Consider the following 63441-nt stretch of genomic DNA (forward strand, 5'->3'; position numbering starts at 1 on the left):
CTCCTTGCCGGGTGGGGCCAGATGCAGTTGGACTGGTTCTGGATTGAGTCAGAGCTGCAGGAGAAGAGGGAGAGTGAAAGGGAATGTGGGACGGACTAGGGAGACATGGAGAAAGGCAAATGGGAATAAAAAAGAAATAAAGAAAGAGGGAACAAGGGAAAGAAAGAAAACATGAGAATGGGGGAATAAGGGAAAGAAAGAAAGAAAGAAGTAGTAAGGGGAAGAAAGAAAGAATGAATGCAAGAGAATGAGGGAATTATGGAAAGAAAAAGAAGAAAGAAGGAAGGAAAGAAAGAAGCAGAATGAGGGAATAAGAGAGAAAAAGAAAAGAAGGGAAAGAAAGGTCTGAACAAGGAGATAAGAAAGAAAGAAAGAAGAGGACGAGAGAATAAACAAAAAAAAAAAAGAAAGAAAATAATGGAAGGAGAGAAAGGGGAACCGGGGAATGAGAAAGAAGGAAAAGAGGGAATGCGAAAACAAGACAAAGAAGGAGTGAGCGGATGAGAAAAGAGAGAGAAAGGAAGAGTGGCATGAGGGAACAGGAAAGAAAGAAAAACGAAACCAAGGAGAGGAGAAAAAGCAAAGAAAGAAAGGAATGAGAAAGAGGCCGAAGGAAAGACTGAGTGAAAGAGGGGAATAGGAAGGAAGAAGATGAGAGACTGAGGACGGGGAAGAGCGAGGGAGCCAGACAGGCAGTGGAGGGTGTTCTGGCCTCTCTCTCTCCGCAGATGGCCGCAATTTTTTCTGGCGTCTCGCGGCTCTTCCAGCCGGCCTTGGGGTGCCTCTCGACGGAAACCAGCTGCCAAGGCCTGACGCCCTGGTACTTCCTCGTTGGCCTGCGCCTGGTGACTCTGGTCCTGGCCAGCGGGCCCTGGGACTCGGACCAGTCCATCCTAGCCTGCGACTGGCTCTCGGAAAAGGCCGGGCCCCAGACCTTCTGCAATGCACTCTGCTACAACCAGCACTTCCCGGCCCCCATGTTCAGCATCTGGGGCTTCGCCTTCCTGGCCACCATCTTCACCATCGGGCTGATGCAGCTCGTACGGAGCAGGAACGTCCAGGTGTTTGTAGTGGACAGGGACGTGGAGGGGTCGGCACCTGCTGGAACATCCAATATGGCCGCCGGACCAAACGTGGCCACCGATGTCAAGCCGCTCGAGGCAGCCAATATGGCCGACAACGCCAAGCCACTTGACCAATCCAAGACGACCGCTGGCGAGCCCTGGCGCCACCTTGTCTTTGGCCTGTGTGTGGGGCTGCTCCTGGCCACAGAGATGAGCTTCCTGTGGGCTGTGCTGGCCCTGCAGATGCCGGCCATGTTGGCGACCTCCTTCCGCTGCGTCCCAGGGAGCCCAGCCTGCCCCTCGGTCCTGGAGTGCACCCTCCCGGGCCGGGCCGACAAACGCATGGCGCTGGCCACCTTGGCCTTCACAGCCTGTGTCAACATGGCCGCCTGCCTGGGTTATGGGATTGTGGAGCTGAGAAATGGGGCCTGTTGCCAGGGGCAACAGGGGGCGGGGGAAGGAGAGGGCTGTGGGGAGTGTGGGGGTGAGGGGGACTGTGGGGTGTGTGGAAGGAGCTGTGAGGGGGAGGCAGAGGCTGTGGGGGGAGTGGAGGGGGAAGGGGCGATTGTGGTGGAGAGGGGGGGCTGTGGGGAGGGTGGGGGTGAGATGGGGGGCTGTGAGGTGTGTGGAAGGGCCAGGGCAGAGGAGGAGAGTAGAGGGGACAGGGGGGATGAGTGGGGAGGGGGTATGGAGATGCAGGAGATAGATGGAGGGAAGGAGGAAGGGAGGCTCCTGAGGGGGGATTTGGAGGGGGGTAGTGAGGAGAGTGGGGGGCTGGAGGGAGGCGTGGGATGGGGAGGGGGCTGGGGGGTGAGGATGGGGGAAGGGAGGAAGTGGGGAGAAGCAGGGAGGGGAGTGGGCAGAACAGCAGGAATGGAGCGTGCCAAGCTTGTTGTGGGGAGGGGGAAAGGAGGCATCTACATGAGAGATGAGGGGCAGCTCTTCATACAGGGACCCCTGGCCCGGCGCTGGGACGCAGCCCCTCTGGGATGGGATGCGGGGGCTGGGCACATGAGGACCCCTTGCCTGGCGCTGGCACGCAGCCCTTCTGGGGTGGGGCACTGGGGCTGTTCATAGAGGACCCTTGGCCCGGCGCTGGGACCTGGCCCCTCTGCGGCGGTTGGGGGTTTGGCACATGGGGACCCCTGACCTGGCCCTGGGACATGGCCCCTCTGGGGCAGTGGGGGTCTGGGCACATAGGGACCCCTTGCCTGGTGCTGGGACGCGGCCCCTCTGGGGTGGGGTGGGGGGGCTGGGCACACGGGGACCCCTCCTCAGCCCTGGGACAGGCCCCTCTGGGGTGGGGTCCAGGGCTATTTATATGGGGACAACTCACTGTCCCTCTCCTGGCACTGACTTGCAGCCACTTCTTGTTCCATTAGGTGGCAGATTTGCGCTGCCATTCTAGCTCCTGATGTTCCCAAGCGCCCCACGCCAGGGGCCGTATGCACCCCCCATTTCTCCCTCACCTCCTACCAGGGTCCCCCTCATTCTCCCCTGCATGCCTGAGGCTCTGTTCATCCCCCTCCCACCCCCGTGGAGTTCCGGGACGTATGTAGATATGTAAATAGGTCAGCCTGTCTCGTTCCTTGTTTGCTAAATTAGTTCTCCGCTATCTGTCTGGCAGATCAGCAATTCCACGCGCCAACGTGGCACACGCCACAGCACCGTGGGCGCCGCTGGGCTGGAAAGGGCTGTTATACTGGAATATGCTAAGTGCGACGCACCAGTGGTGCTTTGATCTAGAGACAATTGCAGAGGTGTTTGAAGCTTCTGACGCAGCTGACAGAGGCCAGTGGGGGAGGACTGAGTGTGTCCCACATTTTCCCCATATAGCTTCCCTGATTCCCCCCCAAATCCATAGAGCTCTCCCCATCGATGCCTGGAACGTTCCCTGGAATTTTGGAATCAATGTGAGGTGGCGTTCCAAAGTTATCACATTATAAAGGGACCCCTGGCCCTGCGCAGAGATGCGTCTGCCTCTGGGGTGGGGTGCGGGTGATGTTTATCCAGGAATCCTCGCCCAATGTGCAGATGCAGCCACTTCTGGGGTGGGGCACACGGGATGTTTATATAGGGATCCTCACCCGATATGCAGATATGGCCGCCTCTGGGAGGGGCAGAGAAACAGAGGAGTGCTATTGTGTCAAGTGATTGGCCTTTCCTTTCTTCTATCAATAAAAACCAACATGCAATTTTTTCCTGCGTCTTCATATTTTAACTTTAAGTTTAGAGACTGGGATGGGATTTAGGACTCAGATGTCCCAATAGAAACCAACTCATCTGGTGTGGGGCAGGGGCTGGGAGCCAGGACTCCTGGGTTCTAACCCCAGCTCTGGGAGGGGAGTGGGGGCTGGTGGTTTGGGGCTGGGAGTCGGGACTTCTGGGTTATATCCCCAGCTCTGGGGGGTCTGGGGTCCGGTGGGTTAGAGCAGGGGTGGAAGTTGGGACTCCTGGGTTCTCTGGGGGTGGAGTGGGGTCTAGTGAAGCTTCCTATCAGCCTGTATTGAAACTGCTAAACTTGCCCCAAAGAGCCACCCAGGGAAGTAATTTCTTCCCAGTCTCAAGTTTTTACGACCTTCCAGAGAACGAAGCACCAGGGGTTGTCATCCTGCTTGCCTGAGATCATCCCCCTTGGGGGAAGCCTTCTCCAGACAACCTGAGCCCAGCAGTCCCTCCTTCATTCCCGGAGCTCATCAGGAAGTTCTGGGCACCCTAAAGGAGTCCACCTAAAGATGCATGAAACCGAGACTGACTTTTCTGGAAGGGTTATGAGCAATCGGGGTCGCTGCTGAAGGAAACTGCAAACATCTCCTTCCAACACACGTTAGTTCGCCTGGTGCCAGGGGATGCATCGGTTCTCACCTGTTCCACAGGACTCTCAGAAAGAAGCCTACATCTGACTCCAAGCTCTATGAAAGCTAATCTCCTTGTGCCCGCCACCGCCTGATTAATAAATTTAAAGACCAGACGGGACCCCTGTGAGCACCTCGTCTGATCTCCTGTATAACATAGGTCTCAGGACTGCCCTGAATTAATTCCTCTTGGAAATAGAACTTTTAGAAAAACATCCCGTCAGATTTTAAAATGGCCAGTATGCCTTATTCCAATGGTTAATTCCCCTCACTGTGAAAATGTTAAAAGCAACAGAGGGTCCTGTGGCATCTTTAAGACTAACAGACGCCTGGCGTCTGATGAAGTGGGCATTCACCCACGAAAGCTTATGCTCCAATACTTCTGTTAGTCTTAAAGGTGCCACAGGACCCTCTGTTGCTTTTTACAGATCCAGACTAACACGGCGACCCCTCTGATACTGTGAAAATGTTGTGCCTTGTTTCCGGTCTGAGTTTGTCTAGCTCCAACTTCCATCTGTTGGGTCTGGATACACCTTTGTTTGCTAGACTGAAGAGTGCATTATCAGAACTTTGTTCCCCATTGTAATGGACTGGGCAGTGGGTTGTCTGGCCTAGTGTCATTGCTGGGCTGGGGTCCACACATGAAGGATGGTAGTTGGTGAGCAGGATCAGAGGAATTGCTAGAGCCATGTTCAAAAGCAAGAATGGGGGTCAGAATCAGGCTGGGATCAGAGACTGGAGATCAAACCTAATACCAGGCTGGGGTCAGAGACTGGAGATCAGGAAACAACCTGAGGTCTGGAGTGAGAGCAGGCCTGACATCTGTGTAGTTACCCAGACAACTTCTGGGGCACCTTCCAGGGTTAAATAGTGCGCTTGACCAATCAGAGGGCCGCAGAGTACTGTCACTCTGGGTCCTTTGGGCGGTACTTCCTGTGGTGCCTACTCAATGCAGTGCTCCCAGGAGGTGGCTCTGTATGCCCTGCCAGTGGTGCCGTGGGAGTGTCGGCCCTCCCAGGCTTTGCAGCTCCAGGTTCTAGGGCATGGATCTTATGCCCATGTGGGATCAAATCTCTCTTTTACCATCTCTCTGTTCAGCTATACAGATTCTCTCATGATCGGGGTGTTGTCTAACCCTGCAATTGTTCTTGTGCCTCTCCACTGAACCCTCCGTCTTTGAAGGCCAGGACATGGAATTGAAGCTGCTTTGGTGGCACTCATGGATGATCTCCCGCTATCAAGGGGTGAGAACAGACATCCATGCTCATCCTGCAGCACCTTTCTGCACCACTCGACCCTTTCACATGTGCTATTCTGACAGCTGAAGGCCAGACCGGACCATCAAATCACCTAGTCTGGCCTCCTTATAGAACAACCCATTACATTTCACTCAGTTAGACCTGTACTGAGCCTGATAATCTGGGTTCGGCTGAAGTGTCTTCTAGAAAGACATCCCATCTGTATCTGAAGGCCCTGCACTTGAAGAAAAATGTGGAGAGATTGGAGAAAGTTCAGAGGAGAGCAACCAGAATGTTTGGAAAACACGAGCTATAGACAAAGATTGAAAGAACTGGGTGTGTTCCGTGTAGAGATGATAAGACTGAGAGGGGATAGAACTGCCTTCAAATATGTCAAGGGCTGCTCTAAAGAGGATGGTGATGAGTTGTGCTGCATGTCCGGCGGTAGCGAAGGAGATATAGGTAGGAAATTAGTGAAAACTTTCTAACTCTAAGATAGCTCGGCACTGGAACAGGTTACCCAGGGAGGCTGTGGAATCATCATTGTTGGAGATTTTTAAGAAGTTAGACAAACATCTCTGGTGCTCCATCAAGGGCTGGAAAATGCACCCATCCCCTTGGTAATTGCTTCCAGTGGTTACTCACCTTCACACTTAAAATACTGCCCTACCAGTGTCCTGCCTGAGAGAAGTGGGAGAGGTCACGGGGATGGTGCTATAATGGTGTGACGCTTTCTGAGAGGGACACACCCAAGGTGTAGTGGTGGGAAACTGTCCCTCTCCTGTCAGCCCCCTCAATTGTACAATCCCCCAAGGACTGACTCTTTCTCCATCCTATTCAACATCAACATGCAGCCACTGGGCTAAGTGGACATGGCCCACAGCTCAACCTGGCCTTCATAGGAGCAGACCACTCTCACAGGCTGAGAGGTAACTGGCCCTATTGCCCCTTCATCCATCTCAATAGACCCTCCCCTTAAACCTCTAGCCCTCAACTCCCTTGGGGTGAGATCCTGCAATGCTCTCCTTCCAGATGTGCAATTCCCTCAGCAGATCTGACGTCAGCGTCAATTCTGCTGTCTTGTTCGCTCTGGTGGCAAGACTGGCTTAAGTTCGTCAAGCTAAGTACCATTGGTTCAGAACAAAAGCATCCTCACAGCAAGAAGATATCTTACAAAAGAACATATGTCTGATAGGCAGGTCTGAGCTCATGAGGTGTCACTCTCCTTCCACCCGGAGATCCTGGCATATCTAAAATCCTTCCAGATCACTTACAGGGCCTGGTTCTGTTGGTGAAAGTATCTGGTCTTTCAGTTCTTGGATGGGGTTTCTCCGCCTGGATCCAGAACTGTTATCTTATCCAGGTTCAAGTCCTCTGTCTGCTAGGCCTTGGGACCAGGTCAGACCAGTCTGGGGGTTGTTTCCCCAGCGGGTGACATGTCTAAAGACTTCTTATCTGCCTAGGGATTTGCATTAATTATGTCCATTGCCATTAGTTCCTGCAGGGAGCATTCTTATCTCACCCATTGCATCAGGAATACAATCGCGAGTTGACCAGAAAGCTATATTGGTTATTTATACTGTAGTCCTTGATTTGTTCATAGTCTGTGTCTAAACCTGGGCAAATGATAGTTGGGGTTTTTTTAAGTTTAATGGCCAAACTGGAAAACAAGAAAAAATATTCTGTATTTCTCAGCAAAATGAAACACCAAAAAATGACGATTTGGGCAGAAAGAACTGTTTCTTTCTGGGTGCTTTGAATGCCTTTTTTGATTTTGGCTAAATCTGGCTAAATTTGAAAACAAAAGGTCCTTTGGAAAGGAGAAGTTGAAATATTTCATACTGGGGACACTGGGGCATTCTTTATCCCTATTTTGTGTGGGGTTTTTTTTTGGTAGAGTTCTTTATTAAATCTGGCTACATCTTGAAACAAAATGTTGTTTCCAAATGGGAAGCCAAAATATTTTGGTTATGGGTGATTTTTACGCTTTTTGGGCGGTATTTTGAGAGGTGAAATTGGTTAAATTTGAAAACAAACCTTCATTTGGAAACCAAAAGTCAGAATATTTCATTTTCGGGTGGTTTTGACCCCTTTTTTGTGCTTGGTTTTTTGGTTTAATCTAGCTGAATTTCTGTCCGAATTGTTATTTCCAAATGAAAAAGCCGCCGTATTTTGTTTGGGAAATATTGAAAGGAAATCTTTGGCATTGTTTGGAATTCTCCACATTGGCAAGGAGCTTGCCTGAAAAATGTATTTTTGGAGAAAAATAAATTGTTTGTGGGAAATAATCCACCCAGCCCTGCCTCGGTCATATTGCAATAGAAGAGTCTCTGAGTACCCCGTGCATCTGTAGCATTGCAGTGTTGTAGTCATCACAGACAAGATGGCTGTGCTCTGGGAGGACGGATCAGCTCCTGGAGGAAGAATAGCTGAATCTGAGGAAGATGGGGTGAAGCTGTGGGAGAGTGGAAAGCATATGGAGTAGTTTGAAGCCACGGTGCTGTCTGCTTTGGTTCAAGTTGCAGACCCACTATTAGTCAGGTCTGAGATGCAGCTGTCTCTGGGGTGGGGGGTGGGGGATGTTTATACAGGGGCTCCTTGCCTGGTACTGACATATGCCACCTTTGGAGCGGGGCAGAGAAAAGCCATTGAGTTGAGGTGATGGCGCTGCTTTGCTCTGTCAATAAAAACATAAGCATGATCTTTTCCTATTTATTCATAATTACACTTAAAATTTTCTATCCCTGGCTCTGGATCTGGGAGCGGAGTGGGGTCTAGTGGTTAAAGCAGGGGGGCTGGAAGCCAGGACTCCTGGGTTCTTTGGGAGGTAAGTGGGGTCCAGCATTTTAGAGCAGGACGTTGGCTGGGACTCTGGACTTCTGGCTTCATCTCCCCCCCCGCCCCTTCCCCCTTCCCGTGGGAGTTGGGGCAGGACTCCTGGGCTCTACCCCAGCAGCGATCCCTTCCAGAATAGGTGGAGCAGATAATTCCTTTGCCAGGTGATCTGGGAAAGGGCGGGGAGCCGGCTGTGTGGGAAGATGTTGATGTCTTGGTGACATATCTGGCATTTCTCTCTGTCTGCGGCTTCCCCGGGATGGGGAGCCCATAGCCCAGAGAGATAGAGGATCCCAGGACGGAGGAGAGAAAAGAGTGACAGAGAGGAGAGAATCTCAGACAAAGGTATCAGGGAAATGGGGTATGTGTGAGGATGGGATGGGAATCTACTGGAAGCTGGGCTGAGCTGAGACAGTGAGAACAAAGGAATGAGAATAAAAGAGTGGGGGTTCTTGGGGGCAGGGACTGCCTCTCACTGTGTGTCTGCGCAGTGCCCGGGGAGACGGGGACCCTGATCTTGGCCTGAGGGGGGTGGAGGGGCGTCTGCACAGGGCCCAGGGAGACGGGGACCCTGATCCTGGTCTGAGGGGGGTGGAGGGGCATCTGCGCAGGGCCCGGGGAGACGGGGACCCTGATCCTGGCCTGAGGGGGGTGGAGGGACATCTGCGCAGGGCCCAGGGAGACGGGGACCCTGATCCTGGCCTGAGGGGGTGGAGGGACATCTGCGCAGGGCCCGGGGAGACGGGGACCTGATCTTGGCCTGAGGGGGGTGGAGGGGCGTCTGCTCAGTGTTAAGCAAAGTGCTGGGCCAGACCTCGGTCTTGGCAGGTAAAATCAGTGCAGCACCTGGAGCCATCGGGTCCCTGAACTTGGTCCAGGTCTGTAGGTATGGCCATAATAAAAAATTATTACAATAATGGGAAGAATGAATGAAACAAAGGATGAACAGAAGAAGGAGGTGAAATGAAGAGAAGAAGGGAGGGAGAAGGAGAGAAAGGAAGTTTAAATGGGAATTAATTCAGGGCTGGTCTCTGGCCTGTGCCATACAGGAGTCAGACTAGATGACCCCAATGGTCCCTTTTGGCCTTAGAATCTAGGAATCTAAGGGCTTGTCTTGAAAGGTGGGAGTGTCACAGCTGTAGCTCCTCGGTGTTGACACGACTGACGCCTACGGGAGGGGTTCTCCTGTGGACCTACTGAATTCACTTCCCAGAGAGGCGGCAGCTAGGTGGAGAGAAGATTTCTGCCCTTGAGCTAGCGCTGTTTAAAGCCGGGGTTAGGTCGGATTAACTACGTCACTCAGGGGTGTGCAGCTATGCTGGTGTCCGGTCTCAGTGTCGCCCAGCCCTGGGACAGACAGAAAGAAAGAACCCAAAGAAATGAAAGCCGCTAGCTATCTCCCCAGCGGGTGGCATGCGGGTCGTGTTACCGTCCCCTCCTTGTCCCCCGTGTCACTCCACACCATGCCTGTCTCCCGCCAGATGATCATTATCTCGACGCTGGTGAGCCTCCTGCACCCGGTGGTGTCGGCGTTGTCGGGGGCTGTGCTGTGGCAGGGCCTGTCGCACTGGTACTTCCTGCTGGGCCTGCGCTTGCTGGCCATGTACTTTGCCAGTTCGCCGTGGGAGAGTGCACACCAGGATATGGCGTGTGCCTGGAGCCCCGGCCAGGAGGCAGAGACCCGGATCTTCTGCACCTCGGTCTGCTACAACCGCCACTTCCTGGTACCCGTCCTGCCCACCTGGGGCTTCTCCTTCCTCATCGCCCTGCTCCCCATCACCATCATCAGAATGCTGTACCCCAAAGAGGATCCTCACGGCAAGGGGGGGCAGGAGGTCACAGCGACGGCCACATGCAACAAAGCCACCGAGCACACGTCGGTAGAATCCTACATGGCTGCCAGACCTAAGATGGGAGGGGAATCCAATGTGGCTACTAAATCCAACATGGCTGCCACGGTCCGGCCGGTGGGAGACTCCAACATGGCCGCCATCCCCAAGCTGGTTGGTGCGACCAGTGTGGCTGCCAGAGACAACACAGTTGGCCTGAGTGGTGTGACCGGGCCGCCGGCAGGACCCAACATGGCTGCCCAGCCACTCTGGTGTGCCGGCGTCATCACCGTGTGCATCGCTGTGCTGCTGGCCACTGAGGTCGGATTCCTGTGGGCCCTGCTGGCCCGGCAGCTGCCCATGGTATCAGGGCCCACCTTCCCCTGCTTCCCCGGCACCCCGGCCTGCCCCCCTGTCCTTGAGTGTGCCGTACGGGGCCAGGCCGACAAGCACATGGCTCTGGTCACCTTGGCCCTCACGGCCTCCTTCAGCATCCTGATCTGCCTAGGCTATGGGGGTGTGTGGCTAGGCCAGGCCACCTGTTGCCGTGGGAGACAGGAGCGGGAGCAGGCCCCAGAGGGGGGACACCTGAGGTGTTGTGATGGGTGGGAAGAGAGGGAGATGGGGGAAGGCAGGGTGCTGAGGGGGCCCTGGGAGTGTGGGGAGTGTGGGGTGGATGCCAGGACAGGGGTGAATGGGGAACGGAAGGGCCGGGGAGAGGTGGACAGGGGACTGGAGGATGAGAGGGGGGACCAGGAATGGGGCATACTGGGAGGAGGGGGGAGGGGGCTGGGTAGGGGGGCAGGAGGGGAGCAGAGGTGGAGGAAGGGAGTGGGGATAGAGGGGGGAATCAGCATGGGGAGTGGAGGGCTACAGGGATTGGTCTGAGGTGGAAGGAAAGGGGGTGGGTGGATGGGAGTGGAGGCAGGAGGAAATATTGTGGGACGGGCAGAGAAAAATATTCAACAAGCCCTTTTTGGGGGAGAAAATCTTGTGACTAGGTACAGAGATCTGCGTCTCATCGGCCGGGAAGCACTCGAAGGTTCGTGATACAATTTTTGAAGGGCCTGAAATTATTCTAGGGAAGACATCCCTGTTAGTCAGCATTATTAGGGCCAGGATTTCCAAGGCTGTTTTGGTGGCATGGGTGGGACTGGAGAAGTTTATTTGTGGGGACTGGGGTCTAGTGGGTTAGAGCACGGGGGGCTAGGAGCCAGGACACCTGGGTTCTTTCCCCAGCTCTGGGAGGGGAGTGGGGTCTAGTGGGTTAGAGCACGGGGGGCTGGGAGCCAGGACACCTGGGTTCTCTGGGGGTGGAGTGGGGTCTAGTGAACCTTCCTATCAGCCTGTATTGAAGCTGCAAAATTTGCGACAAGGAGCTACTCAGGCAGGTCATTTTTTCACCAGTCCTGAGTTTTTACGACCTTCCAGAGAACGAAGCACCAGGGGTTGTCATCCTGCTTGGCTGAGATCATCCCCCTTGGGGGAAGCCTTCTCCAGACAACCGGAGCCCAGCAGCCCCTCCTTCATTCCCGGAGCTCATCAGGAAGTTCTGGGCACTGTAAAGGTGTCCTCCTAAAGACGCATGAAACCGAGACTGACTTGGTGTCCCTGGCTTCCTATTGGGATAAGCAAGCGTCGCTCCACCACTGAATGGAGGCTAAAGGTCACAGGGCACTAAAATCCACATTGGTGGGGAAAAGGTGTAAACAGATCGTAGCCCGATGAGGTAAATGGGCTGTCGGCTAAAGGTCACATAGGAGCGTTGGCGGGAAAGGGAGGTGGTAAACAACAATGATTGACATATAATTGTTAGTGAATAGAATGTAAACAAGTCTAAAAATAGAACGGGCCGTTCACACCTAGAAGGTGAAGACACGGGATGATGTCATGTGTCCAGTGCCCCCACAGCAGTCACTTGGGCGGGGAGAGGAAAGGGCGGGGCCAGAACTAGAGTAGAAGGGGTGGAGCCAGAACCAGAGTAGAAGGGGTGGGGCCAGAACTAGAGTAGACGGGGCGGGGCCAGAGCCAGAGAGGAAGGGGGGTGGGGGCCAGATCTGGTGTGGACAGGGCGTGGCCAGAGCCTGAGAGGAAAGGGCGGGGCTAGAGCCAGAGAAGAAAGGACAGGGCCAGAGCCAGATAGGAAGGGGCAGGGCCAGAGCTGGAGAAGAAGGGGTGGGGCCAGAGCTGGAGAGGAAGAGGTGGGGCGAGAGGAAGGGGCGGGTCCAGAATCAGAGAGGAAAGGGTGGGGCTAGATGGAAAGGAAGGGGCAGGACTAGAGCTGGAGAGGAAGGGGCTGGGCCAGAGCGGGAGAGGAAGGGGTGGGGCTAGATGGAGAGGAAGGGGCGGGGCCAGAGCGGGAGAGGAAGGGGTGGGGCTAGATGGAGAGGAAGGGGCGGGGCCAGAGCGGGAGAGGAAGGGGTGGGGCTAGATGGAGAGGAAGGGGCTGGGCCAGAGGGAAGGGGCAGGGCCAGAGCTGGAGCAGAACCAGGTCCAGAGCGGGAGAGGAAGGGGCGGGGCCAGAGCTGGAGAGGAAGGGGCGGGTCCAGAGAGGAAGGGGCGGGGCCAGAGCGGGAGAGGAAGGGGTGGGGCTAGATGGAGAGGAAGGGGCGGGTCCAGGGAGGAGGGGGCGGGGCCAGAGCGGGAGAGGAAGGGGTGGGGCTAGATGGAGAGGAAGGGGCGGGGCCAGAGGGAAGGGGCAGGGCCAGAGCTGGAGCAGAACCAGGTCCAGAACCAGAGTGGAAGGGGCGGGGCCAGAGCGGGAGAGGAAGGGGTGGGGCTAGATGGAGAGGAAGGGGCGGGTCCAGGGAGGAGGGGGCGGGGCCAGAGCGGGAGAGGAAGGGGTGGGGCTAGATGGAGAGGAAGGGGCGGGTCCAGAGAGGAAGGGGCGGGTCCAGAGTCTCTCCCCAGCTGGGCTGGGACATGCCAGGCACCTGGCTACACTGCGGGGAGCAGCAACTGAGAGTGGCTCTGTCCCGCGCCCTAACCTGGGCTGGCTGCCAGGGCCGGCGACCAACCGTGCGGGGGGGCGGAGCCGGCGCAGCGGGCAGACAGAGCCCCTTGCACCCACAGGTAATGTGGGGCGAGGGGAGCATGGGGGCCCAGGCCTGGGGGCGGGGCAAGGAGGAGACACATGGGGAAGTCACGTGCCCTCCCTTTAGCTGGTGCCCCCCAGTGTGGGGCCGCACCCAACGCCCCGTGTGTGAAGATGGGTCGGAGGGAAGGGTATAAAAGCGAGTGTCTGGCCATGGGGGGTTGGCGGGTGTGGGGCTGCAGAGTTGGGCGGGTCAGTGCGGCAGAGCAGACAGACTGGGGGGTTCGTGAGGCGCACCGCCGGGGAGACGGGGCGGGGGGCCGAGCGGGCAGCACACTGAGTGAGCCTGTCGGTTAGAGCTGTAGTTTGGACACAGTACAGGGCAATGTTAGCGTGTCTGTGTGTGTACCTGGGGTCATGAAGTGTTGTGTGTGTGTGTGTGTGGGGGGGGTTGTGAGAGGGATTTCGATGTGTAACACTTAATGAACAGTTAAGCACTGCTGTCACCGACCTGTGAACAACTCATCACCGTAAGCAGGGCACATCACTTCACCAGCGGCAGAAGTGCCCTAAAAGTGAGGGGGGGCATGTCACAGGCACCAGAACCTGCCTCCACACTGCCCCTTCCCCCGAGACCCCTTCTCCCCAAGGCCCCACCCCCCACTTACACCTCTCCAGCCCTTCCCCCCCGTTGGTCCACCCTGTTGCTGATAAGAAGTGGGAGGGCACAGCCCCTGCGTCACCGAGTATCATTTCAAACAGTCTATGGGAATGTGGCTTGAAGTACTTTAACTTGTAAGGGATTTGTGCTTAGAGTGTTATTGTGTCAGGAGTTGTTACTTGGAGCAATAAAAAGGGGCCCTGTTTTGGAAAGAGTACTGCGCGTGACAATCACTTATGGAGGGGTGTATCCGTGTCCTCCAGGTATTCCTTAGCCACCCTGCAGCCCCATACCTCAGGGAGGACAGATTAAGAGGGCAATAGGTGGTGTATTCATTTCTGGGGGCAGCCCAAAGCCTGATTTATGGGGTAACATGTGGAAGCTAATATCCTAGCCCCCAGCACAGCCTGATTCGTAAATTTTAAGGTCAGACGGGACCCCTGTGACCACCTCGTCTGTCCTCCTGTATAACCCAGACCATAGTACTGCCCTGAATTAATTCCTTTTGGAAGTACAGCTAATAGAAAAATGTTCCATCTAGATTTAAAAATGGCCAGTGATGAACTATTCACTTTGCCCATCATGGGTGGTGCACGAGCCCCCCCTTTGGAAAGGCTACCCATGTGATCCTGCTCCTTCCACCTGAGGCCCGGCTGCCCCTACCACCCCCCATTTGCCGGAGGGCCCCCCCCCCCATGGCTGGAGGAGCCCCTGCTGAACTGACCTGAGCTGCTGGCCAGCCCCAGCACTGGGTCGTCCCTCAGCCCCAGTGCTGGCCCCAGTGCCTCGTCGCCTGCCAGCCGGCCCCCACCACCTACTGACCTCCGGCCGGAGCTGAGCTCCCACTGGCTTTTGGGGAGAGGGCAGAGTGTGGGTCAGCCAGCCTTCCCTGGCCTATTATACCCTTCGTCTATGGTTATACCAATGGTTAAGTCCTCTCACTGTTAAAACTTTGTGCCTTATTTCTAGTCTGAATTTCTCTAGCTCCAACTTCCAGCTGTTGGATCTGGACACACCTTTGGGTGCTAGATTGAAGAATTCATTATCAAAGCTTTGTTGCTGTTTCTAAGGAACCAGGGCCTAGGTGGTCTGGCCTAGCGTCACTGCTGGGCAGGGGTCCACACATCAAGGACAGTAGTCGTTGAGCAGGAGTTGGAGGAATCACTAGCGCTGGGTTTAAAAGCAAGAATCAGGGTCAGAGTCAGAGTCAGGCTGGGGTCGGAGAGCAGAGGTCAGAAGTAATGCCAGGCTGGGGTCAGAGAGCGGAGGTCAGAAGTAACGCCAGGCTGGGGTCAGAGGATGGAGACCAGGAAGCATGGCGAGCTTTGGAGTCTCAGCAGGCCAGACATCTGTGTAGTTATACAGACAACCTCCTGGGGCACCCTCCAGGGATAAATAGTGCGCTTGACCAATCAGAGGGCCGCAGGGTACTGTCACTCTGGGTCCTTTGGGCGGTACTTCCTGTGGTGCCTACTCACTGCAGTGCTCTCTGGAGGTGGCACTGCATGCCCTGCCAGTGGTGCCGTGGGAGTGTCGGCCCTCCCAGGCTTTGCAGCTCCAGGTTCTAGTGCCGGGGTGGGCAAAGTCCAGCCTGTGGGCCGGATCCGGCCCCTCACAGCTTTGGATCCAGTCCACGGGATGGCCACCCCTGTGGCCCCGCAGGCCCCGCGCCGCTCCCAGAAGCGGACGGCACCACGTCCCTGCGGCCCCTGGGAAAGGGGGGGCAGAGGGCTCTGCGCGCCTTTGGGTATCTCCCCTGAAGCTCCCATTGGCCGGGAACGGGGAACCACGGCCAATGGGAGCTTCAGGGGAGGTACCCACAGGCACGCGGAGCTCTCTGCGCCCCTTCCCGCAGGGGACGCAGGGATGTGGTGCCGGCTGCTTCCCGGCGAGGGGGCAGGGCAGAGAGGCAGGGAGCCTGGCCTGGCCCTGGTGCGCACCGCTGCCACCCCGGAGCTGCTCCAGGTAAGAAGTGCCGGGCCGGAGCCCACACCCCGAATCCTTCCTGCACCCCGCATCCCAACTGCTTACCCTCCTGCACCCCAACCCCCTGCCCTGAGCCCCCTCGTACACCCTGGAACCCCTCTGTGACGAACTGGGCCTGTTCTCACTGTGGTCTGTGAATGCTGACAGGGGAGTGTGCTGGGATAGTCTGCATTGGAGGATGGGATCTGCCCGGGGGCGCATTCCTGAGTGTGTAACATGAGAACCCAGGAAGGGGTTGAAGGCCAGGTGACTCCTGAGCCCGGGAAACTGAACAAAGGCTGTGGGAGGGGTCGCTGAAGGCAGAGTGCTGGAAGCAGGCTGGAGAGATGGCTGGGAGGCAGAGATGGCTCTGACCTCCCAAGGGGGGCTGGGCTGGGGCGCCCGGGGACCCCAAGATGGACCTAACTGAGGGGGTCCCTGTTGTCAGTGCCTGCAAGACCTGTCTTGGACTGTATTCCTGTCATCCAAATAAACCTTCTGCTTTACTGGCTGGCTGAGAGTCATGGTGAATCGCAGGGAGCCGGGGGTGCAGGGCCCTGAGTTCCCCAATACTCCGTGACAACTGGTGGCAGCAACGGGATCTACTGCACCCCGTGGACGGCGCTTCCTGCAGTAAGTGACTGGGGAGCAGTAAAACGAAGGGGGATTGACGGGGACCAGGCCTGCTGAAGAGTGGGAGAGAGACGGTTATTACCCCTGGGAGTGTGTGACCAGCGAGAAGGACTTTTGCAGTAACAGGGTCCCCCGGGGGGATCGCAGCGAGTGGTCCCAGGGGCGGAGGAGTCTGCAGCTCGACCCTGGCAGAGAGGCGGTGACCTCGAGAAGGGCTGGCACACTAGGGGTCCCCCTGGGAACTGTGGGGAGCTGTGAGCACACAGGCCGGTGAGTGGCCAGCAGGAAGATGTATGCCAAGCGGCTTAAGAGCGACCTGGTGGAGCTGTGCAAGCAGAGGCGGCTGCGCATTGGGAGGCTCACCAAAGAACAGCTCATTGCCCGGCTGGAGGAGGAAGATCGCGCGAATGAACTGATCCCTGTGTCTCAGGGAAGCAGCCTGGCAAATGCAGCGCAGGCACCAGTGTCTGTCCCAGCTGGGAGTGGTCAGCCGGCTGCTGAGGGCTTCCCGAGACCCCTCCTTCCTATGCCTAGGGGAAGGGTGGGGAGGAGCCCAGCAAATACCGAGGGCGCCGTGACCCTCCCGGCCAGCAGGGGATCCCCCCGGCGAAGCCCGCCGGCCAGCAGAGGATCCTCCCGGCGACGTTCGGCATCCGTGGAGCGGAATTGGCTGGAATGGGAGAAAGAGCTAAAACTGAGAGAGCTGGAGGATCGTGAACGACAGAGACAGCATGAAGAGAGACAGCATCAGCGTGAACGGGAGGAGAAAGAGAGACAGCATCAGCGTGAACGGGAGGAGAAAGAGAGACAGCATCAGCGTGAAGAGAGACAGAGACAGCATGAACGGGAGGAGAAAGAGAGACAGCGTCAGCATGAAGAGAGACAGAGACAGGAGAATGAGAGACAGCGTCAGCATGACCTGGAACTGGCGAGATTGAAGGGCAGCGAACCCCCGGCTGCGGTGAGTGAGGGGGGACCCAGGACTGCACGGAGCTTTGATAAGTGCATCATGGCCCCACGCAAGGAGGGGGAGGACATGGATGACTTCCTGGAGGCCTTTGAGACGGCCTGCGAGCTGCACCGGGTTGATCCCGCGGACAGACTCCGGGTCCTTACCCCCTTACTGGACCCCAAAGCCGTGGCATTGTACCGCCAACTGGAAGAGGCAGAGAAAGGGGACTACGAACTATTCAAAAAGGCCCTGCTACGAGAGTTTGGGCTGACGCCTGAGATGTACCGGGAAAGGTTCCGGAGTCAGGATAAAACCCCTGAGATCTCATATCTGCAACTAGCCGCCTGCATGGAAGGATACGCCAGCAAGTGGGCTGATGGGGCCCAGACGAAGGAGGACCTGGTCAAACTGCTGGCACTGGAGCAACTGTATGAGCGGTGCCCATCCGACCTGAGGCTGTGGTTGGTGGACAGAAAGCCAGAGAACCCGCGACAGGCAGGCCGGCTGGCCGATGAGTTCGTAAAGAGCCGGTCAGGAGATAAAAGGGAGGAGTCCCAAAGGAACAGTCCCACCACAATGCAGAGAGAGAGTCACCATGGGACCTCCCCGTGGGAAAATACAGAAAAACCCCATCAGAGGGGAACATCCGGCGTCAGGGCCATCCGACCCACTCAAGGGGACCCATGGGACATGGGCTGCTACCACTGTGGCCAAAAGGGCCACATACGGGCCCAGTGCCCCAGGCTCAGGGACAGACTGAGCAGGCCGAACCCACAGAGGGTTGACTGGGTAGAGACCCAGCCCGGCGAGAGGCAGCATTCCCAGGGAAGGGGGGCTGGCAGAGTACCACCTGCTAAGGAGGGAGGAGAGCCCCAGGCTAGCTTCTCTGGGGGGCCAGATGCCCCGGATTCAAAGTTCTCCGTTTACAGGGTTGGCGCGGGGCTGTCCCTGCGGAGCGAGTGCCTGGTTCCCCTGGAGGTGGATGGGAAGAAAGTTTATGGTTACTGGGACACGGGCGCAGAGGTGACACTGGCCCGGCCCGAGGTGGTGGCCCCAGATCGGGTGGTGCCCAACACCTTCCTGACCCTGACCGGGGTGGGCGGGACCCCATTCAAGGTTCCCGTAGCGAGGGTACACCTGAAATGGGGGGCCAAGGAGGGCCCCAAGGACGTGGGAGTGCACCACCATTTGCCCACTGAGGTGTTGATGGGGGGGGACCTAGAGGACTGGCCAAGCAGCCCCCAGACCGCCTTAGTTGTGACCCGCGGTCAGAGCCGGCGAGGGGCACTGCGCCCTGGCCTTGGGGGGGGTGCCTTGCCTGAGGCGCAGGACCCTAACCTGGTGGGGAGGGAACGCCCAGGGACGCGGCTCAGGGAGGCTGCAGCTTCGGACCCAGCGGGCGAGAAAGAGCAGGTGGCCATCCCCGTCCCAGCTGCTGAGTTCCAGGCCGAGTTACAGAGAGATCCCTCCTTGCGGAAGATAAGGGACCTGGCCGACCTCAATGCGGTACAGACCATGGGACGAGGTGGCCGGAAAAGGTTCCTGTGGGAGAAGGGGTTCCTGTACCGAGAATGGGCTCCCCCAGGGAAAATGGAGTCAGGGGGGATCAGGAGGCAGCTGGTGGTACCCCAGAAGTATCGCCGCCAGCTGCTGTGCCGGGCCCATGACATTCCCCTCGCAGGGCACCAGGGAACCTGGCGTACCCAGCAGAGGCTGCTACGGAGCTTTTACTGGCCTGGGGTCTTTGTTACTGTCCGACAGTACTGCGGATCCTGTGACCCCTGTCAGAGGGGGAGGAAGGCCTGGGACAAGGGGAAAACAGCTTTAGGACCCTTGCCCAGCATAGAGGAGCCTTTTCGGAGGGTGGCCAAGGTAAAAAGGGCGGCTCTAAACCAAGAGAGCCCAAAGCACAGACCTCCAGACTGGAGCGCTGGGAGAAGACCACAGCCCAGTTGGAGCCCCAGAGGTATGGGGGTGGGAAAAGGGCACAGGCCGCATAAACCTTCCCACATGCGAACTGCGAGTGCCATCTAGCACCCCCAACCTAAGGGGGGGCGTGAAACTGGAGGGGCCTGGTGTAATTCTCACCAAGGAATGGGAGGGATGCGGGGGCATCCATGGGAACGGGGGTAGGTTCGAACTTCCCCAGGTCACTGGCTAAAGTGACCCTGCTCAGTTCGGTCTCGAAGGGGGGAGAGATAGTTGTCACGGAGTATTGGGGAACTCAGGGCCCTGCACCCCCGGCTCCCTGCGATTCACCATGACTCTCAGCCAGCCAGTAAAGCAGAAGGTTTATTTGGATGACAGGAATACAGTCCAAGACAGGTCTTGCAGGCACTGACAACAGGGACCCCCTCAGTTAGGTCCATCTTGGGGTCCCCGGGCGCCCCAGCCCAGCCCCCCTTGGGAGGTCAGAGCCATCTCTGCCTCCCAGCCATCTCTCCAGCCTGCTTCCAGCACACTGCCTTCAGCGACCCCTCCCACAGCCTTTGTTCAGTTTCCCGGGCTCAGGAGTCACCTGGCCTTCAACCCCTTCCTGGGTTCTCATGTTACACACTCAGGAATGCGCCCCCGGGCAGATCCCATCCTCCAATGCAGACTATCCCAGCACACTCCCCTGTCAGCATTCACAGACCACAGTGAGAACAGGCCCAGTTCGTCACACCCTCCTCTGACCCAACCCCTTGCCCATAGCCCCTTCCTGCACACCACACCCCCTCCCACATCTACACTCTCTCCTGCACCCCAACCCCCTGCCCCAGCCCTACATTCATGGCCCTGCAAGCAATTTCCCCATCCCAATGTGGCCCTCGGGCCAAAAAAATTGCTCACCCCTGTTCTAGTGCATGGATCCTTATGCCCATGTGGGATCAAACCACCCTTTTACCGTCTCTCTGTTCAGCTAAACAGATTGAGCTCCCGGCATCTTTCATGATCAGGGGTGTTGTCTTAACCCTGCAATCATTCTCATGCCTCTCCACTGAACCCTCCTTCTCTGAAGGCCAGGACATGGAATTGAAGCTGCTTTGGTGGCACTCATGGATGATCTCCCGCTATCAAGGGGTGAGAAGAGACATCCATGCTCATCCAGCTGGACCTTTCTGCACCACTCGACCCTTTCACATGTGCTATCCTGACAGCTGAAGGCCAGACCGGACCATCAAATCACCTGGACTGGCCTCCTTATAGCACAAGCCATTACATTTCACTCAGTTAGACCTGTACTGAGCCTGATAATCTGGGTTTGGCTGAAGCGTCTTCTAGAAAGACATCCCATCTGTATCCGAAGGCCCTGCACTTGAAGAAAGATGTGGAGAGATTGGAGAAAGTTCAGAGGAGAGCAACCAAAATGTTTGGAAAACATGAGCTGTAGACAAAGATTGAAAGAACTGGGTGTGTTCCGTGTAGAGATGATAAGACTGAGAGGGGATAGAACTGCCTTCAAATATGTCAAGGGCTGCTCTAAAGAGGGTGGGGATGAGTTGTGCTGCATGTCTTCTGATGGGAGGAGAAGAAGAAATTAGCTTAGTTTGCAGCGAGGGAGATGTAGGTAGGAAATTAGGAAATTGTGCCCTCTGCAGGTCAGTCTCTAGAGGTTTCCCCTCCAGCTCTTAGTGATTTTCAGCTCTCAGCGATTGTTAGCTCCTAGTGGAGGAACTTCGTTGCGGAAGCAGGCTGGGCAGAAACTCTGTCCTGCAATAATTGATTTGAGCTCTAGTGAGCACTTAGCAAAACAAAAGACTCCTAATGGAGCCCTACTTAACTCCCACCATCAACCTCAGCCTAGATCAATCCACACAAGCGGTCCATTTCCTGGACACTACTGTGCTAATAAGCGATGGTCACATCAATACCACCCTATACTGGAAACCTACTGACCGCTACACTTACCTACATGCCTCCAGCTTCCATCCAGGACACACCACACGATCCATTGTCTACAGCCAAGCTCTAAGATATAACCGCATTTGCTCCAATCCCTCGGATAGAGACAAGCACCTACAAGATCTCTATCAAGCATTCTTAAAACTACAATACCCACCTGCTGAAGTGAAAAAACAGATTGACAGAGCCAGACGAGTACCCAGAAGTCACCTCCTACAAGACAGGCCCAACAAAGAAAATAACAGAACACCACTAGCTGTCACCTTCAGCCCCCAACTAAAACCTCTCCAGCGCATCATCAGAGATCTACAACCTATCCTGAAAGATGATCCTTTACTCTCACAGATCTTGGGAGACAGACCTGTCCTCGCTTACAGACAACCCCCCAACCTAAAGCAAATACTCACCAGCAACCACACATCACTGAACAAAACCACTGACCCAGGAACCTATCCTTGTAACAAACCCCGATGCCAACTCTGTCCACATATCTATTCAAGTGACATCATCATAGGACCTAGTCACATCAGCCATACCATCAGGGGCTCGTTCACCTGCACATCTACCAATGTGATATATGCCATCATGTGCCAGCAATGCCCCTCTGCCATGTACATTGGCCAAACCGGACAGTCTCTACGCAAAAGAATTAATGGACACAAATCTGACATCAGGAATCAAAATACTCAAAAACCAGTGGGAGAACACTTTAACCTGTCTGGTCATTCAGTGACCGACCTGTGGGTGGCTATATTACAACAGAAAAACTTCAAAAACAGACTCCAACGAGAGACTGCTGAGCTAGAATTGATATGCAAACTAGACACAATCAACTCCGGTTTGAATAAGGACTGGTAATGGCTGAGCCATTACAAACATTGAATCTATCTCCCCTTGAAAGTATTCTCACACTTCTTATCAAACTGTCTGTACTGGCCTATCTTGATTATCACTTCAAAAGTTTTTTTTTTCTCTTAATTAATTGGCCTCTCAGAGTTGGTAAGACAACTCCCACCTGTTCATGCTCTCTGTATGTGTGTATATATATCTCCTCAATATATGTTCCATTCTATATGCATCCGAAGAAGTGGGCTGTAGCCCACGAAAGCTTATGCTCTAATAAATGTGTTAGTCTCTAAGGTGCCACAAGTACTCCTGTTCTTCTTTCTACTTAACTCTGTATTTGAACAGTGGGGAGGGGCAGGTTTAACCATGCCTGGGGCTCTGAGATAGCGCCCACATATCCTGGCAGAGACACCTGTCCCCCTCCCCTCTTACTTTCACAGTGGTCTGCATCCAAGCCCCGGCTTAGTGAGTTCATTTCAGTTGGTGACCCCCTCAATCAGGACATTCTAAGCACAGTTCTCCTCCCCTTTACTCCTACAATAAAGAGACAATTTCACTCCCCCGGCGTTCCGTACTAAAGTGATTTGTAGCCCAACCCCAGCCAAAGTTGATCACTTTGGGCAACACAGTTCGGTCCGCGGCATACATAGGCAGAATAGGTGTGTTCATGTAAACAGTCTGGTCCCGAAGCTTTTTCCCCTCCTCAGCTAGCTATCAGGGAGAGCTGTTCAGCTCCTGCTTACACAGGTGCCCCTTTCCCAGTGCTGACATGCAGCCACCTCTGGGGTGGGGCAGAGGGATGCCATTGAATTGAGTGTGCAGCCTCACTTTGCTCTGTCAGTAAAAACATAGGCATAATTTTTTCCTATTTGTTCATAATTCAATTTAAGATTTTCTATCCCTAGCTCTGGGAAGGGAGTGGGACCTAGTGGGTTACAACAGGGGGACTGGGAGCGAGGACTCCTGGGTGCTATCCCTGGTTGTGGAAGGCGAGTGGGATCTACTGGATCGCAGCGGAGTTGGCTGAGATCTGGACTTCTGGCTTTTACTTGCACTGTGGGAGTCGGGACAAGACTCCTGGGCTCTATCCCAGCAGTGATCCCTCCAGAATAGGTGGAGCAGAGATAATCCCTTTGCCAGCTGATCTGGGAAAGGGCGGGGAGCCAGCTGTGTGGGAAGATGTTGATGGTTTGATGATAGCTCTGGCATTTCTCTCAGTCTGTGGCTTCCCCTTCTCTGGCTGCTTTACTCGATGTACGCTGGTCCTGCGAGTAGAATCTCAGCTCCCCCCACTCTGGGGTTTGGATCCCATAGCCCGGCGAGAGAGAGGATCCCAGGACGAAGGAGAGAAAAGAGTGACAGAGAGTGAGAGAGGAGAGAATCTCAGCCAAAGGTATCAGGGAAATGGGGTGTGCGTGTGGGGGGGCGGGGAATGGTACTGGAAGCTGGGCTGAGCTGAGACAGAGAGCATGAGGAAATGAGAAAAAAAGAGTGGGGGTTCTTGGGGTCAGGGACTGCCTCTCACTGTGCGTCTGCACAGGGCCCGGGGAGACGGGGACCCTGATCCTGGCCTGAGGGGGTGGAGGGGCGTCTGCGCAGGGCCCGGGGAGACGGGGACCCTGATCTTGGCCTGAGGGGGTGGAGGGGCGTCTGCGCAGTGCTCAGCACAATGCTGGGCCAGATCTTGGTTTAGGGAGGGAAAATTGGTGCAGAATCTGGAGCCATCGGGTCCCGAGCTCGGTCCAGGTCTGTAGGTATGGCCTACAAAAATTATTACAATAATGGGAAGAATGAATGAAACAAAGGAAAGGAAGAAGAAGGCAAATTGAAGAGAAGAAGGGAGGGAGAAGGAGAGAAAGGAAGTTTAAATGGGAATTAATTCACAGCTGGACTCTGGCCTGTGGCATACAGGAGTCAAACTAGATGACCCCAATGGTCCCTTCTGAACTTAGAATCTAGGAATCTAAGGGCTTGTCTTGAAATGCGGGAGTGTCACAGCTGTAGCTCCTCGGTGTTGACACGACTGACGCCTACGGGAGGGGTTCTCCTGTGGACCTAGTGAATCCACTTCCCCGAGAGGCGGCAGCTAGGTGGAGAGAAGATTTCTGGCTTTGACCTAGTGCTGTTTACATCAGAGGTTAGGTCGGGTTAACTACGGCACTCAGAGGTGTGCGGCTATGCTGGTGTCAGGTCTCAGTGTAGCCCAGCCCTGGGAAGGAAAGAAAGAAAGAACCCAAAGGAATGAAAGCCGCTAGCTACCTCTGCTGCAGGGGGCATGTGGGTTGTGTTGTCGTCCCCTGCTTGTCCCCCGTATCACTCCACACCATGCCTGTCTCCCGCCAGATGATCATTATCTCAACGCTGGTGAGCCTCCTGCAACCGGTGCTGACGGCGTTGTCGGGGGCTGTGCTGTGGCAGGGCCTGTCGCACTGGTACTTCCTGCTGGGCCTGCGCTTGCTGGCCATGTACTTTGCCAGTTCGCCGTGGGAGAGTGCACACCAGGATATGGCGTGTGCCTGGAGCCCCGGCCAGGAGGCGGAGACCCGGACCTTCTGCACCTCGGTCTGCTACAACCGCCACTTCCTGGACCCTGTCAGGCCCACCTGGGGCTTCTCCTTCCTCATTGCCCTTCTCCCCATCACCATCATCAGAATGCTGTACCCCAAAGAGGATCCTCACGGCAAGGGGGGGCAGGAGGTCACAGCGACGGCCACATGCAACAAAGCCACCGAGCACACGTCGGTAGAATCCTACATGGCTGCCAGACCCAAGATGGGAGGGGAATCCAACATGGCCACTAAATCCAACGTGGCTGCCATGGTCCGGCCAGCGGGAGATTCCAACATGGCCGCCATCCCCAAGCTGGTTGGCGCAACCAATGTGGCTGCCAGAGACAATACGGTTGGCATCAGTGCTGTGACCAGGTTGTCAGCAGGACCCGACATGGCCGCCCGGCCGCTCTGGCATGCTGGAGTCTTCACCGTGTGCATCGCTGTGCTGCTGGCTACCGAGATTGGCTTCTTGTGGGCCTTGCTGGCCCGGCAGCTGCCCATGGTGTCAGGAGTTTTCTTCCGCTGCTTCCCCAGTACCCCGGCCTGTCCCCCTGCCCTCGAGTGCGCCGTGCGGGGCCAGGCCGACAAGCACATGGCTCTGGTCATCCTGGCCCTCACAACCTGTGTCAGCATCCTGATCTGCCTAGGCTATGGGGGCGTGTGGCTAGGCCGGGCCACCTGTTGCCATGGGAGACAGGAGCGGGAGTGTGCCCCAGAGGTGGGACGCATGAGGGAGGGGAGTATGTGCTGTGATGGGTGTCTAGAGGGTGAGATGGGGGAAGGCAGGGTGCTGAGGGGGGACTGGGAGAGTGGGGAGTGGGATGCCGGGCCGGGCGTGAAGGGGGAACGGAAGGACTGGGGAGAGGTGGACAGGGGACTAGAGGATGAGAGGAGGGACCAGGAATTGAGCCTCTTGGGAGGAGAAGGGAGGGGGCTGGGTAGGGGGGCAGAGGTGTAGGAAGGGAGTAGGGATGGAGGGGGGAATGGGTGTGGGGACTGGGGGGCTACAAGGATTGGTCTGAGGTGGAAGGAAAGGGGGTGGGTGGATGGGAGTGGAGGCAGGGAGAAATATTGTGGGACGGGCAGAGAAAAATATTCAACAAGCTCTTTTTGGGGGAGAAAATGTTGTGACTGGCTACAGATATCTGTGTCTTGTGGTCCGGGAAGGACTCAAAGGTTCACAATACAATTTTCGAAGGGTCTGAAATTATTCTAGGGAAAATGCTCCGTTAGCCAGGGTTACTAGGGCGAGGATTTCCAAGGCAGTTTCAGTGGCATGGGCGGGACTGGAGAAGTGTGTTTGTGGGGGGCAAGGCTGGCCCAGCCCCCCATTGGGGAGATGTGGCCGGACCAGATGTGTCAGGTGACAGCCTACCACATGGGGTCCTAATGCTACAGAAATGTGGCTCCCTCTGAAGAGGCTCTGTCATTATGACACCCGCTCTGGTCAATAGCTAATGGGGTCCCCCTCTTGTACCCCGCCGAGTGCAGGTCATGAACAGTGGGGGGAATGATCCTTTGGGCTCCGGTCTCCAGAGCCCCTGCTAATTCCCTTAGTCCATGAGTATCCATGTAGGTACCTACCTACATCTTCAACTGGGTGGACTCTGCAGGATGGGAGTGTGATCTTGTGGGTTACAGCAGGGCGGCTGGGAGCCAGGACTCCTGGGTTCTCTCCCCAGCTCTGGGAGGGGAGTGCAGTCTAGTGTTTCAGAGCGGGGGGAGGGGGGAGAAGCCAGGACTCCTGGGTTCTCTGGGGGTGGAATGGAGTCTAATGAACGTTCCTATCAGCCTGTATTGGAGCTGCCAAATTTGCCCCAAGGAGCCATCCAGGGAAGTAATTTCTTCACCAGTCCTGAGTTTTTATGACCTTCCAGGGAACAAAGAAGCAGTGTTTGTCATCCTGTTGTAGGCCTGAGACCGGATTAGTGCCCCCTCTCTCCCCATATTAAAGCAGCTTTGGGTGAAACTCAGGGAGTTCACCACTAAAATTAAAAAAAAGAAAAAGAAAAAGAATGTTCTGCCGCTGCTAAAGCACCCCCCCCTCAGGAATGTCCCTAACGAGAGTTATAACCATCAAAGTGGTGAAGTAGAGACGCCCAGGCACTGGGAAATTAGGGCGGATACAGAAAGAGACTCAACAAATGGGAAGATAAGCTCTGACCAGCGTTTTATGCTGACCCTCTGCACAAATAGAGAAGGTCACAACTAAGTTACCATTTGGGCATGAAAGAGAAAATGTAAAGAACTTGGGCAGGAAGGAGGACAGGTAGGTGCCAGTGCGTAATTGGGTAAAATTTGTGTTATTTATGGGTGTGAGATATTGTGATAGGTGTAGTAAATTTGAAGGAAGTTTTAGCTAAATAATGTAAATGAAAAGCAATGCTCTTCGGGAACCATTTCCGGACTGCAGTTCAACATCTGGCTGCTGGAACTCTGAACCCCCTCTGCACGACCGTGACATGAGAGGCCTCGCTGGGAACCCCCAGATGAATGAATCCTGACTGGCCATCGGCTGAAATTTGTCTGGATATTGGGAGTGGTGCGCGTAAGAGATTTGCTTGGTATGTGTGTTCTCTATGTGTTGCTAATAAATAGATGTTTAGAGCACAATTGTGTAAAGCAAAAGGTTTTCTGGGAAAAGGTTCTGCAGACCCCTAGAGCCCTGAGCCCCGAGGGAAAGGGTGGGTACTTAAATTGACCTGGTTTCTTCCTGAGCCCCGTGGGTAAAAATAGGTGGCTTACACCTTGAGCTCTCGGTAGGGAAAGAGTGGGGCTGCCTAAATTGATTGGGTCACACCTTAAGCCCTCGGTAGGGTACAGGCAGGGTGTCCTAAATTGACCAGATCACGCTTGTTGCCTCAGAAGGGTATGGGTGGGGTGCAGACTGTAACAGACTGGTGGAGAATGCGGACAACCTAGGTTATTTGGGCTGAGCGGATTGAACCTTATACAGCAGTTGGACAGAATATTTGTGCCCCTTCTCTCAAGAAGGACTGCAGCCTGCTTGAGAGAATGAACACTCTAAGGAATAAGGAGAGTGAGAATCCTACGTTGAAAAGCCAGGAAGGGTGGAATTGGCAGAGGAACCAACCCTCCTTGCAAAGCGGATAGTGGACCGAGGTCCATGCCCATGGGAAGATGACCCTTTTCAAGGGAAAAATGCATTGGAACATGCATGTAAAGGGTTTGAAGCGTATTGCAGTAATATGAAGTCTAACTTAAATAAAAGGGCTGTGAAAACTGCGGCTGGGTGGGTGCACTGTGGACAGTGTCTTGCAATCTCTCAGGGTTAGTAACATGTCAGGAGAACCAGTTAGGAGACTGTGAGTTGGAATTGGGTAGAGGATCCCTTGAATCAGTATAAAGCCTCACAATGTGCCTCTGCAGCGTCCTCCTCTGCAAAGTGCTGCTGCATTAAAGGAAAAGGGAGGGGAGTCCGGTGGACAGTGTTATCAACAGTCGCTGTCTATGCTGTATTCTGATAGTTCAGAGCTCAAAAGAGCATCCTATCATGTAAATGAATTGTAAACAGGTGATATCTCAGTATTCATCTCTCTTTGAAATGTACTGTGAATGGTGGAGGAAGAAGTAAATGGCCTTATATTAATTAGTATAGCTAAGTACCGGTGATGGACCTCCTTCAAAGTCATCCTAATGACCTTTTGTTCCCTGAGGAACTCCAACTTGTCAAAAGACATGAAATTGGATAAAAAATCCTTGGGTCCTGATTCTGTCATCTCAGACCTGCTTAGACTTCTTCAGGGGAAGTTTGAGTCGCAAGACTGAGGCCCCAGTTATATCTCCTGAATATGAGATTTGGACATTAGACTCTGTGTCCGATCCTTTGGGATTGGTAGAACCTTTTCTTTTATATGATGAAATAAGATTTACAGAAATTTTCATCAGATTTAACGTGGGTACCTGGATGGAGGCCTGAGGCTGGATCACTCTAAGGGCACTATGTTGTTTGGATTTCTGTGTAACCAGTAAGGTAATAAAGAAGCTGTTTTATGCTGGTTGGTAAATCTAAGGATTGGAAGATCCACCAATTTTATGGGGATTGTCTGCCCCATTCTTTGCAGTTCACCCTAATTGAGTGACCACAGTTGGCTCCCCACTAGCACCCCGGTCACGGATGCGTAGTCGGCAGGATGCACATTACCACAGGTTTATTAGGTTTTTGGATCAGAACCACGTGCTTTTCAAAGTTTAATTTTGCTATTGGAGAGTTTAAGGGTTAAAAATCAGCTCCAGTGAGTGACCCATGATCAAGATCCTGACCGACAAAGCCTGGAAGAATTGTGCTCACAGAGGGGTTTGTCTTTTGAGAAAACGGCCCCAGAGCAGGAACTGAAAAATCTGTTAATTGCCAGTGATAAGGAAGAAGAAGCAGCAAAAATGCTTGTGGTGAGACACCAGCAGCTAGACTTGAACAACAGCAAAACTAGCGGATGTGGAAGGAGAAGTTGCTGAAAGGGAATGCCTGTGTTTGAACATGAACAGAGACTGGCAGAGAGTCGATTGCAGGAACTCGAAGCGAAGGGAAAAGTGGACAGACTTAAGCTCCAACTCCAGAGAATAAAGGAACAACAGGAACTGTCTCATCCTGGAAAGCCAGATCCTCTCAACACCAGAGATGGGGATAGAATCTCTCCAGTTTGTAACAATGTTGGTAGGTTGTTTGACTCTAAGCCGTTGTCTGTGTGTAACCAAATTTACCCCAACACAGCCACCTTTTATGTAACTGCTTTTACTGTGAGCTTGGGTGAAGGTAACCCCATCACTTGTGCAGAGAACGGAAAAGTCAATGGGAAAAGCTGTTTAGGGTAAATTACAGCTTCTAAAATCACTTTTGTTAAAGCAGATCTTGTAAAAGAGGAAGATTATTTACCAAGTCAGAGTGTGAATATTGATTCTGGATTTAAGTGAAACCCAGAAAGAGTCTGTTGTTGCTCAGGAAAATGTTCCTTTAGAGCAAGCCCTAGGTGAAAAGGGGAAGGGCAGAATTTCTGTGAAAAATGGGTTGTTGCGTGGGAAGATTCCTGAAGAGAAAAATCTTCAGGGTAGTTTTTGCAATCAGTTTGCTGCAACGGATGGGTGTGGACGTGATTGAATTGAGTTGACTCAGGGTGAATCACTGTCTAGAGAAAGCAACAGTTTGTTTGGGAGACTTGTTCCAGTTCCGAAGTGCCAGAGTCTTTCTGAGGGGTATAGATCCACTGACCTCGCTTTGGAATGACCCAGTGTGGAGAGCTTTGAAAAGGTTTCAAAGGAAATAAAAGTGGTTAGGGAATTTAAACAGCCCTATGAGCTTAGCCATCTTGGTGGGGAGACAATGGTGTTGGGACAGGACTGTGTCCATGGTGATTCTTCGAGTGAACAGTCTGTGTCTGAGTCAGAGGGAAGATTGGACAGCTGAATCCGCAGAGCAGGATGCCGGTTGTGCGGTGAATCTCTGGAGAATACCGGGAGAGCAGGTAAACGCTCATCTCTAGATACTTTGGATCTGTTTTGTAGTCTCTTAGTGGACCTGACATCTGATTCCAGGTGGAAGCAGAGGTTGGTAAGGGGAGGACAAAGGAACCTTGAGTCTAACATGCTAGTGAAAATGGACGGTATCTCTTTAAGACAGAGTCCAGCCTTGGAATTGGTAACGCTTAAGGATCTGAAAACTAGTAAACAAGCTAGTGTCTGTGTTGATGCACATTACCTGCCTGACGGGGCGGGGGGGAGACAGACTCGCCTGTAGCTGTTCCCAAAGGACACACCCAGCCAGCCAATGGATTCTGTTAAGCACAAGAGCTCGGATTCTGACCCTCCGGGACAGGAAGGAAGGGAAAAAGTTTCTTATGCTAATGGCAGTCACAGGTTAACCCTAAAATACCAAACCCCCAAGGAAGTGGTTAAACTAAAAGCCTGTGTTAAGGAAGACTCTAAGGTCAAGGAAATGTTGGAAAGGTTCAAAAGGGATCTTGAACAAGCTGTCCTAAAGATTAGGCTCTTTGGTTCAACAAGAACACACTTTGTGTTAAAAAGCCTAATAATGTTAAGGTTTCACAGCTAAGACATAGACACATCGCTAAAACTTTCCACAGCAGAAAAACCACTAGAAGCTTGAACTGCTGTGCACAAAGGGAAACTGAGGTATAACAGCGTGACCTTGCATTCCATATGCTTTATTTAAATATGCTTACGAGTGTGACTATGATGTAACTGGAATATGCTTTATGCAAAAGGTCTCTTGTAAGGTATCATTACAAAGGTTATGATCTACTGAATATCTTCCTCCTATTTGTGTGCATATATTATTCTTGTGTCTAAAGTTAGAAATATGATGTATAACTCTGAGGGCCGATTGTAATTATGGAACGTGGGGGCCAGTAATGGTGGTTTAGAATCTTGATGGCTCCCATTGACCTAGACAACTGGTTGTAAATGGTTTATTTACCTGCAAAACTTCCTGTGTACAGGTGGGCCAACGCAGGAAGAATGGAAACTAGGGGTCTTACAGTGACATGTGACCATGTCACATGATACTGGGATCCATCTTAATCCTTGTACTTTTCCATTCATGAGGCGGGGGTGGGGAAAAGCACAGACAAAATATTCCCGCCTTGTGCCAAAGCTATAAAGGGGGGTGGGGGGAGCAGGACAAAAGAGATGGCCAGTCATGAAAAAGACCCTGCTTACCACCTGAGATGTCTGCTGGATCTAACAAGGACTGTGATGGGTTGGATCACAGAAACCCCTTGGGGGCTACCAACTGATGTGCCAAGACTACTTCTGGCCCTGCTTTCCTGCCCTGGCAGCTTGGGACCTCAGTGCCCTGCCTGGTTTGAGCCAGACCCGCTAGCCTGCTGCAAACCCAGACCCAGGTCTGAACCACGTCCCCTAACAGCGGAGGCTTAACTGAAAGCAACTTACAGAAGTGTTCTTGTCTGTAACATTCAGATGTCACACTCCAATGGGGTCCAAACCCCAAATAAATCTGTTTTACCCTGTATAAAGCTTATACACAACGAAGCCCTTTTTTTCGACTTAAAGGGCTCTTTAAATCGATTTCTTTACTCCACCTCTGACGAGGGGATTAGCGCTGAAATCAGCCTTGCCGGGTTGGATTTGGGGTAGTGTGGACGCAATTCGACGATATTGGCCTACGGGAGCTATCCCACAGTGCTTCATTGTGACTGCTCTGGACAGCGCTTTCAACTCAGATGCACTGGCCAGGTAGACAGGAAAAGGCCTGCGAACTTTTGAATCTCATTTCCTGTTTGGCCAGCGTGCAAGGTGCAGGTGAGTGCAGATCTTATCAGCAGAGGTGACCATGATGGGAGTCCCAGGATCGCAAAAGAGCTCCAGCATTGACTGAACGGGAGGTACAGGATCTCATCGCTGTATGGGGAGACGAATCCCTGCTAGCTGAACTCCGTTCCAGTAAACGAAATGCCAAAACATTAGAAAAAGTCTCAAAGGGCATGAAGGACAGAGGCCATAACAGGGACATATACCAGTGCCGCATGAAAATTAAGGAGCTAAGGCAAGCCTACCAAAAAACCAGAGAGGCAAACGGCTGCTCCGGATCAGAGCCCCGAACATGCCGCTTCTATGATGAGCTGCATGCCATTCTAGGGGGTACAGCCACCAGTACCCCAAACCTGTACTTTGACTCCGTCAATGGAGAATCACGCAACACGGAAGCGGGTTTTGGGGACAAGGAAGATGATGATGAAGAGATATGTTTTTCACCCTGGACCTGGAGCCAGTAACCCCCATACCCACCCAAGGCGGGCTCCTGGACCCTGAAGGCGGAGAAGGGACCTCTGGTGAGTGTACCTTTGTAAATACTACACATGGTTTAAAAGCAAGCATGTTTAATGATTAATTTGCCCTGGCATTCACGGCCAGTACAGCTACTGGAAAAGTCTGTTAATGTGTATGGGGATGGTGTGAAAATCCTCCAGGGACATCTCCATAAAGCTCTCCTGGATGTACTGCCAAAGCCTTTGCAAAAGGTTTCTGGGGAGGGCTGCCTTATTCCGTCCGCCATGGTCGGACACTTTACCACACCAGACCAGTAGCACGTAGTCGGGAATCATTGCATAATAAAGCATGGCAAAGGATCAGCCACATACCCAGGTTCAATTATAACTTAGATCTTACCCAAAATACATGCTTATAGCCAATTCTTAGTAACCAAACTAAAATTTATTAAAAAAGAAAAGAGAGAGAGTGTTGCTTAAAAGATCAATATACAGACAGACTTGAATTCAATTCTTGAGGTTCAGATGCATAGTAGAGGTGAGCTTGTAGTTGCCAGAAGTCCTTTTAGAAATAGTCCAGAGGTTATAGTCTAATGTCCATATTCAGGGTGACTCCAGTCAGTGACTGGGGATCTCAATCCTTGTGGCTTAAGGTTTCCCCCTCTTGAAACCCAAAGCAGATCTGAGATGAAGTAGGATCATGTCCCAGGGTTCTTATACATTCCCAGCAGCCTTTCGGCCTGAGAAAACAATAGGCTTAATTCTCCTTCCAAACATCCTGGCAATTAGCACAGGGTCATTTATCCATTAAACAGTTCAGATCCAGGTTACCACAACCTTCAAAGAGACATAGAGACAATAATACTATTTACTCAAGTATCATCATAAATGTTAATATTCCCTTTTTGATCTTTGAATTAAAGTTAAAGCAATAGACAAGACTTCTTTGCTTACATCACAAGCCCTGAGCAAACATCTACCCTTTTACCTCTAACAATGCAGACTTACATTTCAAAGCTCTATTCATTTACATATCTTCCTAACCAGTCCTTAAGGTTCACCCATGGGTCAGGTCAGTCTGAGTTAATTAACTCTTTCTGGCCCTGTCACCTTCCAATGAAATATTATATTACCTTCATAACATCACACAGCAGAATGTGTGGAGGCAGACAATGTCAGAGTGCAAGAAAGCACAATATGAATGCGAGGAGTGGTGGCGGGCTGAAGAGAGTAAGTGGCGGGCTGAAGAGGATAGGTGGCGTCAGCTTGCTGACAGAAGGCAAGAGTCGATGCTCAGGCTGCTGGAGGATCAAACTCATATGCTCCAGCATATGGTTGAGCTGCAGGAAAGGCAGCAGGAGCAGAGACCGCCGCTACAGCCCTGTGTAACCAACAGCCCTCCTCCCCAAGTTCCATTGCCTCCTCACCCAGATGCCCAAGAACACAGTGGGGGGGCCTTCGGCCACCCAGTCACTCCATCCCAGAAGATTGCCCAAGCAACAGAAGGCTGGCCTTCAATAAGTTTTAAAGTTTTTAAATTTAAAAATTTTAAAGTGCAGTGTGGCCTTGTCCTTCCCTCCTCCCCCACCTCTCCCGGGTTACCTTGGCAGTTATCCCCCTAGTTGTGTGATGAATTAATAAAGAATGCATGAATGTGAAGCAACAATGACTTTATTGCCTCTGCAAGTGGTGATCAAAGGGGGGAGGGGATGGTGGTTAGCTTACAGGGAAGTAGAGTGAACCAAGGGGGGGGGGTTTCATCAAAGAGAAACAAACAGCACTTTCACACCGTAGCCTGGCCAGTTATGAAACTGGTTTTCAAAGCTTCTCTGATGCGTACTGCGCCCTCCTGTACTCTTCTAACTGCCCTGGTGTCTGGCTGTGTGTAATCAGCCACCAGGCGATTTGCCTCAACCTCCCACCCCGCCATAAATGTCTCTCCCTTACTCTCACAGATATTGTGGAGCACACACCAAGCAGTAATAACAATGGGAATATTGGTTTTGCTGAGGTCTATCCGAGTCAGTAAACTGCGCCAGCGCGCTTTTAAACGTCCAAATGCACATTCCACCACCATTCTGCTGCAGAATTTCTGCACTTGCTCAGCCTATAGTTGAACAGGTCCTGACTACTGTCCAGACTGCCTGTGTATGGCTTCATGAGCCATGGCATTAAGGAGTAGGCTGGGTCCCCAAGGATCACTATAGGCATTTCAACATCCCCAATGGTTATTTTCTGGTCTGGGAAGAAAGTCCCTTCCTGCAGCTTTTGAAACAGTCCAGAGTTGCTGAAGATGCGAGCGTCATGTACCTTTCCCGGCCATCCCATGTTGATGTTGGTGAAACGTCCCTTGTGATCCACCAGTGCTTGCAGCAGCATTGAAAAGTACCCCTTGCGGTTGATGTACTGGCTGCCCTGGTGCTCCAGTGCCAAGATAGGGATATGGGTTCTATCTATCGCCCCACCACAGTTAGGGAATCCCATTGCAGCAAAGCCATCCACTATGGCCTGCACGTTTCCCAGAGTCACTACCCTTGATAGCAGCAGCTCAGTGATTGCGTTGGTGTAGTGGGGTGGTTACCCCGCTCCTGCCCTGAGGGGTTTAAAACAGCTCTGGAGAGGGCTGCAGCTCTAAAAGCTGGGCTGATTGGGGAAGAGGCTGCAGCTGGGCCACGCCCCAGTCAGGCCACAGCTGGCCTGTATAAAGAGGCTGGGAGCCAGGAGCTCAACAGTCTCTCTCTGTGTTCAGAGAGAGAAGGGTCTGGCTGCAGGGAGGTTAACCAGGTATCTGAAGTGGAGCAGGGCTGGGGAAAGGCTGAGGAGCTGGGGAGCCCCAGCCTGGATAGCCCCAGGCTGCGGCCTCGGAGAAGGCCAAGGGGTACTGGGGGTTGCAGAGGGCAGCCCAGGAGTGGGCCAAGGCAGCAGGTCCAAACCCTCCTTGCCGATGATGAGTGGCCTATACTGTAGTCTGCCCCAGGGAGTGGGGGCTAGTTGGTGACTGGCAGTAGCCTTATTCTGAGGTGAGGTAGGGATAGTGGGTGGGGGTACCCTGGGGAGGGGAGACTCTAGTACTGAGGGGTGTACTGCCAGGGGGCAGCACCCCAGATAAAAGAGCGCCAGGGTCTGGGAGGGACACGGAGGCCAGAGGACAGGCGGACCACTGGCCTGCAGAGGGCGCTTCAGGAAGCTGGAAGAGCTAATTCCCAGAAGTCACCAGCAGGAGGCGCCACAGGGGTGAGTCCGCTCCTCTACAGTTGGCTACTTGGATCACAGCAGCCCCCACAGTAGATTTGCCCACTCCAAATTGATTCCCGACTGATTGGTAGCTGTCTGGCGTTGCAAGTTTCCACAGGGCTATTGCCACTTGCTTCTCAATTGTGAGGGCTGCTCTCATCTTGGTATTCTGGTGCTTCAGGGCAGGGGAAAGAAAGTCACAAAGTTCCATGAAAATGCCCTTACGCATGCGAAAGTTTCACAGCTACTGGGAATCGTCCCAGACCCGCAACACTATGCGGTCCCACCAGTCTGTGCTTGTTTCCCGGGCCCAGAATCAGCATTTCACAACATGAACCTGCCCCAGTAACACCATGATGTGCACATTGCTGGGGCCCATTCTTTGCGAGAAGTCTATGTCCATGTCTATGTCCTCATCACTCTCGTCACCGCGCTGCCGTCGCCTCCTGACCTGGTTTTGCTTTGGCAGGTTCTGGTTCTGCATATACTCCAGGATAATGCGCGTGGTGTATACAGTGCTCATAATTGCCATGGTGATCTGAGCGGGCTCCATGATCCCAGTGCACCATCTGCTGCCACCCTCTTGGGGGTGGCAGAGCCCCATCTGGGCTCCCTCCATTACACCAGCCAGCTCCTGAAACTCTCTCTAGCGTCTCCCTCAGCCTCTCCCCGGCTCCTCCCCCAGCCTTTGTCCAGTTTCCCGGGCAGAGGTGTCACCTGGCCCCAACCCCCTTCCTGGGTTCTCACATTACATGCTCCGGTATCTTCCCTCAAGGCCAGTCTCCCATCCCCCAATGCAGACCGTCCTAGCCACACTCCCCACTCAGCATTCAAAGACCACATTAAGAACAGTCCCAGTTCGTCACACCTGGCTGAGTCACTCCCACGTCTGCCCAGGCACCCCTGACTGACCTCACCGAGGTCGGTTAAAAGAGCACCCAGGAATACGACGACGATGGCTACCAGTCGTAACGCACCGTCTGCTGCCAAAAGGCAGTGAGCTGCTGCTGTGTAGCAATGCAGTCCCACGTCTGCCAGCACCCAGGAGACATACGGTGACGGTGAGCTGTACGGGCTCCATGCTTGCCGTGGTATGGCGTCTGCACGGGTAACCCAGGAAAAAAGGCACGAAACGATTGTCTGCCATTGCTTTCATGGAGGGAGGGGGGGGGGGCCTGACAACATGTACCCAGAATCACCCGCGACACTGTTTTTGCCCCATCAGGCATTGGGATCTCAACCCAGAATTCCAATGGGCGGCGGAGACTGCAGGAACTGTGGGATAGCTACCCACAGCTACCCACAGTGCAACATTCCGGAAGTTGACGCTAGCCTGTGGACACAGTCCGCTGACTTAATGCACTTAGAGCATTTTTTGTGGGGACACACACAATCGACTCTATAAAAACGATTTCTGAAAAACTGACTTCTATAAATACAACCTAATTTCGTAGTGTAGACATACCCCTAGATTTGCGTGTTTTATTTTATTTCACTTGGTAATTCAATTTGATCTGTCTGCTACTACTTTAGAACTACTTAAATCCTACTTTCTGTATTTACTAAAATCACTTTTTACGTATTAATTAATCCAGAGTATGTATTAATACCTGGGGGGGGGGGAGGGGGATGAAACAGCTGCGCATATCTCTCTATCAGTGTTATAGAGGGCGAACAATTTATGAGTAAAGCTTATACAGGGTAAAACATTTATTTGGGGTTTAGACCCCATTGGAACACTTCTGTTAGCTGCTTTCAGTTAAGTCTGCAGCTTGGGGGCACGTAATTCAGACCCTGGGTCGGTGTAGGAGCAGGCGGGCATGTCTGGCTCAACAAGACAGGGTGCTGGAGCCCTAAGCTGGCAGGGAAAGCAGGGGCAGAAGTAATCTTGGCACATCAGTTGGCAGTTTCCAAGGGGGTCTCTGTGATCCAACCCATCACAGGGTGTATCTGTGTCTTCCAAGTATTCCTTAGCCACCCTGCAGACTCATAGCTAAGGGAGAACAGATTAAGGGTGCATTAGGTGGGCTATTCTGGGGGCACCCCAAAACCTGTTTTGGGGGTAACATGTGGAAGCTAATATCCTAGTCCCCAGCATAGCCTGATACATAAATTTTTAGGTGAGATGGGACCCCTGTGACCACTTCGTGTGACCTCCTGTATAACCTAGGCCGCAGGACTACCCTGATTTAATTCCTCTTGGAACTAGAGCTTTTAGAAAACCTTCCCTCTACATTTAAAGATGGCCAGTGATGAAATATCCACCACCTCCATTGGCAGGTAACTCCAATAGTTAATTCCCCTCACTGTTAAAACTTTGTGCCTTATTTCCAATCTGAATTTGTCTAGCTCCAACCTCCAGCTGTTGGATCCGGACACTGTTGGTTGCTAAATTGAAGAGTGCATTATCAAAGCTTTTTTTCCCGTTGTAAGGGACCAGGGCCTGGGTTGTCTGGCCTAGTGGTCACTGCTGGGCTGGGGTCCACACGTCAAGGATGGTAGTCAGTGAGCAGGGATCAGAGGAATCACCAGAGCCAGGTTCAAAAACAAGAATCAGGGTCAGAGTCAGGCTGGAGATCAGGAGACAATGTGAGGTCTGGAGTGAGAGCAGGCCTGACATCTGTGTAGTTACCCAGACAACATGCTGGGGCACCTTCCAGGGTTAAATAGTGCGCTTGACCAATCAGAGGGCCGCAGGGTACTGTCACTCTGGGTCCTTTGGGCGGTACTTCCTGTGGTGCCTACTCACTGCAGTGCTATTTGGAGGTGGCTCTGCATGTCCTGCCAGTGGTGCCGTGGGAGTTTCGGCCCTCCCAGGCTTTGCAGCCCCCATGTGAGATCAAAACACCTTTTACCATCTCTCTGTTCAGCTAAACAGATTGAGCTCCTTGAGTTTCTCATGATCGGGGTGTTGTCTAACCCTGCAATTGTTCTTGTGCCTCTCTACTGAACCCTCCTTCTGTGAAGGCCAGGACATGGAATTGAAGCTGCTTTGGTGGCACTCATGGATGATCTCCCGCTATCAAGGGGTGAGAACAGACATCCATGCTCATCCTGCTGGATCTTTCTGCACCACTCGACACGGTCAAATGTGCCATTCTTACAGCTTAAGGTGAGACCAGACCATCAGATCACCTAGTCTTGCCTCCTTATAGCACAACCCATTACATTTCACTCAGCCTGATAATCTGGGTTTGGCTGAAGTGTCTTCTAGAAAGATATTCCATCTGTATCCGAATGCCTGCACTGTAAAAAAGATGTGGAGAGATTGGAGAAAGTTCAGAGGAGAGCAACCAAAATGTTTGGAAAACATGAGCTGTAGAGAAAGATTGAAAGAACTGGGTGTGTTCAGTGTAGAGAGAATAAGACTGGGATGGGATAGAACTGCCTTCAAATATGTCAAGGGCTGCTCTAAAGAGGATGGTGATGAGTTGTGCTGCATGTCCGGCGGTAGCGAGGGAGATGTAGGTAGGAAATTAGTGAAAACTTTCTAACTCTAAGGTAGCTCAGCACTGGAACAGGTTACCCAGGGAGGCTGTGGAATCCTCATCATTGGAGGTTTTCAAGAAGTTAGACAAACAGCTCTTGTGCTCCACTGAGGGCTGGAAAATGCACCCCTCCCCTTGATAATTGCTTCCAGTGGTTACTCACCTTCAGGCTTAAAATACTGCCCTACCAGTGTCCTGCCTGAGAGAAGTGGCAGAGGTCACGGGGATGGTGCTACAATGATGTGACACCTTCTGAGAGGGACACACCCAAGGCATAGTGATGGGAAACTGTCCCTCTCCTGTCACACCCCTCAACTGTACAAGGACTGACTCTTTCTCCATCCTATTCAACATCGACATGCAGCCACTGGGCCAAGTGGAGATGGCCCACAGCTCTACATGGACTTCATAGGAGCAGACCACTCTCACAGGCTGAGAGGTAACTGGCCCTATTGCCCCTTCATCCATCTCAATAGACCCTCCTCTTAAACCTCTAGCCCTCAACTCCCTTGGGGTGAGATCCTGCAATGCTCTCCTTCCAGACCTGCAATTCCCTCAGCAGATCCTGCCGTCCTGTTCATTCTGGTGGCCAGGATTGGCTTAAACTTGTCAAGCAAAATACCATGATTTAAACAGAAGAAACTGTTTCTTTTTGGGTGCTTTAAGCTCTTTTGATTTTCGTTAAATCTGGATAAATTTCAAATCAAATGTTTTTCTTTGAAATGCAAAGTTGAAATATTTATTTTTGCGAGGGCTGGGGGGGGGGTTAATTGGCTTTTTTGTGCATTTTTTGTCATATTGTTTTGTCAAATCTGGCTTCATCGTGAAACAAAATGTGGTTTCAAAATAGGAAGTCAAAGTGTTTTGGTTATGAGTGGTTTTATCCCTGTTGTTTTTACTTTGGTGGGGAAGGGGTTAATTGGTTAACTTTGAAAATTAACCTTCACTTGGAAACCAAAGGTCAAAATATTTCATTTTGGGGTGTTTTTGACTCTTTTTTGTGCTTGTTTTTTTCTTTTGGTTCAATCTATCTGAATTTCTACCTGAAACGTCATTTCAAAACGATAAAGCCACAATGTTTTGTTTTGAAAATATTGAAAGGAAACCATCAGCGTTTTTCAGAATTCTCTGAATATGTGAAGAGCTTTAATTGCCCACAAGTGCATTTTTTTCTGGTAATAAATTGTTTGTGGGAAATAATTCACGCGGCCCTGCCTCGGTCGTATTGCACTAGAAGAGTCTCTGAGTACCCCGTGTGTCTGTGGCATTGCGGTGTTGCAGTCATTACCGACAAGGTGGCTGTGCTCTGGGACGAGATCAGCTCACAGACGAAGAATAGCTAAATCTGAGCAAGATGGGGTGAAGCTGTGGGAGAATGGAAAGCATATCAAGTGGTTCGAAGCCAGGGTGCTGTCTGCTTTGGTTCAAGGTGCAAAGCCAGCATAAGTCAGGTCTGACATTCAGCCATCTTTGGGGTGGAGCGTAAGGGCTGTTTATACAGGTACCCCATTCCTGGCATTGAGATGTGGCCACCCCTGGGGTGGGGCAGAGGGATGCCATTGAATTGAGTGTACAGCCTCACTTTGCTCTGTCAATACAAACATAGATATGATTTTTTCCCTATATGTTCATAATTACACTTAAAATTTTCTATCCCTAGCTCTGGGAGGGGAGTGGGGCCTAGTGGGTTACAACAGGGGGACTGGGAGCCAGTACTCCTGGGTGCTATCCCTGGTTGTGGAAGGGGAGTGGGGCCTAGTGGGTTACAACAGGGGGACTGGGAGCCAGAACTCCTGGGTGCTATCCCTGGTTGTGGAAGGGGAGTGGGGCCTAGTGGGTTACAACAGGGGGACTGGGAGCCAGAACTCCTGGGTGCTATCCCTGGTTGTGGAAGGGGAGTGGGGTCTGGTGGATCGGAGCAGGGTTGGCTGAGATTCTGGACTTCTGGCTTCTACTTCCACTGTGGGAGTTTGGGCAGGATTCCTGGGCTCTATCCCAGCAGTGATCCCTGCCAGAATAGGTGGAGCAGATAATCCCTTTGCCAGTTGATCTAGGAAAGGGCGGGGAGCCAGGTAGGTGGGAAGATGTTAATGGTTTGACGATAGCTCTGGCATTGTTCTCAGTCTGCGGCTTCCCCTTCTCTGTCTGTTTGACTCGATGTACGCTGGTCCTGCGGGTAGAATTGGAGCTCTCCTCACCCTGGGGTTTGGATCCCATAGCCCGGCGAGATAGAGGATCTGAGGACGAAGGAGAGAAAAGAGTGACAGAGAGTGAGAGAGGAGAGAATCTCAGCCAAAGGTATCAGGGAAATGGGGTGTGCGTGAAGGGGGATGGGAATCTACTGGAAGCTAGACTGAACTGAGACAGTGAGAACAAGGGAATGAGAAAAAAAGACTGGGGGTGCTTGTGGTCAGGTACTGCCTCTCACTGTGTGTCTGCGCAGGGCCCGGGGAGATGGGGACCCTGATCTTGGCCTGAGGGGGGGTGGAGGGGCATCTGTGCAGTGCTAAGCAGAGTGCTGGGCCAGACTTTGGACTTGGTAGGGAAAATCGGTGCGGCACCTGGAGCCATCCGGGCCCTGAACTTGGTCCAGGTCTGTAGGTGTAGCCAAAAATATCCATAATAAATAATTATTACAATAATGCGAAGAATGAGGACGAAGGCGAAATGAAGAGAAGAAGGGAGGGAGAAGGAGAGAAAGGAAGTTTAAATGGGAATTAATTCAGGGCTGGTCTCTGGCCTGTGCCATACAGGAGTCAGACTAGATGACCCCAATGGTCCCTTCTGGACTTAGAATCTAGGAATCTAAGGGCTTGTCTTGAAACGTGGGAGTGTCATAGCTGTAGCTCCTTCGTGTTGACATGACTGACGCCTACGGGAGGGGTTCTCCTGTCATCGTAATTAATCCACTGCCCCGACAGGAAGTATCTCGGTTGACGGAACAATTCTGCCATTGACCTAGCGCTGTTTACACCAGAGGTTAGGTCAGCTTAACTACGTCACTCAGAGGTGTGCGGCTATGCTGGTGTCAGGTCTCAGTGTCGCCCAGCCCTGGGAAAGAAAGAAAGAAAGAAAGAAAGAAAGAAAGAAAGAAAGAAAGAAAGAAAGAAAGAAAGAAAGAAAGAAAGAAAAAGAAAGAAAGAAAGCTCGCTAGCTACCTCTGCCGCAGGGGGCATGTGGGTTGTGTTGTCGTCCCCTGCTTGTGTCCTGTGTCACTCCACACCATGCCTGTCTCCCGCCAGATGTTGGACATCATCTCGACGCTATTGAACCTACTGCAATCAGTGCTGTCGGCGTTGTCGGAGGCTAAGCTGTGGCAAGGCCTGGAGCACTGGTACTTCCTGCTGGGCCTGCGCTTGCTGGCCATGTACTTTGCCAGTTCGCCGTGGGAGAGTGCACACCAGGATATGGCGTGTGCCTGGAGCCCCGGCCAGGAGGCAGAGACCCGGACCTTCTGCACCTCGGTCTGCTACAACCGCCACTTCCTGGTACCCGTCCTGCCCACCTGGGGCTTCTCCTTCCTCATCGCCCTGCTCCCCATCACCATCATCAGAATGCTGTACCCCAAAGAGGATTATCAGGGAAATGGGGGGCAGGAGGTTGCGGCGTCTGCCACATGCAACAGGGCCACCAAGCACAGGTTGGTGGTAGAATCGCATGTGGCTACGAGAGCCGAGCTGGTGGGGGAACCCGACATGGTCACTAAATCCAACATGGCTGCCATGGTCCGGCCGGTGGGAGACAACAACCTGGCTGCCAACCCCAAGCTGGTTGGCGCGACCAATGTGGCTGCCAGATCGAACACGATTGGCATCAGTGGTGTGACCAGTTCGCCAGCAGGACCGAATATGGCCACCCGGCCGCTCTGGCATGCTGGAGTCTTCACCGTGTGCATCGCTGCACTCCTGACTACTGAGATTGGCTTCTTGTGGGCCTTGCTGGCCCGGCAGTTGCCCACGGTGTCAGGAGTTTTCTTCCGCTGCTTCCCCAGGATCCCAGCCTGTCCCCCTGCCCTTGAGTGCGCCGTGCGGGGCCAGCCCGACAAGCACATGGCTCTGGTCATCTTGGCCCTCACGGCCTGTGTCAGCATCCTGGTCTGCCTAAGCTATGGGGGCGTGTGGGTAGGCCAGGCCACCTGTTGCCATGGGAGACAGGAGGGGGAGCGGGCCCTGGAGGTGGGACGCATGAGGGAGGGGAGTATGTGCTGTGATGGGTGTGAAGATGGGGAGATGGGGGAAGGCAGGGTGCTGAGGGGGGACTGGGAGAGTGGGGAGTGGGATGCCGGGACGGGGGTGAACGGGGAACGGAAGGAGTGGGGAGAGGTGGGACTAGAGGATGAGAGGGGGGACCAGGAATGGAGTCTCCTGGGAGGAGAAGGGAGGGGGCTGGTTAGAGGGGCAGGAGGGGAGCAGAGGTGTAGGAAGGGAGTAGGGATGGAGGGGGGAATGGGTGTGGGGACTGGGGGTCTACAGGGATTGGTCTGAGGTGGAAGGAAAGGGGTTGGGGGATGGGAGTGGAGGCAGGGGGCAATACTAGGGAATGGGGAGAGAAAATTTTTCAACGTGCCCTTTTTGGGGGAGAAAAACTTGTGACTAGCTACAGAGATCTGCGTCTCGTCGGCCGGGAAGGGCTTGAAGGTTCGCGATACAATTTTCTAAATGCCTGAAATTATTTCAGGGAAGACGCCCCATTAGCCAGGGTTACTAGGGCCAGGATTTCCACGGCTGTTTCGGTGGCATGAGTGTGACTGGAGAAGTGTGTTTGTGGGGGGCAAGACTGGCCCAGCCCCCCATTGGGGAGACGTGGCCAGGCCAGATTTGTCGGGTGACAGCCTACCACATGGGGTCCTAATGCTACAGAAATGTGGCTCCCTCCGAAGAGGCTCTGTCATTATGACACCCAGCTCTGGTCAATAGCTAATGGGGTCCCCCATATGCACCCCGCCGAGTGCAGGTCATGAACTGTGGGGGGAATGATCCTTTGGGCTCTGGTCTCCAGAGCCCCTGCTAATCCCCTTAGTCCAGTCCGAGTATCCATGTAGGTACCTACCTACATCTTCATCTGAGTGGACCCTGCAGAATGGGAGTGTGATCTTGTGGGTTACAGCAGGGCGGCTGGGAGCCAGGACTCCTGGGTTCTCTCCCCAGCTCTGGGAGGGGAGTGCAGTCTAGTGTTTCAGAGCGGGGGGAGGGGGGAGAAGCCAGGACTCCTGGGTTCTCTGGGGGTGGAATGGAGTCTAATGAACGTTCCTATCAGCCTGTATTGGAGCTGCCAAATTTGCCCCAAGGAGCCATCCAGGGAGGTAATTTCTTCACTAGTCCTGAGTTTTTATGACCTTCCAGGGAACAAAGAAGCAGTGTTTGTTATCCTGCTGTAGGCCTGAGACCGGATTAGCGCCCCCTCTCTCCCCATATTAAAGCAGCAGTGGGTGAAACTCAGGGAGTTCACCACTAAAATTAAAAAAAAGAAAAAGAAAAAGAAAAAGAATGTTCTGCTGCTTATAAAGCACCCCCACCTCAGGAATGTCCCTAATGAGAGTTATAACCACCAAAGTAGAGACGCCCAGACACTGGGAAATTAGGGAGGACACAGAAAGAGACTCAACAAATGGGAAGATAAGCTCTGACCAGCGTTTTATGCTGACCCTCTGCACAAATAGAGAAGGTCACAACTAAGTTACCATTTGGGCATGAAAGAGAAAATGTAAAGAACTTGGGCAGGAAGGAGGACACGTAGGGGCCAGTTCATAATTGATTAAGATTTCTCTTATTTTGGAGTGTGAGATATTGTGATAGGCGTAATAGATTGGAAGGAGGAAAGTAGTTTTAACTAAATAATGTAAATGAAAAGCAATGCTCTTCGGGAACCATTTCCGGACTGCAGTTCAACATCTGGCTGCTGGAACTCTGAACCCCCTCTGCACGACCGTGACATGAGAGGCCTCTCTGGGAACCCCCAGATGAATGAATCCTGACTGGCCATTAGCTGAAATTTATCTGGATATTGGGAGTGGTTGTAGGACTCATGAATGAAATTGTTTTTAATTGTTTACTTTATTAATGTAACTTCATAAGTAAAGTTTATGAATGAAACAATATTCATTCATAAAACCGGTTACCCCAATAACTGGCTAATTAACAGTTAAGATGCTTGTTAAGAGCCATAGTTGTTCAGTCAGCTGCCTTTGTAAGTTTCACTATCAATCCAATTCCTGCTTAAATCACGGAGACTTGCCCTGTTTCAGTATTGGAACTTCTGTTCACCATTTATTACACTTGCCTACAGTGGAACTCCTGTTCACTGTTTGCCATCCATTATACTTGTCTATATTGTAACTTCTGTTCACTGTTTGCCATATTGTAATTCAAACCCCATTTTAAAAGGCTTACTCCATTTTGTAAGGGCTTGCTGCAACCTTCATTTTTGCAAACCCTGCTGTAATCTTATTAGTTTAGTTTAGATGTGTGAATGAGGGATGTATGGATGATGGAATCAACCTCCAGCCCCAGCCTGTCCTGATTAAATAGAGTTCAAACACCAACGGCTGAAGATGCAGACAAGAGCCCTAACAAAGTAAGAAGAATCCATCCTAAAAAGAAAAGGTACAATAGAAGGAAGATCAAAGCCAGGTCCCAGGCTGAAAGTCATGTCTGCAATTGACGGGTGATCAATCACCAAACCTGGAGGCAGCGTGACACAGCAAGACCTATAGACTCTGGAGTCAAACTAAAGCCTACAAAAAGAATGGGTAAGATGAAAAACTTTGGAGGAGGGTAACATTCTGCTGCCAACATGGAAGGGCATCGGTGCGCCCAACAGAGACCCAGCTCGTCCTTGTGCCCGGCTTTCCTGTCCAGTTACCGCCACAAGCTACGATCCCAAGCTGCCAACTCAAGCCACAGATTCAAGCAGGACTGTTAACTATGCAGCAGCTGCAAAACATCTGATGGGTGTGTGTGTGTGTGTGTGGGTATTGGGTATAATGTGTGTGTATAAGGATTAAGTTATTGGTTATTGGTCATAAATCAAATTGTTATCATAACAAATGTGGCATCTTTGTCTTGTCCCCTTTAATAAGATCCTGCTAGTTTTTATTGGTATAACATGGTGCGCGTAAGAGATTTGCTTGGTTTACGTGTTCTGTGCGTGTTGCTAATAAATAGATGTTTAGAGCACAACTGTGAAAGGCTTTCGCTGGGAAAAGGTTCCGCAGACCCGTAGAGCCCTGAGCCCCAAGGGAAAGGGTTAGCGTTAGGGTTGACCAGGTTTCTTCCTGAGCCCCATGGGTAAAAATAGGTGGCTTACGCTCAGAGCGCTCGGTAGGGAAAGGGTGGGGTTGCCTAAGTTGATTGGTTCATGCCTTGAGCCCTCGGTAGGGTATAGGCGGGGTGCCCTAAATTGACCAGATCACGTCTTGAGCCCTTGGAAGGGTATAGGCAGGGTTCCCTAAATTGACCAGGTCACAGTTTCAGCCCTCGGAAGGATATAGGCTGGGTGCCCTGAATTGAGCGGGTAACAGACTGGTGGAGAATGCGGGCAATCTAGGTCCTTTGGACTGAACTGATTGAGCCTTAAACAGCAGTTGGACAGAATATTTGTGCCCCTTCTGTCAAGAAGGACTGCAGCCTGCTTGACAGAATGAACACTGTAGGGCAGGGGTGAGCAAACTTTTTGTCCCAAGGGCCATGTCTGGTATGGAAATTGTATGGCGGGCCATGAGTGCTCACAGAATTGGGGATTGGGGTGCAGGAAGGTGTGAGGGTTCCAGCTGGGGATGCGGGCTCTGGGGTGGTGCTGGGGATTAGGAGTTCGGGGTGCGGGAGAGTGCTTCCGGCTGGGACCGAGGGGTTCGGAGGGCGGGACGGGGATCAGGGCTGGGGCAGGGGGTTGGGGCCTGGGAGAGGGCCAGGGGGGCAGGCTCCGGGAGGTGCTTACCTAAAGTAGCTCCCAGAAACAGCGGCATGTCCCTGCTCCAGCTCCTATGTGGAGGTGCGGCCAAGCGGCTCTGCGTGCTGCCCTGTGTGCAGGCATCACCCCTGCAACTCCCATTGGCTGTGGTTCTCAACCAATGGGAGTTGTGGGGGCGACGCTTGGGGTGGGGGCAGTGTTTGGAGCCCCCTGGCTGCCCATATGCATAGGAGCTGCAGTGGGATGTGCCGCTGCTTCCGTAAGCCATGCTTAGTGGGGCAAAACTCCGACCCTACTCCCCAGCTGGAGTGCTGGAGTAGGGCAAGCCCCAGACCCTGCTTCCCGTCGGGAGCTTGAGTGCCGGATTAAAATGTCTGGAGGGCTGGATGTGGCCCCCGGGCCATAATTTGCCCACCTCTGCTATAGGGAATAGGAGAGTAGGAATCTTAAGTTGAAAAGCCAGGAAGGGTGGAATTGGCAGAGAAACCAACCCTCCATGCAAAGTGGGTAGTGGACCGAGGTCCATGCCCATGGGAAGATGACCCTTTTCAAGGGAAAAATGCATTGGAACATGCATGTAAAGGGTTTGAAGCGTATTGCAGTAATATGAAGTCTAACTTAAATGAAAGGGCTGTGAAAACTGCGGCTGGGTGGGTGCACTGTGGACAGTGTCTTGCAATCTCTCAAGGTTAGTAACATCTCAGGAGAACCAGTTAGGAGACTGTGAGTTGGAATTGGGTAAAGGATCCCTTGAATCAGTATAAAGCCTCACAATGTGCCTTTGCAGCGTCCTCCTCTGCAAAGTGCTGCTGCATTAAAGGAAAAGGGAGGGGAGTCTGGTGGACAATGTTATCAACAGTCCCTGTGTATGTTGTATTCTGATAGTTCAGAGGTCCAAAGGACATCTGTCAGGGTTCCTTCTCCACTCTGAACCCTAGGGTACAGATGTGGGGACCCGCATGAAAGCCCCCTACGTTTATTTCTACAGCTTAGGTTAAAACCTGGTACGCTGCCACCACCAAGTGATTTAACAAGAAACAGGGAAAGGACCACTTGGAGTTCCTCTTCACCCAAAATATCCCCCCAAGCCCTTACACCCCTTTTCCTGGGGAGGCTTAAGAATAATATCCTAACCAATTGGTTACAAAATGATCAAAGACCCAAACCCCTGGGTCTTCGGACAATGGAAAAATCAGTCAGGTTCTTAAAAGAAGGATTTTATTAAAAATAAAAGGTAAAAATCATCTCTGTAAAATCAGGATGGAAAATAACTTTACAGGGTAATCAGATTCAAAGAGCCCAGAGGAACCCCCTCTAGCCTTAGTTCAAAGTTACAACAAAACAGAGATAAACTTCCCTCTAGCAAAGGTAAAATTCACAAGTTGAGAAAACAAAGATAAACTAACACGCCTTGCCTGGCTGTTACCTGCAAGTTTGAAATATGAGAGACTTGTTCAGAAAGATTTGGAGAACATGGATTGATGTCTGATTCTTCTTAGTCCCAAGAGCGAACACACCCAAAAGCAAAGAGCACAAACATAAGACTTCTCCCCCGCCCAAGATTTGAAAGTATCTTGTCCCCTTATTGGTCCTTTGGGTCAGGTGTCAGCCAGGTTACCTGAGCTTCTTAACCCTTTACAGGTAAAAGGATTTTGGTGTCTCTGGCCAGGAGGGATTTTATAGTATTGTACACAGGAGGGTTGATACCCTTCCCTTTATAGTTAGGACAAAATCCTATCATGTAAATGAATTGTAAACCGGTGATGACTCCCATTAACCAGGACAATTGACTGCAGATGGCTGTGTTTTACCTGTAAGTCTTCCTGTATATGTGTGTGCTGGCAAGTGGGTAATGAAGTCTTGCAGTGATATGTGATCATGTCACCTGAACTGGAATCCATCCAACCTGGTGCTTTTCCATTGAGAAGGAGGGGGTGGGAACCCAGAGTGGGACAAAGGATTCCCGCCTTATGGAAAAGCTATATAAGTGGGTGGAAGAGAACAAAGGGGGAACCATCATGAGGAATCCCCTAGCTACCACCTGAGCTGGAACAAGGGCTGTACCAGGGAAATAAAGGTGCCTGGACTAGGAAGGTGTCCAGTCTGTGAAAGAAACTTATTGAAACATCTCTGAGGGTGAGATTTTATCTGTACTCAGTTGTATTACTGTAGTAGGCTTAGGTTTGCATATTTATTTTATTTCACTTGGTAATTCACTTTGTTCCGTCTGTTACTACTTGGAACTACTTAAATCCTACTTTCTGTATTCAATAAAATCACTTTTTACTTCTCAATTAACCCAGAGTATGTATTAATACCTGGGGGGCAGGAGGGGGGGGGGACAGCTGTGCATATCTCTCTATCAGTGTTATAGAGGGCAAACAATTTACGAGTTTACCCTGTATAAGCTTTATGCAGGGTAAAACGGATTTATTTGGGGTTTATACCCCATTGGGAGTTGGGCATCTGAGTGTTAAAGACAGGAACACTTCTGTAAGCTGCCTTCAGTTAAGTCTGCAGCTTGGGGGCACGTAATTCAGACCCTGGGTCGGTGTTGGAGCAGGCGGGCATGTCTGGCTCAACAAGACAGGGTGCTGGAGCCCTAAGCTGGCAGGGAAAGCAGGGGCAGAAGTAATCTTGGCACATCAGTTGGCAGTTTCCAAGGGGGTCTCTGTGATCCAACCCATCACAGGGTGTATCTGTGTCTTCCAAGTATTCCTTAGCCACCCTGCAGACTCATAGCTAAGGGAGAACAGATTAAGGGGGCATTAGGTGGGCTATTCTGGGGGCACCCCAAAACCTGTTTTGGGGGTAACATGTGGAAACTAATATCCTAGTCCCCAGCACAGCCTGATACATAAATTTTTAAGTGAGGTGGGACCCCTGTGACCACTTCGTGTGACCTCCTGTATAACCTAGGCCACAGGACTACCCTGACTTAATTCCTCTTGGAACTAGAGCTTTTAAAAAACCTTTCCTCTAGATTTAAAAATGGCCAGTGATGAAATATCCACCACCTCCATTAGCAGGTAACTCTAATGGTTAATTCCCCTCATTGTTAAAACTTTGTGCCTTATTTCCAATCTTAATTTGTCTAGCTCCAACCTCCAGCTGTTGGATCTGGACACCGTTGGTTGCTAAATTGAAGAGTGCATTATCAAAGCTTTTTTTCCCGTTGTAAGGGACCAGGGCCTGGGTTGTCTGGCCTAGTGGTCACTGCTGGGCTGGGGTCCACACGTCAAGGATGGTAGTCAGTGAGCAGGGATCAGAGGAATCACCAGAGCCAGGTTCAAAAGCAAGAATCAGGGTCAGAGTCAGGCTGGGGTCAGAGACTGGAGATCAGGAGACAATGTGACGTCTGGAGTGAGAGCAGACCAGACATCTGTGTAGTTACCCAAACAACATGCTGGGGCACCATCCAGGGTTAAAGAGTGTGGCTGACCAATCAGAGAGCCGCAGGGTACTATCACTCTGGGTCCTTTGCAGTACTTCCTGTGGTGCCTACTAACTGCATGTCCTGCCAGTGGTGCCGTGGGAGTGTCGGTCATCCCTGGCTTTGAAGTCCCCATGTGGGATCAAAACACCTTTTAACTGTCTCTCTGTTCAGCTAAACAGATTGAGCTCCTGGAGTCTCTCATGATCGGGGTGTTGTGTAACCCTGCAATTGTTCTTGTGTCTCTCCACTGAACCCTCCTTCTCTGAAGGCCAGGACATGGAATTGAAGCTGCTTTGGTGGCACTCATGGATGATCTCCCGCTATCAAGGGGTGAGAACAGACATCCATGCTCATCCTGCTGGATCTTTCTGCACCACTCGACACGGTCAAATGTGCCATTCTTACAGCTTAAGGCGAGACCAGACCATCAGATCACCTAGTCTGGCCTCCTTATAGCACAACCCATTACATTTCACTCAGTTAGACCTGTACTGAGCCTGATAATTTGGGTTCGGCTGAAGTGTCTTCTAGAAAGACATCCCATCTGTATCTGAAGGCCCTGCACTTGAAGAAAGATGTGGAGAGATTGGAGAAAGTTCAGAGGAGAGCAACCAAAATGTTTGGAAAACATGAGCTATAAAGAAAGATTGAAAGAACTAGGTGTGTTCCATGTAGAGGGGAGAAGACTGAGAGGGGATAGAACTGCCTTCAAATATCTCAAGGGCTGCTCTAAAGATCATGGTGATGAGTTGTGCTACATGTCTGCCAGTGGGAGGAGAAGACGAAATTGGCTTCGTTTGCAGTGAGGGAGATATAGGTTGGAAATTAGTGAAAACTTTCTAACTCTAAGATAGCTCGACACTGGAACAGGTTACCCAGGGAGGCTGTGGAATCCCCATTACTGGAGGTTTTCAAGAAGTTAGACAAACAGCACTCATGCTCCACTGAAGGCTGGAAAATGCACCCCTCCCCTTGATAATTGCTTCCAGTGGTTACTCACCTTCAGGCTTAAAATACTGCCCTACCAGTGTCCTGCCTGAGAGAAGTGGCAGAGGTCACGGGGATAGTGCTACAATGATGTGACACCTTCTGAGAGGGATACACCCAAGGCGTAGTGATGGGAAACTGTCCCTCTCCTGTCAGCCCTCTCAACTGTACAATCCCCCAAGGACTGACTCTTTCTCCATCCTATTCAACATCGACAGGCAGCCACTGGGCCAAGTGGAGATGGCCCTCAGCTCTGCCTGGCCTTCATAGGAGCAGACCACTCTCACAGAATGAGACTATTGCCCCTTCATCCATCTCAACGGATCCTCCCCTTAGGCCTCTAGCCCTTGACTCCCTTGGGGGGAGATCCTGCAATGCTCTTCTTCCAGACCTGCAATTTCCTCAGCAGATCCTGCCATCCTGTTCGTTCTGGTGGCCAGGACTGGCTTAAGCTTGTCAAGCGAAATACCATGTTTTGGGCAGAAGAAACTGTTTCTTTTTGGGTGCCTTTAAGCTCTTTTGATTTTTGTTACATCCGGATAAATTTCAAATCAAAAGGTTTTTGAAATGCAAAGTTGAAATATTTGTTTTTGCGAGAGCTTGGCGGGGGGGGGGGGGGGTTAACTGGCTTTTTTGTGCATTTTTGTCATTTTTGGGTCAAATCTGCCTTCATCTTGAAACAAAATGTGGTTTCAAAATAGGAAGTCAAAGTGTTTTGGTAATGAGTGGTTTTATCCCTTTTTTTATTTTGGTGGGGAATGGGTTAATTGGTTAGCTTAGAAAATTAACCTTCACTTGGAAACCAAAAGTCAGAATATTTCATTTTGGGGCGTTTTTGACTCTTTTTGTGCTTGTTTTTTTCTTTTGGTTCAATCTACCTGAATTTCTACCTGAAACGTCATTTCAAAATGAAAAAGCAACAACGTTTTGTGATGAAAATATTGAAAGGAAACCTTCAGCGTTTTTCAGAATTCTCTGAATTTGTGAAGAGCTTCAGTTGCCCACAAGTGCATTTTTTCCTGGTAATAAATTGTTTGTGGGAAATAATCCACCCGGCCCTGCCTCGGTCGTATTGCACTAGAAGAGTCTCTGAGTACCCGTGTGTCTGTGGCATTGCGGTGTTGCAGTCATTACCGACAAGGTGGCTGTGCTCTGGGACGAGATCAGCTCACAGACGAAGAATAGCTAAATCTGAGCAAGATGGGGTGAAGCTGTGGGAGAATGGAAAGCATATCAAGTGGTTCGAAGCCAGGGTGCTGTCTGCTTTGGTTCAAGGTGCAAAGCCAGCATAAGTCAGGTCTGACATTCAGCCATCTCTGGGGTGGAGCGTCAGGGCTGTTTATACAGGTACCCCATTCCTGGCATTGAGATGTGGCCACCCCTGGGGTGGGGCAGAGGGATGCCATTGAATTGAGTGTATAGCTTCACTTTGCTCTGTCAATACAAACATAGGTAATGGTTTTTTATTTATTCATAATTACACTTAAAATTTTCTATCCCTAGCTCTGGGAGGGGAATGGGACCTAGTGGGTTACAACAGGGGGACTGGGAGCCAGAACTCCTGGGTGCTATCCCTGGTTGTGGAAGGGGAGTGGGGCCTAGTGGGTTACAACAGGGGGACTGGGAGCCAGAACTCCTGGGTGCTATCCCTGGTTGTGGAAGGGGAGTGGGGCCTAGTGGGTTACAACAGGGGGACTGGGAGCCAGAACTCCTGGGTGCTATCCCTGGTTGTGGAAGGGGAGTGGGGTCTAGTGGGTTACAACAGGGGGACTGGGAGCCAGAACTCCTGGGTGCTATCCCTGGTTGTGGAAGGGGAGTGGGGTCTAGTGGATCGGAGCAGGGTTGGCTGAGATTCTGGACTTCTACTTCCACTGTGGGAGTTTGGGCAGGATTCCTGGGCTCTATCCCAGCAGTGATCCCTGCCAGAATAGGTGGAGCAGATAATCCCTTTGCCAGATGATCTAGGAAAGGGCGGGGACCCAGGTAGGTGGGAAGATGTTAATGGTTTGACGATAGCTCTGGCATTGTTCTCAGTCTACGGCTTCCCCTTCTCTGGCTGTTTGACTCGATGTACGCTGGTCCTGCGGGTAGAATTGGAGCTCCCCTCACCCTGGGGTTTGGATCCCATAGCCCGGCGAGAGAGAGGATCCCAGGACGAAGGAGAGAAAAAAGTGAGAGTGAGAGAGGAGAGAATCTCAGTCAAAGGTATCAGAGAAATGGGGTGTGCGTGAAGGGGGATGGGAATCTACTGGAAGCTGGGCTGAGCTGAAACTGAGAGCATGAGGGAATGAGAAAAAAAGACTGGGGGTGCTTGTGGTCAGGTACTGCCTCTCACTGTGTGTCTGCGCAGGGCCCGGGGAGATGGGGACTCTGATCTTGGCCTGAGGGGGTGGAGGGGCATCTGCGCAGTGCTAAGCAGAGTGCTGGGCCAGACCTTGGACTTGGTAGGGAAAATCGGTGCAGCACCTGGAGCCATCGGGGCCCTGAACTTGGTCCAGGTCTGTAGGTGCAGCCAAAAATATCCATAACAAATAGTTATTACAATAATGGGAAGAATGAGGACAAAGGCGAAATGAAGAGAAGAAGGGAGGGAGAAAGAAAAAAAGGAAGTTTAAGTGGGAATTAATTCAGGGCTGGTCTCTGGCCTGTGCCATACAGGAGTCAGACTAGATGACCCCAATGGTCCCTTCTGAACTTAGTATCTAGGAATCTAAGGGCTTGTCTTGGTACGCGGGAGTGTCACAGCTGTAGCTCCTCCGTGTTGACATGACTGACGCCTACGGGAGGGGTTCTCCTGTCATTGTAATTAATCCACCGCCCCGACAGGAAGTCGGAACAATTGACGGAACAATTCTGCCATTGACCTAGCGCTGTTTACACCAGAGGTTAGGTCAGGTTAACTACGTCACTCAGGGGTGTGCGGCTATGCTGGTGTCAGTTCTCAGTGTCGCCCAGCCCTGGGACAGAAAGAAAGAAAGAAAGAAAGAAAGAACCCAAAGGAATGAAAGCTCGCTAGCTACCTCTGCCGCAGGGGGCATGTGGGTTGTGTTGTCATCCCCTCCTTGTCCCCCGTGTCACTCCATGCCTGTCTCCCGGCAGATGTTGGACATCATCTCGACGCTGGTGAACCTGCTGCAACCGGTGCTTTCAGCGTTGTCGGGGGCTGTGCTGTGGCAGAGCCTGGAGCACTGGTTCTTCTTGCTGGGCCTGCGCTTGCTGGCCCTGTACTTTGCCAGTTCATCGTGGGAGAGTGCACACCAGGATATGGCGTGTGCCTGGAGCCCCGGCCAGGAGGCAGAGACCCGGACCTTCTGCACCTCGGTCTGCTACAACCGCCACTTCCTGGACCCTGTCAGGCCCACCTGGGGCTTCTCCTTCCTCATCGCCCTGCTCCCCATCACCATCATCAGAATGCTGTACCCCAAAGAGGATTATCAGGGAAATGGGGGGCAGGAGGTTGCGGCGTCTGCCACATGCAACAGGGCCACCAAGCACAGGTTGGTGGTAGAATCGCATGTGGCTACGAGAGCCGAGCTGGTGGGGGAACCCGACATGGTCACTAAATCCAACATGGCTGCCATGGTCCGGCCGGTGGGAGACAACAACCTGGCTGCCAACCCCAAGCTGGTTGGCGCGTCCAATGTGGCTGCCAGATCGAACACGATTGGCATCAGTGGTGTGACCAGTTCGCCAGCAGGACCGAATATGGCCACCCGGCCGCTCTGGCATGCTGGAGTCTTCACCGTGTGCATCGCTGCACTCCTGACTACTGAGATTGGCTTCTTGTGGGCCTTGCTGGCCCGGCAGTTGCCCACGGTGTCAGGAGTTTTCTTCCGCTGCTTCCCCAGTACCCCGGCCTGTCCCCCTGCCCTCGAGTGCGCCGTGCGGGGCCAGCCCGACAAGCACATGGCTCTGGTTATGTTGGCCCTCACGGCCTGCATCAGCATCAAGGTCTGTCTAGGCTATGGGAGCGTGTGGGTAGGCCAGGCCACCTGTTGCCATGGGAGACAGGAGGGGAAGCAGGCCTCGGAGGTGGGACGCATGAGGGAGGGGAGTATGTGCTGTGATGGGTGTGAAGATGGGGAGATGGGGGAAGGCAGGGTGCTGAGGGGGGACTGGGAGAGTGGGGAGTGGGATGCCAGGATGGGGATGAATTGGGAATGGAAGGGCCGGGGAGAGGTGGACAAGGGACTGGAGGATGAAAGGGGGGATGAGGAATGGAGCCAACTGTGAGGAGAGGGGAGGGGGCTGGGTAGGGGGGCAGGTGGGCAGCAGAGGTGGAGGAAGGGAGTAGGGATGGTGGGGGGAATGGGCGTGGGGACTGGTGGGCTACAGGGATTGGTCTGAGGTGGAAGGAAAGGGGTTGGGGGATGGGAGTAGAGGCAGGGGGCAATATTGGGGGATGGGTAGAGAAAAATTTAGAACATACCCTTTTTGGGGGAGAAAAACTTGTGACTAGCTACAGAGATCTGCGTCTCATCGGCTGGGAAGGGCTTGAAGCTTCGCGATACCATTTTGTAAATGCCTGAAATTATTCCAGGGAAGACGCCCCGTTAGCCAGGGTTACTAGGGCTAAGATTTTCACGGCTGGAGAAGTGTGTTTGGGGGGGGCAAGATTGTCCCAGCCCCCCACTGGGGAGATGTGGCCAGGCCAGATTTGTCGGGTGACAGCCTGCCACATGGGGTCCTAATGCTACAGAAATGTGGCTCCCTCCGAAGCGGCTCTGTCATTATGACATCCAGCTCTGGTCAATAGCTAATGGGGTCCCCCATATGCACCCCGCCGTGTGGAGGTCATGAACAGTGGGGGGAATGATCATTTAGGCTCCGGTCTCCAGATCCCCTGCTATCCCCTTAGCTCAGTCCAAGTATCCATGTAGGTACCTACCTACATCTTCATCTGGGTGGACTCTGCAGGATGGGAGTGTGATCTGTGCGTTACAGCAGAATGTTCTGCTGCTGATAAAGCACCCCAACCTCAGGAATGTCCCTAACGAGAGTTATAACCACCAAAGTGGTGAAGTAGAGACGCCCAGACACTGGGAAATTAGGGAGGACACAGAAAGAGACTCAACAAATGGGAAGATAAGCTCTGACCAGCGTTTTATGCTGACCATCTGCACAAATCGAGAAGGTCACAACTAAGTTACCATTTGGGCATGAAAGAGAAAATATAAAGAAATTGGGGAGGAAGGAGGACACATAGGTGCCAGTGCATAATTGGTTAAAATGTTTGTTATTTATGGGTGTGAGATATTGTGAGAGGTGTAGTAAATTTGAAGGAAGTTTTAGCTAAATAATGTAAATGAAAAGCAATGCTCTTTGGGAACCATTTCCGGACTGCAGTTCAACATCTGGCTGCTGGAACTCTGAACCCCCTCTGCACGACCGTGACGTGCAGAGGCCTCGCTGGGAACCCCCAGATGAATGAAGCCTGACTGGCCATCGGCTGAAATGTGTCTGGATATTGGGAGTGGTGAGCGTAAGAGATTTGCTTGGTATGTGTGTTCTCTATGTGTTACTAATAAATAGATGTTTAGAGCACAACTGTGTAAGTCTTTTGCTGGGAAAAGTTTCCACAGACGCGTAGAGCTCTGAGCCCCAAGGGAAAGGGTTAGCGTTAGGGTTGACCAGGTTTCTTCCTGAGCACCATGGGTAAAAATAGGTGGCTTACACTCAGAGCCCTCAGTAGGGTATAGGCGGGGTGCCCTAAATTGACCAGGTCACACTTTCAGTCCTCGGAAGGATATAGGCGGGGTGCCCTGAATTGAGCGGGTAATGGACTGGTGGAGAATGCGGGCATCTGAGGTCATTTGGACTAAACTGATTGAGCCTTAAACAGCAGTTGGACAGAATATTTGTGCCCCTTCTGTCAAGAAGGACTGCAGCCCAAGGTATGGAAATTGTATGGCGGGCCATGATGCTCATGAAATTGGAGATTGGGGTGCAGGAGGGTGTGAGGGTTCCTGCTGGGGATGCGGGCTCTGGAGTGGGGATGGGGATTAGGAGTTCGGGGTCAGGGAGAGTGCTCCCGGCTGGGACCGAGGGGTTCGGATCAGGGCTGGGGCAGGGAGTTGGGGCCTGGAAGCGGGCCAGGGGGGCAGGCTCCGGGTGGCGCTTACCTAAAGTAGCTCCCAGAAACAGAGGCATGTCCCTGCTCCAGCTCCTATGTGGAGGTGCGGCCAAGCGGCTCTGTGTGCTGCCCTGTGTGCAGGCATCACCCCTGCAACTCCCATTGGCTGTGGTTCCCATTGGGGAACATGCATGTAAAGGGTTTGAAGCGTATTGCAATAATATGAAGTCTACCTTAAATAAAAGGGCTGTGAAAACTGCGACTGGGTGGATGCACTGTGGACAGTGTCTTGCAATCTCTCAGGGTTAGTAACATCTCAGGAGAACCAGTTAGGAGACTGTGAGTTGGAATTGGGTAAAGGATCCCTTGAATCAGTATAAAGCCTCACAATGTGCCTCTGCAGCGTCCTCCTCTGCAAAGTGCTGCTGCATTAAAGGAAAAGGGAGGGGAGTCCGGTGGACAGTGTTATCAACAGTCCCTTTGTATGTTGTATTCTGATAGTTCAGAGGTGAAAAGGACATCCTAGCATGTAAATGAATTGTAAACGTGTGATATCTCAGTATTCATCTCTCTTTGAAATGTACTGTGAACGGTGGAGGAAGAAGTAAATGGCCTTATATTAATTAGTATAGCTAAGTACTGGTGATAGATCTCCTTCAAAGTCATCCTAATGATCTTTTGTTCCCTGAGGAACTCCAACTTGTCAAAAGACATGAAATTGGATAAAAGATCCTTGGGTCCTGATTCTGTCATCTCAGACCTGCTTAGACTTCTTCAGGGGAAGTTTGAGTCGCAAGACTGAGGCCCCAGTTCTGCTGGAACACCCTGAAGATGAGATTTGGACATTAGACTCTGTGTCCGATCCTTTGGGGTTGGTAGAACCTTTTCTTTTATATGATGAAATAAGATTTACAGAAATTTTCATCATATTTAACGTGGGTACCTGGATGGAGGCCTGAGGCTGGATCACTCTAAGGGCACTATGTTGTTTGGATTTCTGTGTAACCAGTAAGGTAATAAAGAAGCTGTTTTATGCTGGTTGGTAAATCTAAGGATTGGAATATCCACCAATTTTATGGGGATTGTCTGCCCCATTCTTTGCAGTTCACCCTAATTGAGTGACCACAGTTGGCTCACCACTAGCACCCCGGTCACGGATGCGTAGTCGGCAGGATGCACATTACCACAGGTTTATTAGGTTTTTGGATCAGAACCACGTGCTTTTCAAAATTTAATTTTGCTATTGGAGAGTTTAAGGGTTAAAAATCAGCTCCAGTGAGTGACCCCTGATCAAGATCCTGACCGAGAAAGCCTGGAAGAATTGTGCTCACAGAGGGGTTTGTCTTTTGAGAAAACGGCCCCGGAGCAGGAACTGAAAAATCTGTTAATTGCCAGTGATAAGGAAGAAGAAGCAGCAAAAATGCTTGTGGTGAGACACCAGCAGCTAGACTTGAACAACAGCAAAACTAGCGGATGTGGAAGGAGAAGTTGCTGAAAGGGAATGTCTGTGTTTGAACATGAACAGAGACTGGCAGAGAGTCGATTGCAGGAACTCGAAGCGAAGGGAAAAGTGGACAGACTTAAGCTCCAACTCCAGAGAATAAAGGAACAACAGGAACTGTCTCATCCTGGAAAGCCAGATCCTCTCAACACCAGAGATGGGGATAGAATCTCTCCAGTTTGTAACCATGTTGGTAGGTTGTTTGACTCTAAGCCGTTGTCTGTGTGTAACCAAATTTACCCCAACACTGTCACCTTTTATGTAACTGCTTTTACTGTGAGCTTGGGTGACGGTAACCCCATCACTTGTGCAGAGAACGTAAAAGTCAATGGGAAAAGCTGTTTAGGGTAAATTACAGCTTCTAAAATCACTTTTGTTAAAGCAGATCTTGTAAAAGAGGAAGATTATTTACCAAGTCAGAGTGTGAATATTGTAATCCTCTAGGAGTTGACTGTAATTGTGCCTTTACCCAGAATCCATATTGAATGGAATGGTGTTAAACATGAAGTTATAGCTGCTGTCAAAAAGTTGTTGCCTAAGAATCTTTTGATTGGGGCTGATATTAAAGCTTTGTTCAGTCAAGTTGATGCCATAAACCAGTCACAGGACAGAAATAATCCTGACCCTGTGTCTACCAGGGGCAAGGATTTGCCTATGGAGGGTTTCTCCAAAGGTTTGTCGGAGGAAGATGGCTGTTTGTCTGTGCAGAGAAGCAGTGCATACGTGGGAGAAATTCCCGGGTGTCTGTCTGGGATCTCAGAAGTGAGTCTGGCATTAGATAAGGCTCAGGAAGAGGTTTCTCTGGAGCATATTAAAGTTGGTGATCAGGTTAAAGCCCTAATTGAGGAAAGAAGGGGGACAGTCGGGTGAGTGATAAATTGTTGGCTAGTAAAGCCTGGGAAAGTCAGCCTGACCCAGGTAAAAGTGATGTGCTTAAAGTAGCTCAGTGTAAAAAGACACCATTTGTGGAAACAGCCGTTAATCTGTTAGGGGAGGGGAAGGCAAAGAAAGTTTAGATGAGCAGAGGCAGCCTTCTGAGGTGACGGCTTTGTCTAATCAGCAGTGTGGGAAGGCCAGGTTAGGGGAACGTGAGTATCCCTACACCTTCCCTGTTACCAGTGCGGAGAATTGTGACAGTGAAGGAAACGTTTCTGTGTCTGTTCAGGGTAATCAGTTGACCCAGAACTGATTCTGGATACAATGAAAGCCCAGGAAGGAAGTGGTCCTGAATTTGTGTCTGCTAGGGATGATGACATTTTAACTAGGATGCAGCCAGTTTATGTCATTAATAGCTCCCTGAGACCAAGCGATTCTGGTGCTTCTATTTTGCCTGGTTTCAGAGTAGCAGCCGTGTTAGTCTGTATCCGCAAAAAGAAGAACAGGAGTACTTGTGGCACCTTAGAGACTAACAAATTTATTAGAGCATAAGCTTTCGTGGACTACAGCCCACTTCTTCGGATATGTTGCTGGGTAAAGATATGACAACCTGGTCTGGTCAGGGTGATATCATAGCCAGGGCACAAGAAAAGCATGAAGTGATTTGACCATGTTACCCACTGACAGTGTGGAAACTAGTAACAAAGAAGAGAATGCTTCTAATCTTGTGACTATGAAATCTAGCAGTTTATCTGGAAGGGGGTTTTGTGAAAATCCTTCTAATGGGACAGAGATGATTCTGGATTTAAGTGAAACCCAGAAAGAGTCTTCGGAGTAGCAGCCGTGTTAGTCTGTATCCGCAAAAAGAACAGGAGTACTTGTGGCACCTTAGAGACTAACACATTTATTAGAGCAGAAGCTTTCGTGGACTACAGCCCACTTCTTCGGATGCATACAGAGTGGAACATATATTGAGGAGATATATATACACACATACAGAGAGCATGAACAGGTGGGAGTTGTCTTACCAACTCTGAGAGGCCAATTAAATAAGAGAAAAAAAACTTTTGAAGTGATAATCAAGCTAGCCCAGTACAGACAGTTTGATAAGAAGTGTGAGAATACTTACAAGGGGAGATAGATTCAATGTTTGTAATGGCTCAGCCATTCCCAGTCCTTATTCAATCCTGAGTTGATTGTGTCTAGTTTGCATATCAATTCCAGCTCAGCAGTCTCTCGTTGGAGTCTGTTTTTGAAGTTTTTCTGTTGTAAGATAGCCACCCGCAGGTCTGACATAGAATGACCAGACAATGTTTGGAATGGCCCTCCTTGCAGACACTAGGCCAAGTGGAGATGGCCCGCAGCTCTACCTGGCCTTCATAGGAGCAGACCACTCTCACAGGCTGAGAGGTAACTGGCCCTATTGTCCCTTCATCCATCTCAATAGACCCCCCCTTTAGACCTCTAGCCCTCAACTCCCTTGGGGTGAGATCCTGCAATGCTCTTCTTCCAGACCTGCAATTCCCTCAGCAGATCCTGCCGTCCTGTTTGTTCTGGTGGCCAGGATTGGCTTAAGCTTGTCAAGCAAAATACCATGATTTGGATAGAAGAAACTGTTTCTTTTTGGGTGCCTTTAAGCTCTTTTGATTTTTGTTAAATCCGGATAAATTTCAAATCAAATGTTTTTTTGAAATGCAAAGTTGATTTACTTTTTTTTACGAGAGCTGGGGATGGTGATGGGTTAATTGGCTTTTTTGTGCATTTTTTTATCATATTGTTTTGTCAGATCTGGCTTCATCTTGAAACAAAATGTGGTTTCAAAATAGGAAGTCAAAGTGTTTTGGTTATGAGTGGTTTTATCCCTGTTGTTTTTATTTTGGTGGGGAAGGGGTTAATTGGTTAACTTTGAAAAATAACCTTCACTTGGAAACCAAAGGTCAAAATATTTCATTTTGGGGTGTTTTTGACTCTTTTTTGTTCTTGTTTTTTTCTTTTGGTTCAATCTACCTGAATTTCTACCTGAAAAGCCATTTCAAAATGAAAAAGCCACAAATTTTTGTTTTGAAAATATTGAAAGGAAACCATCAGCGTTTTTCAGAATTCTCTGAATATGTGAAGAGCTTCAATTGCCCACAAGTTCATTTTTTTCTGGTAATAAATTGTTTGTGGGAAATAATCCACCCGGCCCTGCCTCGGTCGTATTGCACTAGAAGAGTCTCTGAGTACCCCGTGTGTCTGTGGCATTGCGGTGTTGCAGTCATTACCGACAAGGTGGCTGTGCTCTGGGACGAGATCAGCTCACAGACGAAGAATAGCTAAATCTGAGCAAGATGGGGTGAAGCTGTGGGAGAGTGGAAAGCATATCAAGTGGTTCGAAGCCAGGGTGCTGTCTGCTTTGGTTCAAGGTGCAAAGCCAGCATAAGTCAGGTCTGACATTCAGCCATCTCTGGGGTGGAGCGTAAGGGCTGTTTATACAGGTACCCCATTCCTGGCATTGAGATGTGGCCACCCCTGGGGTGGGGCAGAGGGATGCCATTGAATTGAGTGTACAGCCTCACTTTGCTCTGTCAATACAAACATAGGTAATGGTTTTTTTATTTATTCATAATTACACTTAAAATTTTCTATCCCCAGCTCTGGGAGGGGAGTGGCACCTAGTGGGTTACAACAGGGGGGGATGGGAGCCAGAACTCCTGGGTGCTATCCCTGGTTGTGGAAGGGGAGTGGGGTCGGGTGGATCGGAGCAGGGTTGGCTGAGATTCTGGACTTCTGGCTTTTACTTCCACCATGGGAGTTTGGGCAGGACTCCTGGGCTCTATCCCAGCAGTGATCCCTGCCAGAATAGATGGAGCAGATAATCCCTTTGCCAGTTGATCTAGGAAAGGGCGGGGACCCAGGTAGGTGGGAAAATGTTAATGGTTTGATGATAGCTCTGGCATATCTCTCGGTCTGTGGCTTCCCCTTCTCTAGCTGTTTGACTCAATGTACGCTGGTCCTGCGGGTAGAATTAGAGCTCCCCTCACCCTGGAGTTTGGATCCCATAGCCCGGCGAGAGAGAGGATCCCAGGACGAAGGAGAGAAAAGAGTGACAGAGAGTGAGAGAGGAGAGAATCTCAGTCAAAGGTATCAGGGAAATGGGGTGTGCGTGAAAGGGGATGGGAATCTACTGGAAGCCTGGCTGAGCTGAGACAGTGAGAACGAGGGAATGAGAAAAAAAGACTGGGGGTTCTTGGGGTCGGGGACTGCCTCTCACTGTGTCTGCGCAGTGCCCGGGGAGACGGGGACCCTGATCTTGGCCTGAGGGGGTGGAGGGGCATCTGTGCAGTGCTAAGCAGAGTGCTGGGCCAGACCTCGGACTTGGTAGAGAAAATCGGTGCAGCACCTGGACCCATCGGGGCCCTGAACTTGGTCCAGGTCTGTAGGTGTAGCCAAAAATATCTATAATAAATAATTATTACAATAATGGGAAGAATGAGGATGAAGGCAAAATGAAGAGAAGAAGGGAGGGAGAAGGAGAGAAAGGAAGTTTAAATGGGAATTAATTCACAGCTGGACTCTGGCCTATGCCATACAGAAGTCAGACTAGATGACCCCAATGGTCCCTTCTGAACTTAGTATGTAGGAATCTAAGGGCTTGTCTTGAAACGCGGGAGTGTCACAGCTGTAGCTCCTCCGTGTTGACATGACTGACGCCTACGGGAGGGGTTCTCCTGTCATCGTAATTAATCCACTGCCCCGACAGGAAGTATCTCAGTTGACGGAACAATTCTGCCATTGACCTAGCGCTGTTTACACCAGAGGTTAGGTCAGGTTAACTACGTCACTC

General features: G+C 51.7%; 2 protein-coding genes across 2 annotated transcripts; both read left to right on the forward strand.

The window, feature by feature from the left end:
* Positions 1–22961: 22961 nt before the first annotated feature.
* LOC122172914 (uncharacterized) lies at positions 22962–26261 on the forward strand. Its single transcript, XM_065590967.1, has 3 exons — positions 22962–23190; positions 24141–25116; positions 26227–26261. The coding sequence occupies exons 2-3, from the start codon at positions 24141–24143 to the stop codon at positions 26259–26261; spliced, it is 1011 nt and encodes a 336-aa protein (XP_065447039.1). The 5' UTR covers positions 22962–23190.
* LOC135982783 (uncharacterized) lies at positions 25402–55398 on the forward strand. Its single transcript, XM_065590968.1, has 2 exons — positions 25402–29829; positions 54265–55398. Exons 1-2 carry the CDS (start codon positions 29659–29661, stop codon positions 55396–55398), a joined length of 1305 nt encoding a protein of 434 aa, XP_065447040.1. The 5' UTR covers positions 25402–29658.
* The last annotated feature ends 8043 nt before the right edge of the window (positions 55399–63441 follow it).

Source organism: Chrysemys picta, chromosome 4, assembly GCF_011386835.1.
Source record: "Chrysemys picta bellii isolate R12L10 chromosome 4, ASM1138683v2, whole genome shotgun sequence".
Taxonomy (NCBI): domain Eukaryota; kingdom Metazoa; phylum Chordata; order Testudines; family Emydidae; genus Chrysemys; species Chrysemys picta.

Excerpts from the sequence above, each read along its gene's own strand:
- LOC122172914 (XM_065590967.1), top strand. The coding sequence starts at position 24,141 with ATGATCATTATCTCAACGCTGGTGAGCCTCCTGCAACCGGTGCTGACG. Across the intron at positions 25,117-26,226 it reads CTGTGATGGGTGTCTAGAGG|GGAACAAAGAAGCAGTGTTT; the intron begins GTGAGATGGGGG and ends ATGACCTTCCAG.
- LOC135982783 (XM_065590968.1), top strand. The coding sequence starts at position 29,659 with ATGAGCTTAGCCATCTTGGTGGGGAGACAATGGTGTTGGGACAGGACT. Across the intron at positions 29,830-54,264 it reads GGAGAATACCGGGAGAGCAG|ATGTTGGACATCATCTCGAC; the intron begins GTAAACGCTCAT and ends GTCTCCCGGCAG.